At 33.3% G+C, this 72,089-nt stretch overlaps 6 protein-coding genes across 8 annotated transcripts; 3 read left to right on the top strand and 3 right to left on the bottom strand.

The window, feature by feature from the left end:
• Positions 1–1,412: 1,412 nt before the first annotated feature.
• On the bottom strand, positions 1,413–4,737 carry LOC105435100 (CDT1-like protein a, chloroplastic). Its single transcript, XM_031881660.1, has 7 exons — positions 4,339–4,737; positions 4,101–4,220; positions 3,429–3,648; positions 2,312–3,073; positions 1,998–2,193; positions 1,814–1,907; positions 1,413–1,705 (listed from the first exon to the last, which is right to left on the bottom strand). The coding sequence occupies exons 1-7, from the start codon at positions 4,686–4,688 to the stop codon at positions 1,648–1,650; spliced, it is 1,800 nt and encodes a 599-aa protein (XP_031737520.1). The 5' UTR covers positions 4,689–4,737; the 3' UTR covers positions 1,413–1,647.
• Positions 4,738–9,849: 5,112 nt separating this feature from the next.
• On the bottom strand, positions 9,850–13,214 carry LOC101219367 (CDT1-like protein a, chloroplastic). Its single transcript, XM_004151930.3, has 7 exons — positions 12,819–13,214; positions 12,589–12,708; positions 11,916–12,135; positions 10,802–11,563; positions 10,488–10,683; positions 10,303–10,396; positions 9,850–10,194 (listed from the first exon to the last, which is right to left on the bottom strand). The coding sequence occupies exons 1-7, from the start codon at positions 13,166–13,168 to the stop codon at positions 10,137–10,139; spliced, it is 1,800 nt and encodes a 599-aa protein (XP_004151978.3). The 5' UTR covers positions 13,169–13,214; the 3' UTR covers positions 9,850–10,136.
• A 19,122-nt stretch (positions 13,215–32,336) lies between these two features.
• Positions 32,337–41,489, top strand: LOC101215716 (autophagy-related protein 9). Of its 2 annotated transcripts, XM_031882636.1 has the most exons (11): positions 32,337–32,774; positions 34,701–35,319; positions 35,875–36,195; positions 36,561–36,783; positions 37,055–37,234; positions 37,319–37,525; positions 38,288–38,349; positions 38,448–38,499; positions 38,588–38,676; positions 39,306–39,416; positions 40,291–41,489. In XM_031882636.1, exons 2-11 carry the CDS (start codon positions 34,742–34,744, stop codon positions 41,168–41,170), a joined length of 2,703 nt encoding a protein of 900 aa, XP_031738496.1. In that variant the 5' UTR covers positions 32,337–32,774; positions 34,701–34,741; the 3' UTR covers positions 41,171–41,489. The 2 variants fall into 2 exon arrangements, with proteins under 2 accessions (XP_031738496.1, XP_011651446.2); XM_011653144.2 differs by lacking the exon at positions 38,588–38,676 and having other exon boundaries at positions 32,339–32,774; positions 38,288–38,365; positions 38,448–38,518.
• A 1,871-nt stretch (positions 41,490–43,360) lies between these two features.
• Positions 43,361–58,497, bottom strand: LOC101216202 (RING-H2 finger protein ATL16). 2 transcript variants are annotated; one of them, XM_011653143.2, is made up of 5 exons: positions 57,981–58,497; positions 52,671–52,721; positions 52,298–52,431; positions 46,242–46,342; positions 45,715–46,144 (listed from the first exon to the last, which is right to left on the bottom strand). In XM_011653143.2, exons 1-5 carry the CDS (start codon positions 58,338–58,340, stop codon positions 45,966–45,968), a joined length of 825 nt encoding a protein of 274 aa, XP_011651445.1. In that variant the 5' UTR covers positions 58,341–58,497; the 3' UTR covers positions 45,715–45,965. The 2 variants fall into 2 exon arrangements, with proteins under 2 accessions (XP_031737606.1, XP_011651445.1); XM_031881746.1 differs by lacking the exons at positions 45,715–46,144; positions 46,242–46,342 and adding an exon at positions 43,361–44,667 and having other exon boundaries at positions 57,981–58,490.
• Positions 46,593–51,805, top strand: LOC116402475. The gene is made up of 2 exons (XM_031881745.1): positions 46,593–51,180; positions 51,308–51,805. Exon 1 carries the CDS (start codon positions 46,839–46,841, stop codon positions 48,828–48,830), a length of 1,992 nt encoding a protein of 663 aa, XP_031737605.1. The 5' UTR covers positions 46,593–46,838; the 3' UTR covers positions 48,831–51,180; positions 51,308–51,805.
• Positions 58,498–58,527: 30 nt separating the features above from the next.
• LOC105434894 lies at positions 58,528–61,215 on the top strand. The gene is made up of 3 exons (XM_011653142.2): positions 58,528–58,943; positions 60,556–60,650; positions 60,811–61,215. The coding sequence occupies exons 1-3, from the start codon at positions 58,798–58,800 to the stop codon at positions 60,897–60,899; spliced, it is 330 nt and encodes a 109-aa protein (XP_011651444.1). The 5' UTR covers positions 58,528–58,797; the 3' UTR covers positions 60,900–61,215.
• Positions 61,216–72,089: the final 10,874 nt, after the last annotated feature.

Raw genomic sequence — 72,089 nt, 5'->3', positions numbered from 1 at the left:
TAAAATAAAAAATATCAAAACCATCAAAAGTCTTTCAATATTTGAAATAACCCCTTTCAATAACATAAATAATTACAAAAATGCATGTAATTGATTCACCAAATCTCAACACCTAACATTCCACTAACCATTACTGGAACTTAGTGTGCTAGATGTTTACATCTCACGTAGCCAATAATTATCCAAAAGCAACATGGTCATTTGAACATTTAAGTCAAAGTCAAACTTTGGCGTTTTACTATTTTGTCCTTTTTGACTAATTTTGACCTCTCGAGCATGAATTTAAATTCATTTTATAGAAATTCAAATGCATATAAAGTCGATCAAATTTAAATTCATTTTTTGAAAGTCAGAAGTCAACATTTTGACTTTTTACAACTTTGACCATTTCCATCCATTACAAGCTTTCGAATATGACTTCTATTCATATTTTAAATATATAAATCAAAGTTAAATATAAAGCTCTAACTCAAACTGATAACTAACGGCTATATCACATATATTCGTCAGTTTTTCTCTATTTACCTAATTCAAACAATTTGATTCCAATATATTGTTCTAAGTTAATTCCATATGAGCTCATATGAGAAACTGTTGACCTATAGATCATGCACTACAACAATTCAAGATTAACTAGCTAACCTCTTTTAAACTAAGTTAATCAACATTATTTAACTACGAGTTATTCTACTAAAGTCTCATAGTTGCACTCCTCTCGCTATAGATCCATTTCATATAACTGTGATTAGTAACTTAATCCTTTAATTTGGTCAAAATATCATTTTACTTCCAAGACTACACCTTACTCCTTAAGTCCAACTTATCCACTAGTTTAAGGCCCAACCTGTAAAGAAAGAAAAGCTCACCAAACTAGAACATCACCACCGTTGGATGCCATTTATGAGAAATACACTAACACAAGTTCTAACAATAAATCTAGCTCCTCCTCAATTTCAGTTATGAATATAACACAAGGAAAATATATATAATCATAACTTTTAAGTTACTGATATGCGAATTTTATAGCTTTTTTAAAATACCATTTTATAAATAAATTAACTTAAAATTTTAATTTAATAAATAAATATTAAAATATTTTTTTAATTATTAACTTAATTGTCAAATTTTAATTGATTTTAAATAAAAATAATAACAATAAACAAGAAAAGTTTACTCGTGGGAATTCCCAACCCGGGAGACCCAGACCAAGACCCTACCACGTGAACGGGCAGAAAATCTTCCACGTTAATGGTGATGGGGAGGGGAATGTGGGCTTAAACCTAGCCCGATACCATTGCCAACCCTATTCATATACGTCCTGTGGTTTTAGGGTGTGGCACTAACCAATAAATAGATGCTTACAACCAATTGAAATCTGTTATCATTTGAAAAACGTAGTAAACTTGTGACACTTCGGAAGAAATTCTTGTTGTTATCTATCATCTACCTTACAAAATTACAATAAGTTAACAAATAGGATTTATCAAAGAGCAAGAGATCAATCAGAAAAAAAAACTGCGGATTCGGTTAGATATTTTTGTTTTTGTTATAATTACATCATCGATTATACAATTTAGAGAGGCTATGAGCTTCGTCGTTTCAATTGTGTCTACTAAGACAAAAAGGTTGATAAACTTCTCGACTCCTTCACTTAGCTTCTTTGAGCCGAACACTAACCGATTCAACATTTGACAATTTATTGATGCTGAAACGTAAAACCATATAAGATTTCAGTAACACTCTTTTTGTATGGAGGCAAGTAATGATTTTCCAAACTTCAAAGTTAAAATAGTGTAAAGAAAGAAAAACTCACCAAACTAGCACATCACCACCATTGGATGCCAATTTCTGAGAAATCCAGTCGGGTACGAGTTCAAACAACAAATCTAGCTGCTCTTCAACTTCTCCTATGAGTATAACACAAGAAATGGATCAGCTCCAAACAACTAAAGCAATTTTGAATCAACTTTAAAACAGGTGTATATGTTTTTGCTTACTCCTGTCAAGGATATCAACACTTCCAGTGATTATTTTGTTTAATAGCTCCTCCCTTTTAACAACTGTACGCTTGTGGTACAAGAAGAAGATAGCATTGAAGAGTTTTGGCAGGTTAGCGATCAGTTTCTGTCGCCTCTTAGCTTGTGTTATTGCTGGCATTTGCTCTTCTTTGATCTTTCTTTCTTTCTCTCTAATCTGCAAATTGAGAACACAAGAAATTGTTAAACATTCGGTTATATTTGATTGCTGCACATGGTGGTTTAAATCAGCACAAACTAAGAGATAGATGCTTTTTACGAGGGAATGGTCATACCGATTGCACAAGGCTCTCAGATAGAACATCTAGAATGTCATTGTCGAGTGAAACATCTATCTCATCTTTGTTTTTATCTTCCTTTGTGGGAGTGTCAAATACAAGTGATCTTGAACGAGGTGGACGTCTCACTAATTTGTTTGTCGAGTAGGAAAAATCGTCATCCGGAGTCATGGAACTTCGTTTTGGTGGAGCCATTGCAGGTGTGCTAGCCATCAGCTGATCCGAGGTTGAAACAAACTTTACAGGAGTTGAATCTATATCATTAACTTTGGCAGATTGACCATCTTCTTTTCTCATGGTTACTATTCCTACCATATTACTGGGAGTTGTGGGATTTGGCAATGACAAAGAGCAAATTGGAGAAGCATAATTTTCAAGACAATGTAAGTTAGAGGTTGAGTTGGAAGATAGTTTAATTGGGGAGGAAGGTTTAGTTGAAGACGCATCAAAAGTTTGCACGTCGATATTTACAGCTTTTTGAGAGAAAAGCCGGCTAACTGGTGAAAAATGAGATAACCCAAATAATTCCTTCTGTTTATTTGGGCCATGACCAGTCATGGTAGATTTAATTATCCGAAAACCTTGATTGTTCTCTGAATGATGATTAGAGGGAATGTCTTCTGCTGATGGCAATGGTTGCTCAGGTGCTAGTTGCTCAATTGATGTCTTGACAGAGGATAACGAGTTGGTTTCCGGGAAAAGATTTAGGCTTCTGAAATTGAATGGATTTGGCAGAGAATCCTTTGGAATATCGTCAATCTGAATACAGAAGCATACCTTAGAACATTGAAAATTTGAAGGTCTAGAAAAACCCATAAAACCAAAATATTTGAAAAGGAATGAGTTTCAAAATAAAAGAGAAAAATCAAGCCATCGCGAGTGGGCATGATGCAAATGATAACAATAAACTTCTATGATCAGAATGCTACAATTCATTGTTATACCACCAACTTTATTCCCAATTCTAAACTATAAAATTTGAGAAAAGCAACAACCAGCAAGCATCAACATAGTTTGTTTCTTCAAGTCCGGTTGAAAAAAGAGCAAGAACTAGCAATGACATATAGAGGGCCCACAAGTTTTCACATTTCCGGCCAAGAAAATGGTGACATACCTCTGGATGGGAACTCACAAATTCTGAAAGACGTGTCCTAAACAACTTCCTCAACTGCATATACTGGTCCTCCTTACTCTCTAGGACACCAAAATTGAAAGATATATGAAGATCTGGCTTCATACAGCTGGTACGCTCATCAAAGACCACAACTTTCTTAAGCATAATTGCTTCAGGTAAAATAAACTTCAATTGAGCCAAATGACTGTATGAAAACCTCCTGCAATCATAGCCATCAAATTTAGAATAAAAAAACACAGCATAACCTCCGGAGATACTCTTCTTCAGTCATATAAGAAGTCTAAGAAGTATGTGCCACAAAATTGAGTAAAACTAGAGGGATTAAACCTCGCCAACACAAAATTACAAATTTTATGAGGCTCAACATATAGCAAGAAAAATACAGTTGCAGTTTGCAAAATAAATTAAAAAAAACCATATATGCAGACCAAGATCCATATTTTTTTTGTTGTACTTAATTGTTTGTCATTACAACAAGCAGGATTCTTTATTTCTTTTACAAGCTAACAATAACAAAATTCATAAACTTCTTCAATTTACTTAGTCATGCAGCCAGATAGATAATTGGAGAATTACTATATTAATCTACAGTATCAACAAATAAATGGATGGAGTGAAAAGGCGATGTAGAAGGCAGAATAAGTAGAGTACCTATCAGTGAGGACTTCAATCTTAGTGCAAACGCTAGAGAAGTTGGAGGCTACACCTTTAAATCGTAACAACCGCATTGCAGAATCCAAGCAATCAAAGAACTTACACAGCAGCTCAAATCTGCAAAACACCAAAGTAACAAAACTTATTCACCAAACATTCAAAGTATATAAAAAATAAAAAAAAAAAACAGCCAACGATAAACAAAATGTCAAGATCAAAAAACAAAAAGACTTACTTTTCAGGAAATTTATTGGACTTATTATCAACACAAGTCTTGGATCTACTAGATTGACTTTCAGTTGACCACGAATCCATCTGTCTTCTAACTAATTTACTCCCTCTAGTGGTCAGATCATGATGCAACTGACGATTAGATTCATGGACGCTCTGAGCAGCTTGTTTAACCTCTTTAATGGAAAGCGCAACCTTCCGTTTCCTATTTCGCTCCACCGGCTTCTCCGGCGTCCTGGAGCTTAAAGATTGCGGATCCTTGAGCAATGATGAGGAGTTGGAGCCCAAATTTTTCTTCGATTTGAAGGGTAAAGTTGATGAACGAGAAGAAATCTTGTTTGAAGCGTCCGCCATTGTTACAGACTAAGAGTAAAGGAGAAATCGACGATGTTAGGGTAGAAAAATCTGAAGGGTTTAATATATGGAAGAATAGTAGCAGATTGCCACGTGGTCTCCCGCCAAAATAACCCGTTCGTTCCCGCGAAAATGTTCTAACTTGTTTGGGAGCTGGATTAGTCTAAACCGGAATAGGGTATTGAAGACTTGCACTGGATTTATTTTTTTAAGGTTAAATAAGGATAATTATGAATAAATTTGTAATTTAAAAAAAAAAAACATGAAAACAAACAAAAATAACCCTTATGTTTAAATCTTAAACCCTAGTGTATTTATTCTTTAACCCTAAACAAAAAATAACTTGGATACGTCATTAGAGCTTTAAAGAATGTATTTATAGAGGATTTAATCCATAGCGTATCTTAACCCTATTCAATTATTAGTATATAAGTTTTAAGTTAGGATAAAATCTTATTCTTATTTATTATTTTGTATTAACTTCATTTCTTAACAAAAAAATCACCCACAACACAGGACACTAAACTAATAGTGTTACTAATAGTCAAAAGCAAGAGATCAATTAAAACAAAAAATTTGCCAATTAGAAATTTGGTACTCTTCCGTCTTTCTTATAATTTACATTATAAAGGCTGTGAGTTTCTCATTTCAACTGTCGCTATGCTAGATGCTGAGAAAACAATTAGGTGGATAAACTCCTCAACTTCTTCCTTTAGCTTTTTAAGTCAAACACCAATCCATTCAGCATTCGACCAAATTATTGATGCTGAAGTATGAAACTATATAGGATTTTAGTAACACGTTTCCAAATCTGCTTGTACTGCATTCTGAGTAAGCACCATACTTGAGGATAATGTGTGGATTTCATCTTTCTTCCACCAAATCCCCAATTCAAATGTTTGTTAAGTGTCAAATTGTTTTGCAAATATGATTTCCATGTGCTTTATGGTTGTTTAATGCACAATTCGTTTTTACGATGAATCTAATTGATTTCCGAAAAAGATTCACAAGTGTTTAAAAACTTGTTTCTCTCGACAACTCGCAAAATTTGATCCCACCATAAAGTTCTAAGCCTTGATAAGAGTGGAGAAGACTCTTGTGGTTGTTCACAACTTAACTTCATCCAATTTCATCCAAGAAGTGAGTGAGAATTTTGAACTTTAAAGGTGAGGGTTCAAAATTTTAATCTTTTTTTCCAATTCTAGAGAACATACTTAAATCTCAAAATTCATAAAATTTTTAGACTATTTTAATTTGATTATCATCCCCTAGCATGTTATTGTTATTTTAACTTTTGATAAGTTTATAAATTTCACTTGGCAGCAAGTTTTATATGATACTCATAGGTGAGAATTGCATAACTTTACACATATATATTTAGATGAGATAATGGTGAGTGTAGCAAAATTTTGTATAACAAACTGAAAAATAGCAAATTTGAAAAATATTAAGAATTTTGGCAAAACTGGTGGTTACATAATTTTTTGTGATTTTTTTTACCCGTTTATACCCTTTAGGTAGGATAATACGTGTTTTCAAATATAGTGTATTTACCAAATATCACACTGTCACGGATACAGTATATTTGCAAACTACAATCAGTTTTGAAAAATATTAACTAATATATGATATTTACGGGATTGACAAGATTTCACCAATATCCCCTAAATATATATAATTCATAACAAATTTTTGGATTTTTAATATTTAAACCAAATTAATTAACATTTATTTATTTAATTCAGGTTTAAATTAACATTTATTTATTTAATTCAGGTTTAATAAAGACTTTTCCTAAAAAAATTGCTAAAAGATTTTCAATTGTTCCTCATTCATTATATTTCATAATATTAAATATTAGAAAATCTAATCTCTAAAATAATGACAATTATTGTTTCAGAATTTTTATATGATTTATATTTTAAATTATTTTAAACAAAATTATTAGATAATACATAGTACGTATGCTTAATAAAAATAATGGTTTTGAGAATTTCAACCATTCCCAAATCATTATATTTCATGATATTTTGATTTCAAATATTACATCGTATCCCTAAATTAATCATATCCCCAACTTAATGCCAAACATAAATTAAGCATTTTTATATTATATATATTTCGAGTTATTTAAAGAAAATTATCAGATAATACATAGTATGTATGGTTAATAATAATTTAAAAATAAAGTTTTATCATCCGTAGAATTGTGCAAATTATGATTAACACTTATTTTGATTGATTTTTATTAAAAAATAATTTATTGTACCTCTTGTATCAAATAATTATTTTTTCACGTTGTGTTTTTTAATTACATTAATATTCATATTTATTTTAATTAGATGTTTTACGTTGTATGTGACATTTTATTTCCAATCATCCCTGTTATGCATGTCTAAATCAAGAAGTATAATACGTGTGTTATACCTTATTATGTAGGATAATACGTGTTTTACTGTATATTTGTATTATACAAATAATGAGACCAAATATCATTCCATAAGTTTTGAAAAATATTAATTAATTTATGATATTTTCAGGATTGACAAGATTTCTTCAATATCTCATAATAATATGTCTATAATTCACAACAAATTTTTAAATTTTTAGTATTTAAATCAAATTAATTAACATTTATTTATTTAATTCATAAAGCTTATGTTTAATAAATATTTTCCGTAAAAAGTTGTTAAAAGGTTTCCAATCATTCCTCATTCATTAGATTTTATAGTATTTTGAATTCAAATATTATGAAATTTAATCCCTAAAATAATGATAATCACTGGTCCAGTATTTTCGTATGATTTATATTTCAAATTATTTTTAAAAAATAATTTATTAGGTAATACATAGTTATTTTAATTTATATTTTATGCACACTTACTTTGATTAATTTTTATTAAAAAATTAATTTATTGTGTCTCTTTTATTAAAACAATGTATTTTGCAAACAACATTCAAATTTGGTAAATGTTAACTAAATTTGCTATTTTGTTGATAGATTTATATATAAGATTTTCAAATTTGTTATATTTTAAACAATTTATTAAATAATACATAATATATATTTTTAAGAAAATTTTGAATTAAAATTTTAATAACAATTTAAATTTTAATTTTAAGATTTAATTATGCCTCAATGAAATTTTTACAATTATTTGAATCTTCTTCTTTTAGGTTTTATTAGAGAAAAGAAAAGAAAGATTGAGAGAGGGGTAGTCGACAAGAAACAAACACATTGTGAGAGAGAATTTTTTTCTTGCAAATAAGAGAGAATAGCTCAAATGAATTTCGAACGTAGGGGTGTTCGTGATTCGGTTTGGTTCGGATTGAAGTTAAAATCGCACCGAACCGTAAAATGAAAAAAAAAATCTTATTTGAAACCGAACCGAACCACTCATCTGTGTCAAACCGAATGGAAACCGAACCACATATGCATAAATAAAATCGAATCAAAACTGAACCACTTATACAAAGTTACAAACATAGAAATTTCAATGTTTGAAACATCTATGTCTGTAATTTTGAACTGTAATTTTGAACCAAACCGAAATTTGAAAATTACAGACATAGATGTTTCAAACATTGAAATTTGAAAGTCCACCAAAACATAGAAGTTTCAAAATCCACCTAAGATAAATAAAAGTTCTTCAGTCATACAAACTTCATCAAGACAACTTGTCCTTTACGTTTTGGTTATGTCATTCTTCTCCTTTTCGTTCCTCTCCTTGATTTTTGCCTCTATACCCGTTTTGAAGTCTAAAAAATCTTATTATTTATATATATATATTTAATTTTTTAAATAAAGTAATTCGGTTCGGTTTGAGAATCGATTCTTAACATCTTAAACCGAACCGAACCGAATTTTATGCGATTTTTTTGGAATAGAAACTGAACCGAACTGTATGCATTCAATTTCGGTTTGGTTTCAGTTCGATTTTCAACTTCATTTTGAACACCCCTACTCGAATGTATGAAGAACTCACCGAATTGAGTAGACGAACTCACCGATGCGTATCTTGCTAAGATGTATATAAGTTTTGAATTATATGATATAATTTCATGATTTCATCTTTATTATAATATCAACAATGCTCTCCTTTTCAACATGAAACTTTCGGCTATGGCTATTCCACAGGTGTAGAGCCAAACTCTTGGATTGAATGTGTCTCAATTTTGCAATTAACTATTTCAAATGAATTGCATTTTTTGGATCTTGAAATAGATTTTAAAATTTTAAGGTATGAGGTGGAGCTCCCCATTAATGACAATTTTTCTAATCTTTAAATTATCACAATTTAATTTACCAAAATTTCTTGTTCAACAAATATTCCTTTTCGAGATTTGTGCACATTTATGGTGGGTGAATCTTGAAAACAATAAGTTGAAACAAAAACAAAAAAAAGAAGTTATTTATTCTTAGATTTGACTCTAGTTAATATGTCAAATTAATCATCTCATGCATTTGGACATTAAGTGTGATTAAAATGCTATATGAGGTTCGATAAATTTTGAATTTAATTCACAATTTTTTATAAAAAATATTTGGAATATGGTCAAAAACATTTTTTTAATGAAACTAAATTTCTTTTTACCAATAGTTTAATTGAAGAATTGAGACTTAAATTGATATAATTTTATTTTGTTCTTATCTAACTAATGATTTTTCAAAACTTCCCAAACTACCACATCACCACCGTTGGATGCCACCTCAATTTCAGTTTATGAGAAATACATTAACACGAGTTCTAACAACAAATCTAGCTCCTCCTCGATTTCAGTTATGAATATAACACAAGGAAAATATATATAATCATAACTTTTACGCTACTGATATGAGAATTTTACAGCTTTTTTATAATTAAATTAACTTAAACATTTAATTTAATAAATAAATGTTAAAATATTATTAACTTAATTGTCAAATTTTAATACATTTTAAATAAAAATAATAACAATAAACAAGAAAAGTTTACTCGTGGGGATTCCCAACCCGGGAGACCCAGACCCGGACCCTCCCACGGGAACGGCCAGAAAATCTTCCACGGCAATGGTGATGGGGAGGGAAATGTGGGCTTTAAACCTAGCCCGATACCATTGCCAACCCTATTCATATACGTCCTGTGCTTTTAGGGTGTTGCAATAACCAATAAATAGATGCTTACAACCAATTGAAATCTGTTATCATTTGAAAAAGGTAGTAAAGTTGTGACACTTCGGAAGAAATTCTTGTTGTTATCTATCATCTACCTTACAAAATTACAATAAGTTAACAAATAGGATTTATCAAAGAGCAAGAGATCAATCAAAAAAAAACTGCAGATTCGGTTAGATATTTTCGTTTTTGTTATAATTACATCATGGATTATACAATTTAGAGAGGCAATGAGCTTCGTCGTTTCAATTGTGTCTACTAAGACAAAAAAGTTGATAAACTTCTCGACTCCTTCACTTAGCTTCTTTGAGCCGAACACTAACCGATTCAACATTTGACAATTTATTGATGCTGAAATGTAAAACCATATAAGATTTCAGTAACACTCTTTTTGTATGGAGGCAAGTAATGATTTTCCAAACTTCAAAGTTAAAATAGTGTAAAGAAAGAAAAACTCACCAAACTAGTACATCACCACCATTGGATGCCAATTTCTGAGAAATCCAGTCGGGTACGAGTTCAAACAACAAATCTAGCTGCTCTTCAACTTCTCCTATGAGTATAACACAAGAAATGGATCAGCTCCAAACAACTAAAGCAATTTTGAATCAACTTTAAAACAGGTGTATTATGTTTTTGCTTACTCCTGTCAAGGATATCAACACTTCCAGTGATTATTTTGTTTAATAGCTCCTCCCTTTTAACAACTGTACGCTTGTGGTACAAGAAGAAGATAGCATTGAAGAGTTTTGGCAGGTTAGCGATCAGTTTCTGTCGCCTCTTAGCTTGTGTTATTGCTGGCATTTGCTCTTCTTTGATCTTTCTTTCTTTCTCTCTAATCTGCAAATTGAGAACACAAGAAATTGTTAAACATTCGGTCATATTTGATTGCTGCACATGGTGGTTTAAATCAGCACAATCTAAGAGATAGATGCTTTTTACGAGGGAATGGTCATACCGATTGCACAAGGCTCTCAGATAGAACATCTAGAATGTCATTGTCGAGTGAAACATCTATCTCATCTTTGTTTTTATCTTCCTTTGTGGGAGTGTCAAATACAAGTGATCTTGAACGAGGTGGACGTCTCACTAATTTGTTTGTCGAGTAGGAAAAATCGTCATCCGGAGTCATGGAACTTCGTTTTGGTGGAGCCATTGCAGGTGTGCTAGCCATCAGCTGATCCGAGGTTGAAACAAACTTTACAGGAGTTGAATCTATATCATTAACTTTGGCAGATTGACCATCTTCTTTTCTCATGGTTACTATTCCTACCATATTACTGGGAGTTGTGGGATTTGGCAATGACAAAGAGCAAATTGGAGAAGCATAATTTTCAAGACAATGTAAGTTAGAGGTTGAGTTGGAAGATAGTTTAATTGGGGAGGAAGGTTTAGTTGAAGACGCATCAAAAGTTTGCACGTCGATATTTACAGCTTTTTGAGAGAAAAGCCGGCTAACTGGTGAAAAATGAGATAACCCAAATAATTCCTTCTGTTTATTTGGGCCATGACCAGTCATGGTAGATTTAATTATCCGAAAACCTTGATTGTTCTCTGAATGATGATTAGAGGGAATGTCTTCTGCTGATGGCAATGGTTGCTCAGGTGCTAGTTGCTCAATTGATGTCTTGACAGAGGATAACGAGTTGGTTTCCGGGAAAAGATTTAGGCTTCTGAAATTGAATGGATTTGGCAGAGAATCCTTTGGAATATCGTCAATCTGAATACAGAAGCATACCTTAGAACATTGAAAATTTGAAGGTCTAGAAAAACCCATAAAACCAAAATATTTGAAAAGGAATGAGTTTCAAAATAAAAGAGAAAAATCAAGCCATCGCGAGTGGGCATGATGCAAATGATAACAATAAACTTCTATGATCAGAATGCTACAATTCATTGTTATACCAACTTTATTCCTAATTCTAAGCTATAAAATTTGAGAAAAGCAACATCCAGCAAGCATCAACATAGTTTGTTTCTTCAAGTCCGGTTGAAAAAAGAGCAAGAACTAGCAATGACATATAGAGGGCCCACAAGTTTTCACATTTCCGGCCAAGAAAATGGTGACATACCTCTGGATGGGAACTCACAAATTCTGAAAGACGTGTCCTAAACAACTTCCTCAACTGCATATACTGGTCCTCCTTACTCTCTAGGACACCAAAATTGAAAGATATATGAAGATCTGGCTTCATACAGCTGGTACGCTCATCAAAGACCACAACTTTCTTAAGCATAATTGCTTCAGGTAAAATAAACTTCAATTGAGCCAAATGACTGTATGAAAACCTCCTGCAATCATAGCTATCAAATTTAGAATAAAAAAACACAGCATAACCTCCGGAGATACTCTTCTTCAGTCATATAAGAAGTCTAAGAAGTATGTGCCACAAAATTGAGTAAAACTAGAGGGATTAAACCTCGCCAACACAAAATTACAAATTTTATGAGGCTCAACATATAGCAAGAAAAATACAGTTGCAGTTTGCAAAATAAATTAAAAAAAAACCATATATGCAGACCAAGATCCATATTTTTTTTGTTGTACTTAATTGTTTGTCATTACAACAAGCAGGATTCTTTATTTCTTTTACAAGCTAACAATAACAAAATTCATAAACTTCTTCAATTTACTTAGTCATGCAGCCAGATAGATAATTGGAGAATTACTATATTAATCTACAGTATCAACAAATAAATGGATGGAGTGAAAAGGCGATGTAGAAGGCAGAATAAGTAGAGTACCTATCAGTGAGGACTTCAATCTTAGTGCAAACGCTAGAGAAGTTGGAGGCTACACCTTTAAATCGTAACAACCGCATTGCAGAATCCAAGCAATCAAAGAACTTACACAGCAGCTCAAATCTGCAAAACACCGAAATAACAAAACTTATTCACCAAACATTCAAAGTACATAAAAAAAAAACCAGCCAACGATAAACAAAATGTCAAGATCAAAAAACAAAAAGACTTACTTTTCAGGCAATTTATTGGACTTATTATCAACACAAGTCTTGGATCTACTAGATTGACTTTCATTCGACCACGAATCCATCTGTCTTCTAACTAATTTACTCCCTCTAGTGGTCAGATCATGATGCAACTGACGATTAGATTCATGGACGCTCTGAGCAGCTTGTTTAACCTCTTTAATGGAAAGCGCAACCTTCCGTTTCCTATTTCGCTCCACCGGCTTCTCCGGCGTCCTGGAGCTTAAAGATTGCGGATCCTTGAGCAATGATGAGGAGTTGGAGCCCAAATTTTTCTTCGATTTGAAGGGTAAAGTTGATGAACGAGAAGAAATCTTGTTTGAAGCGTCCGCCATTGTTACAGACTAAGAGTAAAGGAGAAATCGACGATGTTAGGGTAGGAAAATCTGAAGGGTTTTAATATATGGAAGAATAGTAGCAGATTGCCACGTGGTCTCCCGCCAAAATAACCCGTTCGTTCCCGCGAAAATGTTCTAACTTGTTTGGGAGCTAGATTAGTCTAAACCGGAATAGGGAATTGAAGAGTTGCACTGGATCCGAGTGGTGTTATTCGAAGTTAGGTATAACCCAGCTTGAGTAAACGTTGGTTCCCGCCAAATGTTCTTTTTGGTTTGTTTTGGAATATCAATTAGTTTAGTCAGAGTAATTACAAAGGAATAGATTCCTTTGGATCCTGGGTAACGTGGGCCAGCCTGGATTTAATTTTTTTAAGATTAAACAATGATAATTATGAATAAGTTTGTAATTTGAAAAAAAGAAAAACATGAAAATAAAACAAAAACAACCCCTATTTCTAAATCTTAAACCCTAAACGAAAAGAACTCGTAAACCTGATTAGAGCCTTAAACAATGTATTAATAGGAGATTTAATCCATGGCCTATCCTACCCTATTCAATTATTAGTATATAAGTTTTCCAATTTCAGATAAGTTAGGATAAAATCTTATTCTTATTTATTATTTTGTATTAACTTCATTTCTTAAAAAAAAAAATCACCCACAACACAGGACAATAAACTAATAGTTTTACTATTTGTCACCATATATATTTTTTTTATTCTTTTTCTCTCTTTCTAAAACTAATCCAATAATTAAACAGTGTTAAAAAAAACACATGCACACTCTTACACAGAAAAAAAAAAAACCATTTATTTATACATGCATTACTAGAAGTTTGATTTCGTTCCAAATAATTTTAAATAATTAAGAATAAAATAAAATAAAATCTTTATAAATGCAAAGCAAAAACATTTTATTTGCAGTGGAACAAATTGTTAGGACGAAGAATCCAACTTTCCAAGCATTCACAACTTGGAAAACATAAAAATTAGACTGTTTGATTAATAGTAACAGGAAAATCCGCAAATGCATTATTAAAGGATGTAAGCTAAATTATAATAAATCTCCAACTTTGCATTTTAAGTTCCAAAAATACTTAAACTTCAAAACACTGCAAATTTCATCACTACAAATTTGGAATACAATGACACTTAAAATTTAAAGAAAAAAAAAGTATGAATGGAGTAAACTAAAATGTGTCATTAAAAATAAAAAATACGAAATTTTGACGAAAAAGATCACTACTTTTGAATTTTTTTGATCCTCTGACGCTGCTCTTTACACCGTCGAGAGAAAAGGTGTGCACAATTTGCATGTCGGAAGATAGAAGAGAACTTCCTATGTCACTAGTAAAGCGTCGAGAATTGTGGTGTAATTGCCGACTCTCTCCCAACCCTTGTGGGGCTGCATTGGGAGTAAACAAGTTTTCTTCTCGGAGTTTCATACTATAATTCTAGCATCCGCCAGCTTCATGTGCTATAAGTTTGGGAAGATGGTAGCATGGAATACCCACTCATTGATTTAGGTATGAGTTCAAGCCACCTTGTAAGGATGTGAGCTTTCTGATATGGTTTAATTTAATTAGGATAAGTTGCCTTATATAGCAGGAGAACTTTAATGAGATTTATCACTTCGTCATTACTGCTTCTAATACCATTCCCACGCTTCACATATCTTTTCTCCAAATTTTTGACCGCACAGTTATCAAATTCTAATATAGCTTTGTGTATCATGTTTGCACAATAGCTGTTAATACAAATAACAGAAACTTTGTGACACCATTTTTGTACACTCAATGTATTCTACGGATAGAGGAATAGAGGAATACATAGAGTTGAACATAGTAAAATAAGAAATTGAAATATTTCGTTGAAATTATTTGTTTGGAAAAAAAAATTCTGAAAAGCTAATCATAGGTTCTTCTCTCCATTGGAACAATAGGGCCGTTGTGCTCATTATTAAACTTGTTGAAGAGATGAAATGTAACCAAGGTATATTTTTTTTATCAGAGGTTGAATCGATCATCAGAAGAAGAATTAGGCCAAAAATTAGGATACATTCTGGAAAAATAAAACTTCCATCGAAGAAAAGCAAATGAAAGTCTTTTGATTCATCGCCAGAGATGGCTTAGAACTAGAACCAATAGTTTATTATCTAATCTAATGGATTTTTCCGTTCTAATACTCTACAGAGAGTTATCAGTATTTATCAAATCTGCTTCTATCTAATGGAACACTATTGGATCAAATGACAAAGACATTGTTGAGAAAAAGATGACTTTTTTGGAATGAAATGAAATGAAAATTGGATTCATGTAACAAAAGAAAGGTTTCTCATTCCTTAGCCGGAAAAATATGTGGCCATGAAATAAGAGTCGTATTGTTCCGATATATAACTCTTCTAAAGAGTTCATTAATATATGAGCTCATTAGTTTACCCCCATCTATCTGAATGATCGGTCTCAGCTCGGGAGGAAGAACAGGTAATAGACATAAAACCATCCATTCGGGTTCTATATTTGTTCGAATAAAATGCTTAGCTAATTCCATACGTCTAACCAAAAAATCCTTTCTTCTTCCAACTTTGCGATCTTCCCATTCATTACCTGCGGGTCCTTCTTCGCCTAATTCTTTCCATTCTACCAACGAATAATCTATAATAAGTCGCAAATCCATATCAGTTAAACCTACAAGTAACAAGAATGGATGATGAATTAAACATCAAGGAGATAATTTGTTGTGTAAGTTGATAGGTAAGTTGGTTTTTTTTTTCCCTTATGGGACCAAATTGAAACTTACATTTGCAACACTGACTATGTTTATGTAGTCGATTTTTTTATTTAATTTATATGGAAACGGTTTAAATCCTTATTTAAAAAATACATGTGAACTTTCAAAAGTATAAAAAAAAAAACTGTCATGATAATTTTTTCATGACAGAAAATAAATGTCATCATTTGCATATTAACGGTTAAAAATGTCACAAATTCGTTTATTATGAAATTTTTATATGTAAAGGATATGCTAATCGTGACAGTTTTTTATAAAAGCAAATGTCATTATTTTAAGTCCTTACTCACGCACAAGCATGATTGCCAAAGCCTAATCGCGCACATAGTAACAAGGTCATACTATCACCACCAACACAATTTTGTATCCCACTAGTGGCACTTCACTATTTAAACACATTTGCCTCTTCCAAGTTTTCCAACATGGGACAACATTATAAGTAACTTTGAATTGGGCCAAAGGCCCACATGCTTTTCCAGTAGAGTTTGGGTGGTCGTCTGTGATGCGTGAGTGGTGGCCAAAAAGAGGAACGACATATCGTGTTCTTGCGGCTGAAAAAATTTGGGGAATGGGAAAAGAAAGGGCTTTGATCGTGAAACTGAGGATGTAAAATTTCAGGGGATTCGGGTTCTTTTCTTTCTTTCTTTTATTTTAACTTAAAATAATTTTTCATTATTTTATTATTAATATTTAATGACATTTAAAAATTTTCATAGATTTAACCGATTCAAAATTTTCCATCTTTTCCATTTTGATATTATGTGACAATGTCATTTTTGTTACAGTGCTTATTAATTCATTTATAAAATGACCATATATTTTCACAGCTACGCTTAATCGAGGGGCCTAGAGATATCTCTCTATAACAAGAAGAATAAATTCTATCTTGATAAATCATTATCAACTACATAATTCATAACATATTTGAATAAAACCTTTATAATTATTCGGTTAAAGATAACATTTGATTACATCAAAATAGATTAGTTCTTATATTTGACACTAAGATAATCTCATGTTTAAAGATGAAAGCAATCAATTATATTAGATTGTTTATGACACATGTCCATGTAATAATCTCAAAATGGATCCGTTCAATTCTTATTCTCTAATAAGAAAATATGATTGTAATTTATATCTCTACATATATAATCATCATATGATCATTAATTATAACTCATATTAATCTTAATTTATTATTATTCTCGCAATAATAAGCGATTAGAGACAGGTAGAGTATAATAACATATTCATGGATATTATTATATGAATATATTATTATTATACAATAACATGCAATTCAACTATAATGAAAATAAACTTTTTTATTAAATAGTTAATAAATGAATTATACATACAATTATTATAGGGTACAATAAAAAAAATCAACATATAGATTAGCTTTATTTGTATCTTCTCAATTTTTTAAATGGTAAGAAATTGGTGGGACATTATAAACTTTTTTTTTTATGTAATATTGCTTGTGATTAGGTTATAGAAAAGGTCAATTTAAAACATTTTTTTATTTGAAATATTTAATTTGATTAGTTGTGGTACATATTTAAACAAAAAAAAATTACAATTTGAAAATAAAAGCAAGAGTGATAAGATACTAATAAGATGTTGAACAACAAAGCACAAAATGAAATTCAACATGCTCACATCAACTCAAATCAAGAGGAAATTGAAGCAGATGTTGAAAATTGATGGGATAACTTTCCAAGTCAAACCAATCAAAAGGCAATCATTATGGCTCAAGTCTCAATGACAAAAGCTAGAGCTAAAAGCGTTCGAGATTGATTAAATGCTTGTTTACAAGCTAGATTTTCAGGTCTTTAACGAAGAGTTGGAACTTCAAGAGTCACTTAAACACCCAAAGGTCATAATGAGTCTAGAAATTCATATCCATTAACATATTTAATACATTTCTAGATTCATTCACATCTTTAATGCATTTTTAGATTCATTTACATCTTTAATATATGTACTTATTTAACGATATGTACTTTCATTTATTAGAGTAGTTGAAAGGACATATAATTTAATGTTGTGTCTTTTTATATAACATTTTAATTAGTATAAATAGGATTGTAGTTTCTACATTTTGAAGACAACTTGAATTTGAATGAAATTTATCATAGTGTTATCTCTCATACTTTATGTTTTTTTTGTATTCTTGTGTTGAATGCATGTTTAGGACTTTTAATCTAGTTTGATTAATTAGATTGTGGAGAATTCAGAATCTTGAAGTTAGGAACAAGTTCTCCATTATTCTTGATCTTTGATCAATTTTTCCAAAAATAAGAGGAGTTCGATACTCTACACACAGATCACATTAGCTTTTTTATTCTTCCTTCAAACTTAATATAGATTTATCATAATACTTATTCATTTTTATCTTTTTCATTTTATTTTCATATCTTATTTAGATTCTCCATTCATCTCCAAGTTTAATAAAATTCTCCATTCATCTCTAAGTTTTTACGTAACAATACTAATAATAATATAACAATGGAAATTGCATAAACTAAATACTCTTTTAAAATTTTGATCTTAAAAGATTTTAAAAGGTTTAAATTTTGTTTAAATGATTTTGAAGGCTATATTTTATTACTTATGGTTTGACAATATCTCATAAATACTCAAACTAAATCTAATTATAAATTCATTCACTTGTTGGTGTTCGTACACTTTGCAAGGAAGGAAGAAGGCTTGTGGTTTTTTATTTATTTATTTAGAATTTCTTATGAATAGAAAAAATTGAAACTTCTTTAGAAAAAGAAAAGAATACTTAAATTAATTATTGAGAATTTGATAGATAACTATATTAGGTAAATAATTTCAAATTTTTATATACGTTCTTTTCTATTTTGGAAGAATTTGTGTAAAAAAAAAGTCCAAAAGCTTTACTTACAAGTTGTTGATGTATGATGAAAAATTCAGACAATTTACTTAATCCCTTTTGAGGTAATGTTAGTGTCTTTTATTCCTTACTAGAACTTTTGGTGGGATTAATTGATGGTTTTAATGAAGTTTAACTTCCAAGAAAAATTATATTTTTTAAGCATTTGGAACTGAATTTACTAAAATTAATTGTTTTATCACTAAAAAAAAAAAAAGATCTACAACGACAGTTGTTTCCTGTTGCGAAAAATCCGTGATAGTTATTTACCGTCATAGTATCGCATGTCTTGGAAAGTCATTCTATGACAGTTCCAAAAAACTATCACAATATGTGTTTTTATGACAAAAAAGATCTACAAAGAACTAGAACTTGTTGTATATCTTTGAAATAATCATCTAATGTAACCATATGCTTCACTCAGAGATCTAGCTAAATTCCTACAACCAGAACAAAACTAGAAACATTAAAAAACAGAATCCCCCTCCCAACCTTTCATTCTGGACCCCCCTCCAAACCCTTTATTAGTAAATTATGTTTGTGATCCCATAAAATAGAAACACTATACTTAATTTGAAACATAACTTGTAAATCATAAATATTCAGTTTAAACCATAAGTAGATTCAAATTGAAAAACTATAAATACCATACCAAGGTAGAATCCCAAGAAATGAAGCATTGCGAGATTGACAAGCTTGTATGTCATTGAGACGTGGGTCAATTGCTGCGAGTTGTACGCCTCAAACAAAAGGGTTCCTTCAACACAGACTTACACTTAAAAAATAATGGAGTCTTCCTAAGAGAAAATATAAATGCACACACATTCATATCCGTTTAATTCTTAGTTAGAAACATGTTTATAAATGTGAGACGAGAATTATGAACTTACCTTTGTGCTCCTTTAGTCTGTTACAAAATAAGGTCTTCAACATTCACATGTGTCTGTGTTCCACAAAATTATATCCACAAAATAGAAACCACCAAAATACTTCAAAATAATTTAAGAAAAATATGATGTTAAGCACGATATACGTGCTTAGATATAAACTCCGCCCATTCAGATCTAACTTCATCGATATCACTTTGAGCGCACGTATTGGGTAAACTTTTCATCTATAGATAATAAAGTGGTTGTAAATTAGTTTGATTCAAGATAAATTACATGATGATAGTTTTAAAACTTGTATACTTACGATGTCTATAACAGAAGTACTCCTTGACAAAATTATGTCATGCATCAACCGCATGACGTAATACCCGCATTCTATGACCCTTGATTGCTTGAGACACTGTGTATGCATACAAACAATAAAAACATGTATGTTAAAGGTAATAATTAATTTAGAACTATCCTTATGGACAAATTCAAATACCTTTACAACCCTCCAGTTTGGTTTCCTTTGATTTGACATATTGAAAGACCTACAAAATATTTGAAGATTGTTACGTACACAAAGGGTGTTGCATACAGAAAAAATAAATGAACAATATAAGTAAGTACGACATACATTTCAAGTACTTCGGACATATTCTTTTCCATTCGATTCTTCAACGGGTCTATCTAGAACGCAAGACCCTTCGTGTGATTTACAGCGACCAAACTCCAGTGATTACTAAGTATACGTTTGAAATAGTATGACTAAATATTAGAATAGTCAATTAAAAAATGAACGACAGTGAAGAGATCATATACATACTCGAAAATTATAAGGGAATAGTACTAGTTGGTCATACTCTGCACCAAACAATCTTGCATTCAACCAATGTGCGCGCAATTCTTTATACCTCGAGAAACTAACAGATCCAGCATCTAAAAACTTGTATAAACTCAAAGTTTTCCATGCATCCATAATTGTGTATAGGTACCTACAAGTGCAATGACAATGAAGCAAAGTCAAATAAAAATTTATATGTTTCTTTAATGAACACTAAGTGTAGTAAGAACATACTTACATCATATACGCATCGAAGCATGTTGTACATGTTGGCTGCATTGATGAGAACTCTCTCAACGACTCAATCATTACACAACATTTCCTTCTCACACCGAAGACCTCAACAGGTGCAGTTATTTGAATCGATGACCCTTGCTCTACTATTCGTACCAAACACCGAAGTGCCACGGGACAATGTTGATCTACTGCACTAGATAATATGGTTGGATCCTTACTCGAACCCGTAGTATTGTTCTACAACAAAGATTACAATTAGGGTTAGCATAAATTGATTACAAGGGAATAGCAATGCAAGAACACACAATACCTTCTCATTTCCAGTAAGGACAAAATGGTGTGGCCATAGCAACTGTGAACCCACTTCCTGTGACATTTTCTTCAGTCCTTTCTTGGTCAGGATGGGAATCACACATTCACTATCCAATACAACATCTAGAGACACCTTCATGTTGTCTTCGCCAACTTCTGATTCAAATATTGTCCCGTGGGCAATGATATTATCTTGCATTTCAAATGCCAACATACACGGGGTTCCAACATACGTAGATGTATTTGTTAAATATGTGTACGTACACGTAGACATATTAAATAAGCACACAACAATTTGGATTCATGAATTGTGATGAAAACTAACCTTCATTTGATTTAAAGTCAAATTCGGTACAATCTCTTCTTCCTTGCATATATTCACCTGTAGGAAAAAAAGCAAAGTTAGGACAGTATACAAACCAAGCATGTTACTGTAGGGATTGATGGTTGAAAAAAATAAACCTCCATTTCTTCCTTCACTTTTGTCTCGTCAATTGCGTCTTTCTCCGGTTCTGGATCATTGGGTACATCCTCAACCTCATTATCTAAAGCCTCTTTCGTGGATGGTGTTTTTGTTGAACCCATTCTCCGTGCTTCTTCTTTCCATCCTACTGAACCCTTACCTTTTTTCACTTGTAATAGCTCTGCTTCTAACTCCTTTATTCTTTTTACCATTTCATCTCATTCTTCAAAAACTGTCTTATCATCGTTATTATGGTTTGATCTAGATTCTGTTGGGATATGGAAATACCTTTTCTTCGTGACATATTTTCCCACTCCTCGAACTATTCTTGGCCGATCTTTACCACCCAATGTTTGGGTTAGTATATCGTCAGCACTTGATAAATTAGACTTCTTCTGGGTGCCAGCTAGTAGTTCGTCCTAGCAAAGTAAGAAAAATGGAAATTATTAGGAATAATGGTGTAGGAAAACAAAAAATTCAAGGTATTTACTTACTATTAGATTGACAACGTCCTTGGTCTCTTCGTCACAAATTTCTCCCTTACGATCCAAACGTGCATGCTTCCACACTATTGATCAATCAATTTCTTTGGACGAAGAAGACGCACGCTATGTAAAGAATAAATGTTATATAATAAAACAACAATATTCAAAGAATACATGTGTAATACGTGGATAATCAATTATGACAAAGATCGTGGCTTACCAACTCCTCAACCAAATTTGCATACCCTTTTCTCGATGCCCGATGGTTGTATTTATTTTGCTTCATTTTTTGTTTCCCTTCCTCACTCTTTTTCTTTACAATAAAATCATATCAACACAACTTAGATGAATACTTTCTTATATAGATGTTGAAATAAAGCTAAAGAAAAAAAAAGGAACAAATTCAATTTTTCCAAACTTTAATATAGAAAGTTATGTTCTAGAAAAATTTATATTCATACTTACTTTGAAATCATCCCTCAATTGTGAAGCCACAAATTCAGCCTAATGGTTTTGATCGATGAATGAGTACTCATTCGGGGGATACTTTAACTTTTCTGCATTGTCCTTAAACGACATTAGTAAGTCGTTGTCAATCTGGACTTAAACCCACGAAAGCATACTTTCGCATTCTGAAGGACATTTCTCTTTGACTTCGAATCAATAACGAAGTCGGCCTACAATGCCAAAAAGCACATCCTAAATATTCAGCTTGATAAACGGGAAATTTTATTATACTTGAAATGACTTAAAGGATTGTTACCTCAATTAGTTCAAATATAGTGTTCTTCATCTCTTTGGGCACCGCATTCCAACTTGGGTATGTTATTGGAACGTGAAACCTTACTGTAGTTCCTATAAACTTTTCAGCTTCATTGCATTCTGACCAATTAGTTGCCCCAATTTGTTGTAGTCGACCACTAATTTTCGACTCTCGCTACTAACACGTGTTATCTCTTTCATTCCGATAGGGCCACGTTTTCTCTTAGTGCTACTACTCTCCCCTACATCATGTGGTGTAGAAGGATGACCACTACCTTATTGTCGTCTCCTAAATTAACCATATCTGCAAATCTAGTTTCAATAATAACAAAAGAAACTATATGTCAGGAAAAATGCATATGTAATTATAAGAAAGAAATAGAAAAATAATTTGATAATTGTGAATCAACTGTCATTTCTCAAATAAATCAATAAATTGTTCTTACTCACTTAAGTACGCAAAATTCATAATGACTATGGTAGAACACACATAACACTATTAATATAGCATATTATCTAGTACACAATAGTTTTATTCGAAAAAAAAAACAATTGAACATGAATTGAAAGCTTGATAACGATAGATTTTGAAGTAATCGTATCTCAAAATGACATTGTCCTACAAAGAAAAAAAACCACGGTCATTAATTACATGTAATGAACATTGAACACAAGCAAATAACCTAAGCTCAAGTACCACATTCATTAATAGTCTTACTTTACATACTTTTGAAAGTCAAGTGGTAACCCATGTGCCTTCACAATCACGTCTAGCGTATGATTCGTCCATTTCATCAATATCACCTGTTGTTGTCCATTTCGAAACTGGTGGATAGTGCAGTAACATGTCTCATCAGCACATTTGTAAGGAAATTCTTTATGTGGTGGCATAACAACAACCAACCATCGTTCATCAACAGGATCTGTCACATAGAATACTTGTCTCCCGTGCGTGGCAATAATGAATGAATCTAAAGTGTGTCTGATTCGGCTAAGGTTAACGAGCGTGTAATTAAGATCGTCCATTCAAACATCAGTCTTATTTTCAACCAAATTGCATTTGAAAAGTAGAGCCTTAAACGTATTGTAGCTGACTTCCCAAATCTCTTAAATCGTCCCATAGAAAGACATGTCGCCAACGATCGGATTTTTGTCCTTTGCACTAGAAACTTGAATTGTCGATGCGACTAACATAATCCCACTGTTTTGAATAATTCAATAGTCATCATGGGACTCTGTGTGGCAACAAGTTCCATTAATCATGTACCCCTTATACGTCATTAAACCATGGTAGGGCCCATGTGCAAGCCAGCGTATTGTGTTTGAGACAACCTTTCCTTCCTGTAATTCACTCATAACCTATTGAAGAGGATAGTCAGTCATTCTAACTATTCATCAATAAGAAAAAAGCATAAATGCAATTAAATATTTCAGTTACCTGATCTCGTATCCATGCACCGAAGGATCGATTATGTTCAAGTTGTAGTCACTGTTCATTTTTTACTCTTCTTTGGTTTTCCATTTTCAACAAATTCAAATGTCATCTACAAAATATGTCATACATTAACTTCATGCTTTGTGAGGGGTAAATTAAGGGTGGTTTATGATCATAGAAACGCTTACTCTATGTATGGGTGAACTTCTTCAGTGTTCTGTAAGACGTGAAGATGTGCTTGCTTCAATTGTTGCACATCGGGTCGAACGTACGTTCCTATTGACAGTGGTCTATCGCTATGTCTGTCTTCCATTGAATTGAGTGACCCAAGTCCAATAGGATCTAATCCAGAAAGAAACTTCAAACAGAATTCAAGAGCCTCCTCACATATTTGTGCTTCTACAATGCATCCTTCCGATTGAGTTCTATTACGAACATAACTTTTCAAGACTTTCATGCATCGTTCAAATGGGTACATCCGCCTTAAATATACAGGTCCACAAAGTTTTACTTCTTTCACGAGATGAATGACAAGATGAACCATAATTGTAAAAACTGAGGGTGGAAAATACTTCTCAAGATTGCATAAAGTCAGAACTATATCATCTTGCAATGCATCAAGCTCTAAGACAGAAAAACTTTTAGCGCAAATCGCATTGAAGAAAAAGCACAATCTACTGATAGTATATCTCACATTGTTCGGTAGGACTCAACGTATTGCAATTGAAAGCAGTTGTTGCATTAAAACATAACAGTCATGTGATTTAAGGCCGGTCAATTTTAAGTCATCCAAATAGACACGACTTTTAATATTTGATGAATACCCTTCTGGAACTTTAATATCGGACAAAGTCTTACAAAACTAATACCCTGCAGGAATGTAAGTTCTATTATCTATAAACGTTGGTGCCAATTCTGGTCTAATTTTCATTTCAACTAAATCAAGTCTAGTATTCATCCCATCTTTACTTTTTCCTGATATATCAAGTAACGTGCCTACTATGTTCATGCATACATTCTATTCAATATGCATTACGTCTAGAGAGTGACGTACATGCAAGTGTTTCCAATATGGTAGTTAAAAAAATTCTGATATTCTTTTTCAATAGTCATTGCTACCTTCATTATGCAATTTCTTACACACTTCTTTCCACATGAAAATATCATGTCTTTCAGTTTGAAGTACATGGTCTCTCCTAACAGGGGTTGTGAAGGACTTTAATGCTTCTGCTTACCATCAAAGTCTTTTTTTTTTTTTTTTTTTTTTTTTTGTATTTTATATGGATGATGTATTGACAAATACTTCCTGTGTTCCATGTATGAGTTTTTTTTTCCCCATGTTGTAGTCTTATTGAAGTAGTCTCCTCTCCACATATTGGACAAACCTTATATCATTTCACACTACAACCGTACAGATTACCGTATACTAGAAAATCATTGATCGTCCACAATAAGACAGCCCACTATGTGAAATATTCTTCTTTATATGCATCAAAACACTGAACTCCAACTTCCCACAACATTTTGAGGTCATCAATTAAAGGTGCTAAGTACGTGTTGATATCGTATCCTGGTTGCTTTGGACCTGATATTATCATTGTCAACATTAAATACTTCCTTCTCATACACGACCATGGTGGAAGGTTGTATATTGTAGTAATAACAGGCCAACAACTGTAGGTCGTTGATAAATCTCCAAATGGGTTAATTCCATCAGTGGACAAACCCAAATGGAGATTTCTTAGTTCTGACTCGAAGGTTGGCCACATGTGATCAATCAACCTCCATGATGGAGTGTCAACCGAGTGTCTTAAAATACCACCAACTTTTCTATTGATCGCATGCCAACGAAAGTTCTTAGCATTCTCAAATCTCTTGAACATTCTTACAAATCGTGGAACTGATGGGAAGTACCACATCTGCTTGGCAGCCACCCCACTTTTTTCATTGTTTGAGTTTTTAGCAATCTTCGACCTTGACAAACCACACTTAGGGCATTTTGTCATGTTTTCATACTCTTTTCTGTACAAACAATAGTCATTAGGACATACATTGATCTTTTGGTAACTCAGTCCTAAGGCACTTAGTGTTTTCTTCGCTTCGTATAAGGAACTTGGAATTTCGTTGTTTTCAGGTAAGAGATCGCTTATTATGGACAATAATTCAGAGAAGCTAGTGTTACTCCAACCATACCTAACCTTTAAGTTGTATAATCTTACGAGGGCTGACAACTTGGTGAATTTCTTACATCTTGGGTATAAAGGTTTCTTTGCGTCGTTGAACATAGTATCAAAGGTATTGGATGCATTAGAAGATTGTTCGTGAACGAAATGAACCATATTAACTATATTAAATAAATCATCGTTTTCATCATTTTCATCCACTGTATTTTCTATTATGCTGGTAACGTTCTCTGAGTTCAAATATTCACCATATGCCAGAACCATACCTTGTAACTTTTATCAGTGTCATGGGCATACAAATGATACCGAACTATTGAGACATCCTTAAGTAAACGATTCCCGCAATTCAAACATGGACATCTAATTGAATTAGAACCTTTGGCATGACTCAAACCAAATTGAATGAACCTTTCAACTCCTAAATCATATTCTCTAGACATCCTATTTTCCGTCATCCATGACTTGTCCATTATGTAGATGTATAAAAATTCAATCTTTTAATTTGGTCCCTAAATAAACCTGATTACAAAAAAGATATTGGGCAGAAACTTAAGGAAATCAATGAGTAATTACATCCTACAGTACATAGATTCCATATACAATCTTGGGAATTTCTTAACCCTTTGCTTCATAACGTTTCAAAAAACTTGGAAAAAAGAAATTCAAATCCAATAAGTGCATCCATTTGCTTAACAAATTGTATTTTACACTTTCGTTTTTATAATTGTCGTAAATTACTATGTGTCTATTTAGCATGGAACAAGCTATAGATGAATGTAGCTTTTGAATATAGGTGAAAAAAAGACTACCTTGACTATTCAAACACTTCCTTTGCAACAACTTATAAAGTTGTATTTGAAAATTATAAAACCAATTCAAATGAGAATTACACTTTTGTGATGAAAGCTATTTGTAAGATGCTTCAGTCTAATAACTTTGATTAAATATTTCAAACATATATATTTTGAAGACTGCTGATGGAAGATCAAAATCAAATCAAACACATACTATGAAGACAACAAACTCAACCTTAAAGAAAATCAATTTAATTGTTCCTAAGAGTAAAGTTTAGAAAGCATCATTAGACATATACAATCCAAAAACAAATCAAACATACCATTAACAATAACAGTAAGTAAATCAAACATACCATTAACAATAACAGTAAGTAAATCAAACATACCATTAACAATAACTGTAACAAATTTTTAAACAAAACAATTATTTAATTACACTACTCCTTTCTTCACATACAAATTTAGCAGTTGTGGCTTCATTTATGTTCAAACAAACATAGACAACAAGAAATTTCAGCTCAACACATATTTCAAATTAAGATAATGACCCAACGTACACTATCTAAAACTCCTCAACACAACTAGAAATTTCAACAGAAATCCACCGTTTCCTTTAGCAAAATGCATGAAAATAGATTTTCCGATACAATTTTCTTTAGGGATTCTACTTACCCAACAATACCAGATAATAGAAAATCGAAAAATAGAAAAGAGAAGATGGAAAGAACTCAAACTCAAAAAACAAAACCAGAAAATAGAAACACACCTAGTTTGGCCCATGGAGTTGTAGGAAAGAATTAGAGAGAACAACATCAAAGAGAGAGAGAGAGAAAAGGAGAGAAGGAACATAAGCTTACTGGTGAAGGAGGTGACAACTACGGTTTGAACTTTGAAGAGATTGCGGCGGTTTGGAGATGATTGGCACGAATTGAAGAACTTGAGGCATATGATGTTTCGTCGTTTGGTAGAGGAGGTTGTGGCAGCATTGATTGAACAGACGGGCACGAGGGGGCGGTAGTGGTGATGAGGCCGAAAGATGGTCGGATTGGAGATGACCTTCTTCGCGGCAGGATTTGGAAAAATGAAGGGTTTTAGATTTGGGGAAAATATTTTATAAATTTATAATTTTAATTTATTCTTTTTTATTTTAATAAAAAATAAAAAATTATTTTATGTTTTTTCTATGACATAAAATAACTGTCACAGAAAGTGTTATCCAAAAAAATTATGTCTTCTCCTGCCAAAAACGTGAATTTTTCCAATTTGTGATAGCTTTTTCTTCTCCTTCCCATTTTGTGATATACACAAGTGTCATAGTAGATAGTTTTTGTTATAGTGTATGTTTTAAGTTTAAATTTATAAATGATTAATTTATATAAATATAAGAAACCGACAAAATATTTACGACCTGGGTAACAAAATGAAAAAGATCATGTAACTGGACATTTTTTAAAAAATATTTCAGGTTTGCTCTTCCTTTTTATCATCTTTCTTCTTTTCCTCTTTTGCAATTTTTTATCTTACCATCCTATTTTTCTCTTCTTCTTTTATACTTTTTCATTTATATTTTTTTCAAACTGTTATTTGGTTGTTCCAAATATAAAAGATCGTGAAAAAAAATCATTGGGATATTGGCTAACCAAATTTAAACGATCAAATCTAAACAATAGTGTTTTAAATATAAACAATGGTTTTCCAAATATAAACAATCGTTTTTCAAATATAAATGTGTACCAAAAAAATCTTGAAAAAAAATCATTGAGATTTGGTTACCCAAGTTTAAATGATTAAATCTAAACGATCGCGTTCCAAATATAAATGATGATTTTCCAAATAGAAACAATCATTTTCCAAATAAAACGACCGTGTACCAAAAAATTTTGAAAAAAAAATTGTTGAGATTTGTCTACCCAAATTTAAATGATCAAATCTAAACAACTGTGTTCCAAATATAAACTATGGTTTTCCAAACATAAACGATTGTGTAAAAAAAATCTTGAAAAAAGTAGTTGAGATTTGACTACCCAAATCTAAATGATTGTGTTCCAAATATAAACAATCAATTTTAAAATATAAACTATCTTTTTCAAAATATAAACGATTGTGTACCAAAAAATCTTTTTAAAAAAATCGTTGAGATTTGACTACCCAAATTTAAACAATAAAATAAACACGATCGTGTTCCAAACATAAACAATGGTTTTCCAAATATAAACAATCGTTTTTAAATATAAACGTGTACAAAAAAAAAATCTTGAAAAAAGTCGTTGAAATTTGGTTACCCAAATTTAAATGATCAAATCTAAACGATCGTGTTCCAAATATAAATTATGATTTTTCAAATAGAAACAATCGTTTTCTAAATATAAACGATCATGTATCAAAAAATCTTGAAAAAAATTGTTGAGATTTGTCTACACAAATTTAAATGATCAAATATAAGCTATGGTTTTTCAAATATAAATGATTGTGTACAAAAATCTTGAAAAAAATCGTTGAGATTTGACTATCCAAATCTAAACGATCATGTTCTAAATATAAACAATCATTTTCAAAATATAAGCTATCTTTATCAAAAGATAAACGATTGTGTACCAAATAATATTTTTAAAAAATCGTTGAGATTTGTCTACCCAAATCTAAATGATCGTATAAGAATGAATAGTTTAATTTAAACGATCATTTTCTCAATATATTTCACATTGGATGCAAATTAATGACAAACATTTTTGTATTTTCTATTGTGGTCCTGTGGACTTTTTCTGTTTTCGAAATTGTTCTATACTATGTAAATATTTTGTTGTTTTGTTATATTTTTTAAAAGACCCATTTATAAATATATCATACATCTTTAAAAAGCGAGGTGGAAGAATTTTCTAAGGTTCATTACTCTTATATATATATATATATAAACTAAAGGTTAATTTTCATAAACATAATAATCGGGTAAAATATTTACGACCCACGTAACAAAATGAAAAAGCCTATAAAACTAGTCATTTTAAAAAAATATTCTAGGTTTGCCCCTCATTTTCATCATCTTTTTTCTCGTTCATCTTCTACGATTTTTTTTTCTTTCCATCCTCCTTTTCTTTTCGTCGACAGATTTTCTTTTATCTTTTTTCAAACTGTTATTTGATTCAAGATCGTGTATCAAATAAAAAATCTATTTTTTTTTCAAATTGTTATTTGATTGTGCCAAATATAAAAGATCGTGAAAAAATCGTTGGGATATTGTATAATCAAATCTAAACAATTGTGTACCAAATATCTAAATCTATCATGTAAAAAGAATCTTTAAAAAATCGTTTAGATTTAGGTAGCTAAATTTAAACTATCAAATGATCGTGTTCCAAATATAAATGACCGTGTTATGATATTCCAAATATAAACAATTATATACCAAATATAAACGATTGTTTATCAACTATAAACGAGTACAAAAAAATTATTGAAAAAGAAATCGCTGAGAATTTACAACCCAAATTTAAACGATTCTCTACTAAATATGAAGACTGTAAATATTTTACCGATTTGTTATAATTTTTGAAAGACCTTCTTACTTAATTATAAATTAAAGTACTTAATTTTGGTCAAAAAGTTAAAATCAAATTTCAAAAGGTTAAAGTGTCCATTTAAATCAGATATGTAATTAATTAAAGTTTGAGAGAGCAAATTTGTCCAAAATTATTATTTTAGAATTCTGATTTTTTAAATCTTCGTTTTGTCCTAAGTAATTGCAAAAATTTTATGAGATGTTTGAATTACTTTTTCAAGCGTTTAATTTAGAAAATAAGTTATTTAAAAATAATAATAAGGGTCCGTTTGGATTATCTATACAAAAATGTTTTTTTAAGAATACATTTTTTAAAAAACCTTTTTTGTAAAATGATTTTAAAATCTAAACACTTACATATTTGGTTTGACCTTTTTATAAATGTTTATACGCAAAATTGTGTTTGATTTGTCTTATACTAACAATGTTTATATTTAGGTCAAATTACCTTAAAAGACTATTAAATTATGAATTAATTTTATAAAGAAATACACATTGAATCTTTTTTTCAAAAATATATTTTAAAATTAGTCGCACAATATCTTGAAATTATTAATTTTTTAGTTACTTGAAACTAAGCATTAATTTCATTTTTTTTGGACAATTCAATTTTAAGAGCACAAATATCTTCAAATGTAAATACATAACCATTAAAAAAACAATTGATTTCCAACAACAAAATATAAATAAGATAAATAATTTTTTCGAGACAATATAATATCAATTAGACAAAAGAAAGTGCAATTCGATCACATTTTTCATTCATCTTCATTTCAGGAACCGAACGATCATGTTCTTTATTGATGTCCTCGTAGTTTCTTTTCCAGATGTTAAGGCAAAATATATTTGACTGAAGGAGGAATATTTGCAAATTTCTATATTTAAATGTATAATATGAACCCACACTACAAAATATTCAAAGCATTTAAAAAGAAAAACAAAAAGAGCACCACGGAAAAATAGATAGTAAAAATGAATAGAAATGAATAAAAATAGATATTTGGGAGAGATTTCTCATTCAACACCAAATAAACATTTATTATAAAATTTGGTTGAATGTTTTTGCTCTAAAATGATTTAATTCATAATTTCATTTTTCTAAAAAATATTTTAAATCAATGTCAAACACCTCAATTTATATTAAAATGAAATATTTTAAAAGCTAAATACTTCAAAAATTAATCAAAACACACTCTAAAATTGCGTGGAAGTCAGATTTTTAGGTGTATTTTAAACAATTTTTAGAAAAATAAATTTAAACAAAAATAAATTTATTAAAAAACATTTTTTTAATTAAATTCAAACGTTCATGTAATATGTAAGGGTAGATTATAGAATTTAAAAGATTAAATAGTTTTACCTTGAAAAAAGTTTTTTTTTTGTTAAAAAAAATTATTCACATCACTAGGGTAAGGTATTACAAGAATTATGAAATAAAGCCGTTGATTAATTCTTTGAAAATTATATAAATTGAGTAAGGCTTTCCTAAATAAATTAATGATTTGAAGAATCTGAAAAAAAAAAGAAAAAAGAAAAGAAAAAGGGGCAACCGAAGGAGCAGTCTGCTCGATTAAGGCTGTGGAAAAGAGGGTAAGGGAAGAATTACCGAAGCTCACGTTTCTTCTTCCGGGACTCTCATTTTCTTCTTCTTATTCTCAAATCCCAGTTCTTTATTCAAACCAACTCACAATTGAACTCTCAATCAACTTAATCTTCCTTCAGCAAATTCATTCATTCGTTCATTCTCTAAAATTTCTTCTTCCCTTACACGCAACCCCTTCGTTTTCCCCCCTTTGATTTTCCCCTTTTGATTTCCCCTCTGTTTCTATCGATTACCCTCGTTTCTTTGATACCCTCCTTCTCTTTTCCCAATTTTAATCTTTCCCGATCATCCACATAAGTAATTTCGACTTTGGTTTGTCTTATCTTTATCTACTTCACCCCCTTCATTCATGTTTTTTTGAAGGTAATCTCTTCTAAAAAACCCAGCTGCTTATTTTGCTTCCTTTTGATATTTTTTTTATCATCATTTGTTTGAGAGTATTGTATGATATTCTTTGTTTGAGTTTAAATGTTAGTGAATTGGAATGTTGGGTTTACTCTCTCGAACTAGCTTCTCTTAGAATTTGTAAACGACAAATGAGAATTTTGCGCTCCAAATGGGTTTGAATGATTCTTGATTATCTTGGGTTCTTCATCCGCAAAATTTTCGACTCTTGCTCTTTATCCCTCCCAATCTTTTGTGGGTTTTATGTGTTTTTTGCTTACTGATTATGGTATATGATTTCTATTCACGATCATCTGGCTTCTTTTTCCCCTTCCATCCCTTTTTCTAAGTGTGTAATTGTCTAAATTCAGACTCTTCTAGCCTGCCGTCTTTCCTCTCGTTCCCTGGCTTGCTCTTTTAAAATTCTATCATTTATATCTTCTCCTCAAGAAAATTAGCTTCTTAATTTGAGGGATATCATACAAGTCGTGGTATTCAGTTTGAAACTACCAGTTTTAGCTCTAACCATTTTGGTTCTGTTTTTGGTTTTTGAAAATTAAGCCTATTTCCTCCCCATTTTTTACCACGATTTGCATCTTTGTCAAGTACAATTGTTTGAATTCCTAGCCAAATTCTACAAACAGAAAAACAAGTTTCTAGAAGCTACTTTAGTCTTTTTTGTTTTAAAAAATTGGTTCGATTTTTTAACCATCGGTAAAAAAGAAGATAACAAAAAAAGAATTTGAAGGTGGGAGTAGCGTCTATAGACTTAATTTTCAAAAACAAAAACTCAAAAAACAAACCGTTACCAAATGGGACCCTAGCTCTTCAACTTCAGGTTTAATTAGATGCTGCATTGTTACACAAATAACAGTGTCATGAATCATGATGAATGAAAGAAAGGGTGAAGAAATGTTCTAAAAATGAACCAAGAATCACCTATGCGTTATCCCTGTTTATGTTGCTTTCTTCAAAGCACTTGAGGTTACTGACCTCCCTTCTTGAAGAGTCCTTTCATCCTCTAATTTTCCTATACATCCTTGAATCTCAATGACATATAGGACCAAGTAGTTTTTCTGTTACTCATCCACCAAACATCCTGGAAACTTTCATTACTCTGTAGCAGCTTTGTGCTGCGTGCCTCTTTTCTTTTGTTTTTTTTTCAGTTCAAGAATGCCTATTTTGTAACTGCAGGCAATAAATACTTAAATTTGTTGTGCTCGAGAATTTCTTATATTTTTGCTTCTGCATATGATATGTTGATTCCCGCTCAAAACCTGTTTATTGCTTGTTCTGGAATACCACTATACAAAAATACATCTTATTTTGTGTAAGCCTTCCATTTCGAACCTTGTTGAATTCAAATGGAGTCAATTTTTAGAAGATGAGTTATGTAATTGGCTAAGGATTTAAGATTTAAGTTGTTTCGGAACTTTATCCAAAAGACCTTCCCCTGTCTTTTCTTCAAGTTTTTCTACATGTTCAGACTGTTTAAAATGTAATTTGATTGTTTCTTAAAGTGTTTTTGACTTAAATCTTTCCTCTTGTACAAAATTATGTTAATGCCATACTTACCATCTGAAGTTAAATGCATAAGTTTGTCCATGACCCCTTTACTTAAGTCGCCGTCGACTACCAATGCAACATGATAGTTGGGCTTTGATTTATATTGCCTTTATAAATGGTTGTGCCCACTGATCCTTTGGTCTCTTTGTTTGTACTCATAGTATATCTCTCTTGTAGTTTGAGGTTTTTCATTAATAAAGAGGTTGGTCTCCTCTTCAAAACAAAATTATATTGCCTCTATAAACTTTCTCTCGACAAACCATCTTTCCATCATACATTAATATTTTGATATTGGTTGCTCAATTTTTTCTTATTGCTATCTCTTTCAATTTCTTTCAGGGAATGGACTTGCTGTATCTGCCCACTGTCCATCTCTGTGAATGATGCTCAGTGGAACAGGGGGTGCAGATAATGTTGGAATTTTTAGATGGAAATCCCATGGTGAATCATCTTTAACATCTGCTTTGCTTAAGGATGTGCCACCAGAGATTGAACTATCTACCTTTGGAAGAGTGCCAAATCCTGGTAGTGAGAGCCCTACTGGGCTTCTTGATGGGGAGCGTTTGAATGTGGAACCAATTGCTGACTTGGACCTATTTTTTGAAAGGCTTTATAGCTATTACTGTGACAAAGGGCTTTGGTGCATCATTACGAAGTGGATAGTAGAGCTTCTGAGTCTTGGCTTTACCATATGTTTCTCAGCATTTTTCTTACTATTTGTTGATTGGAATGGTCTCCGCAATGCCAAGTGTGGGATGGATGCAGTGGAATCTGGAACTAAACCATGTGATCTTGCCAAGGAAGCTCTTCACGAGCACCCCTTGCACCATATGACAGTTTCAAAAGCTATCATCATTGGATATTTAGGCATATTTTCTGTTTATTGGATCTTTTGCTTTTTTAGGTTTTTTGCACAGCTGAAGGACATTTTAGGAATCCGTCACTTCTATTACAACAGGTTCGTTGAACAAACCTTATGAATTGATTTAATGCTTTTAAACAACCTTAGGTTTACGTTTTTGTTTCTAAGTTTGTTTTTCAATTAGTTTAATGATTTTTATTTCTAAGTTTTGCTGTTTTTTTGCTTTGTTTCTGTTTTCTTGTATCCTTGAGTATTAGCATCTTCTCGTTACCCTAATGATATTTTTTTTTCCTTTAAGAACACACACAAGATTTGTTCTGAATGTTTGTACAACTTTGTCATTGAGTTCTGAAAACATTTAGAGTGTGCTTGACCAAGGATTTTGGAAGTAGGAGTAGAATGAAGTTATGAACTCCACTCCTTGTTTGGCCCAAGGAGTTTGTAGGTCCCACCACTAAAAAAACATCCTTACACTGTGGGGTCTAGGAGTTCACAACTCCCCCGACTTTATAACTCCTTTCTCCTTACTATTTCCCTCGTTATAGCTTTTAAAATCTTTCTTTCGTCTGTTTATTACTTTATTATGAGCTACCGTTTACAAGAGATCTTAGATTCATAATAATTCAGTCTCTTGTTTTTTTTCCTGTGAAGTCTTCACATATCTGACAATGAAATCAAAACTATGCCATGGGCGACAATTCTTGAGAAGGTTGTTGAGCTGCAAAGTACTTGTCAACTCTGTGTGACTAAGGATCTTTCTGCTCATGATGTGGTCATGCGCTTGATGCGGAAAGAGAACTATCTGATTGGGATGCTTAACAAAGGAGTACTTGCTTTTCCAATTCCGAAATGGGTCCCAGGTGCTGGCCCAGCTGTGAAATTTGACTCTTCTGGAAATCATTACCGATTAACATTGACAAAGAGTCTTGAATGGACCTTGAATTGGTGTATACTACAGAGCATGTTTGATCGGTATGTTTGTTGCTGTAATTATTCTCTCTATTATTTAGAAAATGGCTTCAGCTAGGTCTTAGATGGATCAAACATTAAGAAGGGAGACATATTTTGTGGTAATTACCATGTGTATGTATGATCTACTTGACAGAAAGTATAATGTTATCTCTCACCTTCGCCCTGTTAAATGTAAGTATGTCTACTATATACAGCTTTTAAGATCTAAAGCTTGTATTAATGTAAGCTTGCAACCCTTTTTTTGTAAATAATACTAAAGAAAGGAAAAGAGAAAACCCAACGGGGGTGTCTTAAATATCAAAGATTTAAAGTTTTTCTGCTTGCTATGTAGAATATCTGCTGACTTAAGCATATTACTGTTTCAGTAATTACTGCGTCAGAAGGGAGTTCATATCCAACCCTAGAACATTGAAGAAAAGGCTTAGGGTAGTTGGAGTAGTAATGCTCCTGCTTTCTCCGTTTCTGGTCATATTCATGTTGGTCTACCTCTTTCTAAGACACGCTGAACAGTTCTATAACCACCCAAGTACAGCATCATCTCGAAGGTGGTCAAATTTGTCGAAGTGGATATTTAGGGAATATAATGAGGTATAATGACTCTTTGGGTTTAAATGAAGTAAAATTTATCCCTTTATCCAAATGCTCAATTATTCTATTTGCTAGCTGTTTGTAAAAAGTTGTGCTGAATAAATGTTGGCTGTAACTTGTGGAAGATAATGATTATGACATAACAAAAAAGAAAGATTTAGGTTGTAATGTGTCATGTGTGACAGATAATGTTTATGTAATAACATAGATTTTTCATTGTTCTTAAAAACTGTTTCATATAGAATTGTTATTGCATTCTATGTTTTGGCAGGTTATGCATTTGTTCAAGCACAGGATCAATAGCAGTGTGCTTCATGCTTCAGAGTATCTAAAGCAATTTCCATCTCCCATTATTTCGATAATTGCAAAGTTCATCTCATTTGTCTTTGGTGGCTTTGCTGCTATTCTGATTATCATTGCTTTTCTGGACGAATCTTTACTGGAGGGCCATGTAATATATATTTCATTTTCTCCTAGCCCATTAACCTATTGTTCACTGTGTACTTTAATCTAAATACATTCTCTTACCATTCAGATTTTTGGCCGCAACCTCCTCTGGTACGCTGCTGTTTTTGGAACTATAACTGCGATTAGTCGGGCTGCAGTTACAGATGAGATCTTAGTTTTAGATCCTGAGGGGGCAATGTCCATGGTTGTCCAGCATACTCATTATATGCCGAAAAGATGGCGTGGCAAAGAAAATTCTGAGCTTGTTCGACTAGAATTTGAAACCCTTTTTCAGGTAAATTAGCTAACATTTTATCTCATTCTCTGTGTGGCTGGTGTGTATTTAAGCTAATATTACGAATCAACAAAGTGAGTATGATTCAAGGAAGGTTAGAGAGCTCCTCCTTGTCTTTCAGACTCAACCACCTCAGTTCACGCAAGCACACCTGCTTTCCTACTCATATTCTCTAAATTCCTCTTGTCTTAGACTCTCTTACGTCACGTGACTTAGCCATCAAAGTGGGCTGCCCTTACTAATTCACAATCTAAGCCCCACTTCCTCTTAAATCATTTATTTTCATATTTATTTATTGTTAGTTATCATCTTATGGATTCACTTCGAAAATGGTAAGCCAATAAAACTGGATTTTCGTTTTGGATGTTGTTTGTCAATGAATGAGGATGTTGTAATATAGTTTAAGGGTCCTAGTTATTGAAATAGTAGGTTTTTAGTAGAATATTAGAATGGGTATTAGAAGGAACAAAATAGTAATTAGTTAGTAAGTTTTTTAGGGTTTTTTTTGGTTATAAATAGGAGTGTGGGTTGAGAGTGAAGGAGTGAAGAATTTTGTGGTGTTTTCCTAATTGGGGAATTTGGGAGAGGATTCTCAGCCCTTTTGAATATGCTGAGGTATTATAAGTCATTAATTTTCTTAATGCTTTTTGCTTTCATATGTTTGAAATACGTAGTTCCTCTTCTTTTCTCTTCTTGTTTTTTGTTATTGTCATCAAGGTTGCAATCTTCTCCTTGCCTCTTATGGACCCTTTTCTGATGCAGTATACAGGAATGATGTTACTTGAGGAGATGGTCTCCATTTTCCTTACCCCATTCTTGCTTGTGTATGTTGTTCCAGAGGTTGGCAGCTTTTAGAGATTTCATCTCATCTCATTTTAGTGTGGTCAATGTCTTCGAGTCACTGATAATTTTATATATGCAGAGGGTGGATGACATTTTGCAGTTTATTGCAGACTTCACAGTCCATATTGAAGGTGTTGGTCATGTTTGCAGGTTATTATGTTTCTTCAAATTATCGTGGTCTTTACTTTTTCCTTACACTTATCTGTTTCTGCATGAAAGAGTCAAATGAGATTCAAAAGAGTTCAGAGAAGTAAAGCCTGGGGGAAATTCAAAGAGTTCCCTCTCTTCCTAAACCAAACCACCAAAACGTAAGCATAAGTAAAGCATAAGTACCCCCACCCTCCTCTTAGGGCTTCCTATGTATTTAAAGCAGCACAGACATTTTAGTTTGGCCAGCATGTCCGTTTGTTGTTCTAAGACTCTTTGACACTTGTTGGACACGTATTGACCACTTGTTAGTGTAGCATATGTGTTAGGCATGCATAGAACACTTGTTGAGTAAACTACAAAGACACCTAAATGAAAATAATAATAAAAATTTTTAATATGAAATATAGCGAACATGCATCGAGCTTAGATTTTTTTCTGGCATAAAAGTGATATATTTTTAAAAATGTATAGTTCAATAAATGTGTCCTTGTGTACCGTGCCCTAGACTTTTTTAAACAATGGCATGTCGCTGTATTCATGCCCGTGTTTTGTATTTGTATTTGTGCTTCTTAGCTCATTTAAATACACTTTATCCGTCAGTTATTAACCCTGTTAAATTCTGCATCTCATTCTCAGCATTAGCTATGCAATGCATTAGCCCTTTCCCCTGACACTTCCTACATTAATGATTGTTTGTCTATCAGAAACGTGATATGACTTCTGGTATGAACTTATTATTATTATTATTTCTTCAAATCCATTTTGGGTGTTTCCTTGTCTTTTGCAGTTTCAGTGCCTTTAACTTCCAAAAACATGGAAATAGCAGTTATGGGTCACCACATAATGCGCCAGGTGCAGAGAGAAGCTCCCAGGGTAAAATGGAGAAATCATTCTTGAGGTATGTATTATGATCATCAACTTTTCTGGACATCTATGTGGCCGTTGCTTGTTCTGATTGTTTCTTATTTAAAATTTGATTCTTGGGAATATTTCTTCAACTCTTCTGATTCAAATAAATACCTGCAATAATGTCCACTGCATTTCCATGACTTTGTAGAGAAGGTAGTCTTGTATGGGCAGCCTTCCTTTACAATCTCAACTTTTGAAATGAGGCCAGCTTGAAATCTTCATTTGAGTTAATTAGGATTTAGGATAGATCATGTTGTAAAACTCTACGTATGTCACGTTATTGATTTATGATGCAAGCGTTTCTGACACCCCGTTATTACTTTTAGCACTTGGCAGCTTAGATAAATTTTGATGAAAATATGTTAATGATAAAATGAGAGCTCGTTCTGATATTTATTCTTTTGATATGAATATCTCTTGCACTTTCTTTGTTTCAATTGTTCAACTTGTTTTCATTCTGAGTGTCCAACAAAATAGAATGTGCTTTGGCTATAGATTAGCAAGGTATGTGGGGGCCCTTTCGTAGCCTTTTAATTTTTAGTGTTTGAAAATTAAGCTTACAAAACACCTCAACCACTTCTAAATATATTGTTTTGTTATTTGCTTTTTACCCACGTTTTCACAACCAAGCTAAAATTTGGATTGAAGAAAAGTTTTAAAACTTGTTTTTATTTTTGAAATTTGGCTAAGAATTCAAATCTTGTACTTAAGAAATATACAAATCCTTGTAAGAAAAACGAAAGGGTCACCGAATGAGGGGTTTTGTGTGGGTATCCTGAAAATGTTACATTCAAGTTGGTTTTCTCTGAAGTTTCTTTTGCTGCTTGTGAATCCTCACACATCAAGTTGTGTTCGTTTTTCAGTTTCTGTAGTAACTATCCTGGATGGGAACCAAATGCTCAGGGAAAGCAGTTCATGTCAAATCTACGGAATTTTAGGGAGAGAACGTTGCAGCAACGGGGATGCATATATCAGCCATATGAAATGTCTCAAGCAAGTCGCAATTTGGTCGGACATCGGGACAGGAACGGCATTTTTCCAGGGGAATTACCCCGCCAAAATTCAGCAGTTCGTAATTGGATGGATTTTCTATGGCTGGATGAACACCAAAGAAACTTTCCGTACCTGCTCGATCATTATTATACAAGCGGACCCCGAGATATAGCCAATTACTCGAGAGACATTCCTGAAGAATCATCTGAACTAATGGAGCTGAACTCCAGTGTTTACTGGATTCCACCCTACATTGCTCAAAGAAAAGAAAGATATGAAGACTTCTGGAAGGAAGATCATCTCGTGGATCGATCACAGACTCATCTTGGGGCTTCCACATCAGCTACTCATCTTGGGGCTTCCACATCAGCTACTCATCTTGGGGCTTCCACAGCATCTCCTATCATTGGCGAAAGCATATTTCATCATCAAGAATCTACCAGTGCGAATTCTGGTGGTACCAAAACTCGGTGGTGGGATCGAAATATTGTATCTCGTGAACTACCCCAAACTAGTTTCATGGATCCTCCTAATTTCAACAGGTACACTACTACCATGAAGAGTCAGTACGATAATGTCTCAGAACGAAGCTCAGAAGAGCAACAACACATGGAATGGAGCGATTTCGGAAAGTTATCTCGACCCACTTACCTAGAAGACATAGAGACAGGAGAGTTGGATCTTCATTTTGGAGATGTGTACAGCAGAACTCCAGAAACTCCTAAACCCGAACCTACAAGCTTTGAGTAATTGCTTGTACTTTTATGTGGAAGCTATCACTTTACAACTAGGGATGGATGTTGATTTTCTGGGTTCTTTGATGTTTTTCTGTCAAATTTATAGCAAGATCCTTAAATTCTTTTTCTGTACATAAATTCATCAAACAAAAATATTCTTCATAGGCTTCTGTTTGGTTTGAAGCCTATTGGAAACCATGGGAAGGTGTAAGTAATGGCATATTCAAGTTATTAATGACATCCAATTCATTCTTCCATCATATCCTAGGCTTCTGTTTAGAGATGGAAGCACCGTTTTTCTTCTTTTAAGAAAATAAATCTCATTTATGCTAGCTATGTAAGTGTGAATTCTGTATACGAAGAAGCAATCTTGATTTTTTTTTTTTTTTTAATAATAAATAAGTGGGGTCTATACTTGATTTTGACTTCCTTCCCTTTAACTCAAAGCAATATGTTTTGGATTCTTTTTTCATTTTGATTAATTATGTTGTTTTTGTTGATTCCAATCATGAAATTCATGCTACACAAATCTTATTTATGGCATGCCAGTACTCTAATTAGTGGAGTTTCCAACAAGCAATTATATTAACTTGCTAAAGCTAATTTAAACCCTTTTTACTGCCTAGCTTCTTAATTCAAGTTTTAAGGTTTATAAAGGGGAGGGTTTGGGTTGTGTAGCCCTCGTTTGGTGGAGCAAGTGTTAAATCAATACCAATTTAGGGTTTTTTTTTGTTTTCTGCCGTACACCTCCTAAACCCGTCTCATTTTCTCCATTTTTTCTTATCAATCTTTCCTTATTAACTCATCTCACACTCCCCATTTTTCCTTCTCAATTCATCCTCAACTCCCCCATAACACTACTCCCTCTCTCCCTTGAGTTTGTCGCAGTTCGTCCCTTAAGTGAACAAGATGAAAATTGGGATATGAAGGACAATGCCAAGGAAAGGAAGATGAAAACTCACAACGAAGAGGAGGAGCAAAACCCATGGCAAAGAGGAAACAAAAACTCAAGGCTAAAACACTCTAGTAAAAACCCATAAAGCCGACGAAAGGAAGATGAAAACCCACAACGAAGAGGAGGAGCAAAACCTATGGCAAAGAGGAAACAAAATATCACGGCTAAAACACAAATTTAGTAAAAACCATAAATTCTGTGAAACCCATCGCGAAAGCATAATTCACGCAAAGAGGAAGTGAAAAACCCAAATTCAGCAAAGAGGAAGATGTCGTGAGGCGAAGAGGAAGGAAACAAATGAGAGAAAGAGTAAGATGATTGTTATTTGGGAAATGCGACGGAGATAAAGAGGAATAAAAAGGGAAACTACGTGGAGAATTGATGAAAATAAGAGGAAGAAAAAGTAATTCACCAGAGAAAATAGAAAAAGAATTGAAAAAAATGAAAAGGAAACCATTAACAAGAATTCAGAAAAAGGAAAAGGAAACTAATAAAAAGAATTGGGAAAAAGAAAAAAGAAACCAATAGAAATAATTAAGAAAAATGAAAAGAAACCAATAGAAATAATTGAAAAACGGGAACGGGAGAAACTACTTTTTTTTCCAATAATTCCTTATAAAATGAGAAACGTTTCTACTGTTTTTTTAGAACAAGAAACGGAGAACGTTACCAAACACATCATTTTCTTAAAAAATGAAAACAGAAACAGGAAACAAGGATCAGAAACATTGCCAAACAGACCCTTAATCGTGTCCAAATAATTGAGCGAACATTTAATCGTGTCCAAATAATTGAGCATGCAACATATCATACTTAAATATAATAATACATAATAAATCATGCAACCCCTAAGTTTAGGAGAAGTACGTGAGTGAATCAAGATCACATCTGGATGAGGGTGGTCTCCAGAATATGAAAGTTGGTTAACAAACTTACAAGAATGGATAACTACCATTTATACCAATAAAGTGCACTTGACTCCTTCATTGAAATTTCAAAATTAAGTGTGATTAGCTTGGAAAAGCAATTTTATGTTAGGTGACATGAAAAAAATTTCTACTAGAAAGTACATAAAAGTACATAAATGAAAAAAACATGCTAAATGAACTTGTGTTGATTTTCTAGTTGACTAAGTGTTTGGGTCCAAATTTGACTGTGTGCCATTCGTAACCAAGATCCAAAAGAAAGGAGACAAGCAATGATTCTCATTGATGAGGACTTAGAAAAGAAAGAGAGGCAAAGCAATGGTTAGTGGTTTAAGCAATGATTTGCCGTAGCATGCCAAAGTTTCAACAAGCTCCATTTTTTCATCTCTTTTCCATGATGAGTGAAGTTTCATAACAAGAACTTATAAGTAAACATCTGTTTTGAGTGTAATACCTCGTTCACCTGTAAACTTTTTCACCCACTTCTAAAATCAAAAGCAAACAGAGTAAATCTGAATAAAATGAATCAATCCTTACAATATTTACAAATCAGACTCAAGTGGAAGAATTGCATTTTTGCATCCTCGTCCTGATCGGGATGGTAAGAAAGATCTTCGGTTTCTGCTGTCACTTTCTGCACCACTACTACTACTACTAGACCTGGTGATTTGCCTACCTTGATGGATTATCATTTCAACAGTTAAGTAAAGCTGCTGATCAGCTGCAGAATCCATGGAAAAGGATCTTCTGATAGGTTGAGTGAAAAATTGATCATCTTTTTCTCTAACATCGATACCCTCGTCTCCCATGATCGAAACATGGTGACATTTTCGAGTTTTTGGTTTCCGGATCTTGTTCTCGGTCTTTTTCGAAGTCTGTTGAACTAGTACTTCTCTTGAAGCATTACCCTCTTGTTGACCTTCTGAGAAAACTACTTCATCTTCACTACCAAGTTCAATAACTACAAAATCTTCATCACTTCCCATTAAGCCGTTGGAAAGAAGCTGTGAGTTTTGAGGAGAAGAGCTTGGAGCTACAGTTTGATCAATTGGAGGCTTTGTTATACCTGAAATGCTTGTTCTACAAAGAGGGCAATTAGAGTTGCTTTGCAGCCAGATATCAATGCAGTCCAAATGAAATGTGTGGCTGCATTTAGGCAAAACCCTTAGCATTTCATTCTCTTGAAACTCGCTTAAACAAACAACACAACCATAGATACCGCTATGTTCACCATCTCTTTCAAATCGAAAAGCCGGGATTTGGCGAATCATAGACTCCTCAAGGCCGCAATTCCACATTGTTGTTGGGGAGAGAGCTATGAAAGGATCTTCACGTTGTTGAGGGGTAAGGAAACTTGAAAACCTTCTCAGCAAACTAAACTGATGGCAGTTATAGCAGCATTTGGTGATGAAAATGTAGTAACTCAAAAGCAAGAAAGCTGTTCCCATCACACTTAGAATTACAACAGCCAAAACAGGAGAAGCAGAATCAGAAACAGTAGAAAAAGAAGAACGATAAGAAGTTGGAATCTGTTGGTCTTTGATGGGTAGAAAAGCTTGAAACTCAAAGCTATGAAGGGTTTTCTGAGTTGATTCCATAAGAAAATGTGGAAATATTTAGGTAGAGTTCCTGAAAAGAAAGCAGAGGAAGGTAGGAAATTGTTATTAGTTTGATGAAAAAATCTTTATACAAGAGAGTGATAAAAATAAACTAATATCCATAAAGTTACTTTGAGAAAGTCAAACAATCAGATAGTGGATTAAAATAATAAGATGATCCACTAGATCTTTTTAATTTCTTTTTTTTTTTTTCTAAAGAAATTTAATAGGATAGAGTGTGGAAACTAGAGGAGCATGCACATGCACATGCACATGTAGTATACATACATGGGTTTTAGGGGAAAACGAAATCTATAAATTCATCTTCTTTGTGTATTTAAAACACTTGTTGACTTCCATACCCATTGGTTTCATTTTGACATTCATCTTTTTTTGTACATGTGAGAGAAATAATGAAGGGGAGGCAAGGACCTTATTTAAAAAGGAATGAAACTTTCACCCCAACCTGATTGTTCATAATAACAATTGGATGTGAATTTAAAAGTTTACATATTTTTTAATAATATCTAGATATAAATTCAAGATATTCTCTTTCAAACATCCGACGGAGGCAAATTATTAATCACCAATTTACCCAAAAACTTAAACTAGTGGTTGAAGACAAATTTAATAATAGATCACCAACGTAAATAAATTATATATATATTAACATTTTATTTATCGATAGAACAAAAATTTAAACAAGTGATCTGAATAATCTAAACTAATTCAATCCAATCCAAATATTGTATGTTTGAATTGAATTAAGTTTATTAATTAATATGAGCTATCTGAGTTGACGAAACTTACAACCCAAACGATAAACGATAAAAGTTGGCAAGCAATCAACAATCATTCTTGGTAAGCTCAATCAATGTGTTCTTGTCTTTTCAATGCCCCATGTCAAATACAGTTTGGCTGATCTCTGAGTTGTCCAAGGAAACCTTTGGAGTTTGGACAATAAACGATAAAAGTTTGAAATAATTTGAACTGATTTTTGACTCAAGGTTCAGACGTTTTTCCTTACTAACTCTTACCTTTATGATTTGTAAGAGCCGTAAACATACTCCCCATGCACTTGATAAAAATGGCAGACTATCATTTAACCACTAGTCTTCCACAGATCAGAACAAATTACAAAGCCTATACAGATCCCGGAAATCAAGCGGAGGAGAAAAAATAAAGCTGTTTAATGTCTTTGTTTAAAGATTTTCAAAATTTAAGTGTCTGAACATGTATTTTGGTTCATCGTGGTATTGACAAGTACATGATCTATGATCGTGTGATATTTACACCATGATTTTGATTTCAAGCAAGGAACCAGTAAACTTAAACTTCTAGTCTATCTAAACTATTATCATCATCATTCTCCATACTTTCTCCTCCTGAGATCATTTTCATGATGGTTCGTGTAGCTTTGCCAACGGCACGAGAAGTCTTCTTTGCAGCTCCAGCAACAACAGGTTGTAAAGAAATAATTGGCAGGCTTGCTCTCTCTTGAATCATTGCTGAAGACAACAAAATGTAAGCTGTTAAACTCTGGTGATTAGTTATAAGAAACGTCTAGAATAACTTATCTTAGACTTTGTTTGTAGTCAAACATACACATAGTTTGTTGGTGAGCAAGTGCACCGATCTGGCGAATTCCAGCTTCAGCAGCTTGGACAGCCTGAGCAGATTTGTTTACCCCATCAGCTATTTCCTGGCTGCGATCAAACAAAATTGAGAGTTGAGACAGATTGCTCGGAAGAGTTGGAATTGGAACGATGGTTGTGTAAGACCTCCAATCATTCACACATATCAAAGGAGGGGCAGAAAAGTAAATGGACAAATGATTAATGATGAAGGAAAAAGAGGAGATCGTGCGTGTGGGGCCCATGCACAGAAATAAAAGAAAGATGAGAGGAGGAATATAAATAGGTCTTTTAGGTCTAGGGGGAAGGTTTTATTTTATCCTCAAGTTGGCGGCTGCTTAGCCTAGGAGAATATCCAGTTTTCCCAAGAGGAAGCTGGGTTTATCTTTATTGTTCTTTGTTTCTTTGAATCTTTATGATTTCTGTACTCATTTTGGCTATATATAAATAAAGATAACAGAGTGCTGCCTTTGTTTTTGCCATTGTAAGGGAGAAACAGTGAAGTAATAAAGTAGAATCCTTACATATTGGTATCAGAGCCTCCACACTGGGGGTGATCACGCGTCTGATGGCTCAAAGACAAATAGAAGAACGGGTGGAAGGAACTGAAAAGGAAATTATGAGTCTGAAGAAGATGATGCAGGAAATGAAGAAATCGATCACGGACGAGCTGAGAGAAAGCCATGGTGCTAAGAAAAAAGAAGAAGCAGGGACTACGGAAGACCTCAGGTTGAAACTGAAGGGAAAACTGGAAGAGGCCGGAACCGCAGTCGAGTCGGGAGGAAGCAACGCAGACCGAAGTAAGTACAAAAAATTAGAAATGCCATTGTTTACAGGGGTGAACCCTGAATCATGGGCGTACCGAGCAGAACATTTCTTTGATATAAATAACTTACCGGAAGCTGAGAAGGTCAAAGTAGCAGTCGTGAGTTTTGGACAGGAAGAGGTAGACTGGTTTAGGTGGAGTCATCATAGAAAGAGGGTGGAATCTTGGGAGGACTTGAAGGAGAGGATGTTTGATTTTTTTAATGATACGGGACAGCAGAGCTTGGGGGCAAGATTAATCCGTATCAGGCAAGAAGGCTCATACAGCGATTATGTTAAGAAGTTTGTTATATATTCAGCACCCCTCCCGGACATGGCCAAAAGTATTCTGCTGGATGCGTTTTTGACGGGTCTGGAACCAGCACTGCAAGCGGAAGTAATCAGCAGACACCCTCAAACTTTAGAGGAGTGTATGAAGGAAGCTCAACTGGTGAATGATAGGAATATAGCATTAAAGCTGGCGATGGAAGAGATGGATAAAGTTGAGCCTAAAAGAAGTGAGAACAGTAGCAAACTTCAAGGAAAAAATGAGAAGGTAGAAAATAAAAAGACAGAGTTTGTCATGAAGCAGGTAACTATTCCACTAAAAAGTGATTACCAGAAAAAAGATCCCCCAATTAAAAGGCTGTCGGATACGGAATTTAGAGCAAGGCTGGATAAAGGGCTTTGTTTCAGATGTAATGAAAAGTACTCCCCAGGTCATCGATGTAAAGGTAGAGAAAAAAGAGAGTTGATGCTCCTTATACTAAATGAGGAAGAAGACCACGAAAGGGAATCAAATACAGAGGATGAGGCAAGCGAAATAATAGAACTGAATCAGTTGGAATTGAATGAGGATACCCCTATTGAGTTAAGGTTGATCACGGGAGTTACGTCCAAGGGAACGATGAAACTAAAAGGACATGTGAATGGAAAGGAAGTAGTCATTCTGATTGACAGCGGGGCGACCAATAACTTCATCAGCCAAGTGTTGGTAGATGAACTACAGCTGAGCATCGATCCGGGGACTCGTTTTGGAGTTAACATTGGGAATGGCACCCGATGTGAAGGAAGAGGGATCTGCAAGAGGGTAAAAGTGAAGTTGAAAGAGTTAACGATCGTAGCAGATTTCCTGGCGGTAGAGTTAGGAAAGGTAGACTTGGTACTGGGGATGCAATGGTTAGATTCGACAGGGACTATGAAAGTTCATTGGCCATCTCTAACCATGACGTTTTGGACGAAGGGTAGAAGAATAATCCTAAAAGGTGACTCTTCTCTAACAAAGTCAGAATGCTCGTTGAGAACCTTAGAGAAAACTTGGCAATCCGGGGACCAAGGATTTCTCCTGGAATTCCAAAATTATGAAGTGGACTATGAAGGAGAATCGGAAACAGAAGCCGAATTGAAAGGAAAGGAGGAAGGATTACCCATGGTTCAACGACTGCTCGAGCAATATGCGGACATCTTTAGGCTGCCCACAGGTTTACCTCCAAAGAGAGCCATAGACCATCGTATTTTGACCGTGGCCGATCAGAAACCTATTAATGTACGACCATATAAGTATGGGCATGTACAAAAGGAAGAAATTGAAAAATTGGTGTTAGAAATGTTACAAGCTGGGGTTATTCGTCCAAGCCGCAGCCCATATTCGAGTCCGGTCCTCTTAGTGAAGAAAAAAGATGGGGGGTGGAGGTTCTGTGTAGACTACCGTAAACTCAATCAAGTAACTGTGGCTGACAAATTTCCAATCCACTGATTGAAGAACTCTTAGATGAACTTCATGGTGCGACAGTTTTCTCAAAGTTAGATCTTAAATCTGAATACCACCAGATTAGGATGAGGGAGGAAGATGTGGAGAAAACAGTTTTTCGCACGCATGAAGGACATTACGAGTTCTTGGTGATGCCTTCCGGCCTTACGAATGCTCCTGCCACCTTCCAATCTCTCATGAACGAGGTGTTCAAACCATTCCTTCGAAGGTGTGTCCTGGGTTATTTTTTATGACATTCTAGTTTATAGTGTGGACATAGATGAGCATATGAAACATTTAGGGATGGTTTTTGCTATTTTGAGGGACCATAAGTTGTTTGCAAATAGAACTAAATGTGTCATTGCTCATTCCCAAGTTCAATATTTGGGACATCTGATTCCCAGCAGAGCAGTGGAGGCTGATGAGGAAAAAATTCGTAGTATGGTCAATTGGCCACGGCCGAAAGATATAACAGGGTTGAGGGGATTCCTTGGACTGACTGGGTATTATAGAAGATTTGTGAAAAGCTATGAAGAGATAGCTGCATCCTTAACTAAACTACTTTAGAAAAATGCATTCCATTGGAACGAGGAAGCCACAATAGCTTTTGACCAGCTGAAGCTAGAAATGACAACCATACCTGTGTTAGCATTGTCGGATTGGTCTCAGCCCTTCACAATCGAAACTGATGCTTCAGGAGTAGGTTTAGGCACAGTTTTATCACAAGATGGTCATCCCATCGCATTCTTCAGCCAACTGTCCCCAAGGGCCCAGGGTAAGTCGATCTATGAAAGGGAATTGATGGCGATTGTCCTTTCGGTGCAAAAATGGAGGCATTATCTCCTGGGCAGAAGGTTCACAATTGTTTCAGATCAGAAGACTTTGAAATTTTTGTTGGAACAGAGGGAAGTTCAGCCTCAATTCCAAAAGTGGCTCACAAAACTTTTGGGGTATGACTTTGAGATCTTTTATCAGCCGGGTCTGCAGAATAAGGTTGCGGATGCTCTCTCAAGGAAGGACCATTCAGTGGAGTTAAATACAATGACAACCACAGGCATAGTTGATATAGAGATAATAGAGAAGGAAGTCGAAAAGGATCAAGAACTTCAGAAAATTATTGCCAAACTTAAAGGAGAGGTGGATCAAGGTGGGAAATACCAATGGAACAATGGCAGGCTGTTATATAAAGGAAGGATGGTGCTGAAGTTCTTCCCTCATTCCGAGACTTCTAAACACGTTCCATGATTCCATATTAGGAGGGCACTCGGGGTTCTTGAGAACCTATAAAAGAATGAGTGGGGAACTATTTTGGAAAGGAATGAAGGCTGATATCAAGAGATATGTAGAAGAATGTGACATATGTCAACGTAATAAGTTCGAAGCTACCAAAGCCTGCTGGAGTTCTGCAACCCATTCCTATCCCCGACAAGATATTGGAAGATTGGACCATGGATTTCATTGAAGGTCTGCCAATAGCAGGAGGTTACAACGTGATTATGGTAATCGTCGATCGCCTAAGTAAGTACTCCTACTTCTTGCCTCTGAAACACCCGTACACAGCCAAGTAAGTGGCTTCCATTTTTTTGGAAAAAGTGGTCAGCAAACATGGAATACCCAAGTCCATTATTACCGACCGTGATAAGATCTTCCTTAGCAATTTCTGGAAGGAGTTGTTCACTACCATGGGCACAATTTTGAAGAGAAGCACGGCATTCCATCCCCAAACCGATGGACAAACCGAGAGAGTAAACAGATGCCTAGAGACCTATTTGAGATGCTTTTGCAATGAGCAACCGAAGAAATGGGATAAACTAATTCCTTGGACGGAATTATGGTATAACACAACCTTCCATGCGTCCACCAAAACTACTCCTTACCAATCTGTTTTTGGAAGAACTCCCCCGCCTTTGCTGTCGTACGGATGGAAGAAATCTCCTAACAACGACGTAGAAGTCATGTTGAAGGAGAGAGACTTAGCAATCAATGCATTGAAAAGAAACCTATGCATAGCTCAAAACAGAATGAAGAAAATGACAGACCGAAATCGCAGGGAGCTCAAATTCAAAGTTGGTGATGAAGTGTATTTGAAACTACGACCCTATCGACAAAGATCGCTAGCTATAAAGAAATGTGAAAAGCTATCCTCAAAATTTTATGGGCCGTATGAGATTATTGAAGAGATAGGAGAGGTCGCTTATCGATTGAAACTACCGCCAGAGGCCACCATTCACAATGTCTTTCACGTTTCTCAACTGAAACTGAAGTTGGAAAAACAACATGTAGTCCAGCAACAACAGCCTATACTAACTGAGGATTTTGAACTACAATTGTGGTCGGAAAACGTGTTGGGAATAAGGTGGAACAAGGAGTTAGGAGGCAATGAGTGGTTGGTCAAATGGAAGAACTTACTAGGCAGTGAAGCAACGTGGGAATCAATCTACCTATTGAACCAGCAGTTTCCTCATTTTCACCTTGAGGACAAGGTGGAACAAGGAGTTAGGAGGCAATGAATGGTTGGTCAAATGGAAGAACTTACTAGACAGTGAAGCAACGTGGGAATCAGTCTACCTATTGAACCAGCAGTTTCCTCATTTTCACCTTGAGGACAAGGTGAACTTAGAACCCCGGGGTATTGTAAGACCTCCAATCATTCACACATATCAAAGGAGGGGCAGAAAAGTAAATGGACAAATGATTAATGATGAAGGAAAAAGAGGAGGAGATCGTGCGTGTGGGGCCCAGGCACAAAAATAAAAGAAAGATGAGAGGAGGAATATAAATAGGTTTTTTAGGTCTAGGGGAGGTAGGTTTTATTTTATCCTCAAATTGGTGGCTGCTTAGCCTAGGAGAATATCCAGTTTTCCCAAGAGGAAGCTGGGTTTGTCTTTATTGTTCTTTGTTTCTTTGAATCTTTATGATTTCTGTACTCATTTTGGCTATATATAAATAAAGATAACAGAGTGCTGCCTCTGTTTTTGCCATTGTAAGGGAGAAACAGTGAAGTAATCAAGTAGAATCCTTACAGGTTGCACCCAGAAAAGTTGAAGATGATGATATAAGAAACAAGCAATATAAGTCATATCCATGATGCAAATCTCTGGAATTGCTTGGAAACTTCTTTCATTAGAAAAAATGAGAGAAGAATCAAAAGAGAGCCATGCAAAAAAACACTAGCCAACGCAACCAAGCAATGGAAACACCAGAATAGAAAATTAAGATATATCACTCTAACCACTATGATAAAAAGACAAGGGGATGCTACAAAATGTAATGCAAAGGGAAGCATTAAAGTGTGCTATTACAGTGACCTACATCCAAAACTTAATTTCAGGTTTCCTCAGTACTCTTAAAAGTCCTCTATACTAAAGACTTGCAGAAAGAAGATAATATGTATCTCTAACAAATGTCCAATATATTCTTGACCATTGAACTCCCGGTAAGGAGAGATGGTCTAGATAAGGATTTGTTCTCACCTTAGATCACTTAGTTCAAGAGTCAGATCACTGATCTCCATGCCAGAAAGTCTAATGGCAGCCATTGTACCAGGAAGTTCTTCACGAGCTGCGTCAGCTAGCTTTGAAAGTGATATGGCTGCTCTGCGCATAGCCTACATAATATTTATAGGAGATTCAACCTTCCAGATTCATAAATTATAGTAACATTGTGGAGTAGTGTCATGGTCCAAATTGTGTTCTTAAACGTACATGTACTTTCTTAAAGGTACATTTACTTTCTTGATTAATACGTGGATTTGTATAAAGAGAAAAATGCATGGATAAAAGTGAAAAAGTGTAAAAATGCGCCGCAATTCTAATCTCAGCTTAAAATAGTTATCAATGCACTTACATTTAGCGTTGGGACAGCTGCAATGACAAGGCTTGTAAATGCCACAGAAGTCTGCACCAATTAACACCAATAAGTGTTTAAATAAATGCACCAACTAAATAACTCGTTAGAAGTATGTGAAAGTTAGTATTCATGATTAAAAACCATTAGTAAGCAGAGATCAGCTCCTACTAAAAGCACAATTCAGAAACGACAAACATAATTTTTATTTTTTATTATTTATTTATTTTTATGATTGGGAGCTTATCTCCCCTATACTCAGGGCCAAACAGCCAACTTATGAGAAAAAAGTATCAAATAACTAACTCTATAACAAGAAGAATAGTTATGGGGACGTATACTAAGCCCATGTTTGATTTCAGGGTTGTTTGGGAAGATGGAATGGAATGAGTTCTGATTCCAAGCCCATGTTTGGATTGAGCGCTTTGGGCCCAATTTATAAAACCAAACTCATTCATTTTCCACAGTTTTCAACCTAACCCTTGTTTGGATTGAGTGCTTCACGATCCCATTTCTGTTTCATCATCAATTCCCCAGCATTCCAATGCGTTGCAGATTCCCAGTAATCCTAGTTACATCCCAAACTCCCAAACAACCCTGAAATAATTTCAATCTAGAGCTAAACACAATAAAAGATAACATAGAGGTTCATCTATGGAAACTAAAACCACATTGAGACTGAGCAACTTGAACTTCAACAACATACACATAACACCCAAGATCTTGATTATTATCTCTCTTTCTCTCACCCTAAGTAATTTTTCAATCTAGAGCTGAACACAATAAAAGACAGTTATGGAGATTCATCAATGGAGCCTAAAATTACATTGATATTGAGCGACTCGAACTTCAACAATATACATATACGACACCTAAGGATTGTCATCTCTCTTTTGCTCTCTTTTTTCTTCTTTTGAAATCTAAACAAGCCTCATCATTATTAATGAAATGAGACTAATACTCAAAGTACAAAGGAATTATATACACAAAGCTAGAATTCCTAAGGGACAAAGAATCCAGAATCCAAATACACGGACAAACATATCTAGGCCCAAGAGCTTTACAAACTCCAAACAGGGCAGAAAACAACCAAAACAGCAACTGAAAAAATCTGGGAAAGGAAAAAAAAAAGTGAGCCAAAAAACCGTAACCATGAAAGAAGTAATCTATGAAAAAATTGAATAATATGCATCTCAAGTGGACAAAACAAAAGTGCTGAGATATCTCAAAACCAACCAAAGAACATCAGTTTCATGAAATATTCATCAACTACATGGGCTGCCAACTGCTACCATGACTTCTAATGCACAACTGAGGTACCAATCTTGAGAAGAATATTTATAAGCCTTTCTTGAAGGAGCAGGCCATTTGACGGAGCATCTTCTGATGACAAAAACTTCCAGAAAAATCACGTTCAAGGATGTCTAGTGGAACGGCTTCTTTTGTTGAAAAACCCCCCACCTTCTTCTAACTCTTCACTGCTTATACTCATGCAAAAAGTCCATGAAGTCTTTGGTGGGTGCAAAATCTGCTGGGAATGATTAACTGAACCCTAGTCCGCAATCAACTACAATCAATTTCAAATGATCTGAAATTCTGATGGGCTGAACTGATGGTGGGCAAACTGAACAATTTTATCCAACACCTCATCAATCTGAAACAGAGCCATTAAGATTTGTTGCTAAGGGCTCCATCTGCAATGGAGAATCAAAAGTTCTCTCACGCTGCATTTTGAATGGAATGTGATAGAACACCAAGTGGTTGTGTTCCATTTTGATTTAAAATAACTTCAAAGATTACAACGTAGTACTGTAATACAGCTACTCTGTAAATCACACATACAAACAACCCAGAACAAAAGTAAAAGAAAACATAAACTTTCTGCTTTCCTATCTTTCAAGGTGAAATGCAGAAACCCAAAAACTACCACAGAAAAACTGAACCCCCTCTCACAGACTCCTCTCCACTCTTAAAAACTACCCCGTCCTTCCTAAATAACTGCAAGACTCAACAACTGTAAAGATAACATTAAGTTATAGAAACTGTAAAGATACATTAACTGGAATTAATTACATGAATCCGTTGACTTCTTCTTTCTCCTACTATATTTAAATAATATTGGAGTCTATCATTACTTCCTGCCTCCAAAACCACCTTGTCCTCAAGGTGAAACGGTGGAAATTGCTTCTGAAAATCATCACAGTTCTCCATGTGGATCCCTGAAGCAACAAACCCTTCCAGCTGGTTAGTACCTCCTCTTCATCATACTTTTCTGCAACAGTTAGACTTCCTTCCAGCACTCTACATGCAATCAAAATACCTTGATCATTTGGGTACCAAGTTCTCATCATACATTTTTACGCTTATGCTGGCCTTCGTAAAGCTAGGATGCCCTTTGATCATTACCTTTCTGCCTTCATGTTGGAATATCACGATCAAGTTCTTCTAGTCTACCTCATGTCACTCCTAGTGATTGAAGCCACTGCATTCCAAAAATCACATCTACGCGTCCCAATTCTATTGGTAAGAAACTATCACTGACCTTCCAATCTCCCACCATCAATTCAACCTTCCCAGTTCCCACAAATACCCTTTCCTTTAATAGCTGCACCCGAGCCTAGGATCACCCCATAATCCGATGTATCTCGGGTTGGTAAATTCAGTGAGTGAACTAGTTTTTCAGAAATAAAATTGAGTGTTGCTCCACAATCAAGTAAGACAATCACCGTTTCATCCTTGATCTTCCCTTTAACTTCCATAGTTATTGGATTGGTCAAGCCCACCACATAATTGGTAGATAACTCTATAATGGGTTTGTCTTCGTTCAACACTTCAATGGCTGTCATTTCTTCTCCTTCGACATGATGGTCTCCTCAACTATCTCTACTTCCTCTCCATTTTCTCGCCACCAATACTCTCAATTCCTTCTGTTCCTCCACCTTACAACGATGGCCAGCATGGTACTTTTCTTCACAATGAAAAAAAAAAACCTTCTCTCGTCTAGATTGGAATTCAGCATCGGTTAGCCTCACTGATTGTCCTCGTCGGTTCTCCCAAGCAGCCACACTCCTCTCAAAGCGATGGTTCTCATCGGAAAATTGTCACCCAATTTTGTTTCATGTACTGGCATAGGTAAATTAGCTTTAACAGTAGGCAAGTTAATGTAAGTTTTATCTCTAGTACCCCCTTTAAATTCAATTTCACTCCTTGTAACTTCCCAAGTCGAGGACCTGCTGGGCTAATTTCATCATCCAAGCAAGGCCAACTGATTCCCAACATTCCACTTCAGCTTTGATCCAGGGGCGAAGCCCATTCATAAACATTTCCTCTAATACTTCTTTTGGCAAGTAAAACAATGGCGCTACCAATTTGTCAAACAAGTTTCTATTCTCCTCTACCGTAGACTCCTGTTGAAGTGCCAAAAACCTTCCACAAATTGATCCTTCACATATGGATCTAAACCGAGTCAGCAATCTCTTCTCCAAATCGGCCCAATTTACGAATGGTTTTCATTCTTCCTATGATCTATACCAATCCAAAACCGCTCCATCAAAAATCACCACTGCAACTGTCATTTTCTCAGAATCTATCAATTTATGAATCTGAAAATATCTATCTACTCTAAAAAGCCAAGAATCGGGGTCATTCCCATGGAAAACCGGCATCTCTACTTTCTTGAATTGACTTTTATCATGTGTTGGTTCCTCCCCTTCCAAATTGGAGTGCTTTGTTGTAGTCTTGATCTCCTGGACAGAAGAATTCCTCCATCAATCAAGCTGTCAATCATAGGTTCTTTACTCGATGATCCCTCCTGCCCTCCAAGCAACGTAGACTTTTCCTTCATCAATCCTTCCATGTATTTTAGCATCAACTGCTGTTGTTGCTGTTGTTTCTCTGCCTGGATACCCAACCTCTCAATACTCTTAGCCATTGATGTTAAATTTTCATCGATCGTGGGCAACTTGTGCAATTCCACTCTTATTCCCGAAATATCCTAATCAACTACTTCGACTTTCACCTCAACATGCTTCTGTGCCATAATGTTGTGCACTGATACCAATCTGATAGAACACCAAGTGGTTGTGTTCTATTTTGATTTAAAATAACTTCAAAGATTAAAAAGTAGTACTGTAATACAGCAAGTCTGTAAATCACACATACAAACAACCAAGAACAAAAGTAAAAGAAAACATAAACTTTCTGCTTTCCTATCTTTCAAGGTGAAATGAAGAAACCCAAAAACTACCACAGGAAAACTGAACCCCCTCACAAACTGCTCTCCGCCTCCTAGAAACTACCATGTCCATCCTAAATAATTGCAAGACTCAACAACGGTAAAGATAGCATTAAATTACAGAAACTGTAAAGATACATTAACTGGAATTAACTATACAAAACTGTTGACTTCTCCTTCTTCTTTCTCCTACTATATGTAAATAATATTGGAGATCTATCAGAATGAATGGAGTATATACGGCTTGGAGTACCTCTCAGCAATTTCACCTTTGAAATAGGCCTTGAGAAACTAGAGTATTCAAAGTGTTGAAGATGAGAGGATTGAGAATCTGCCCTATTATCTTGAGAGGGAGCTTGGATTTTAGAACAATTATTTTCTAATACGTCAGGATTCTGCACAGGGAACAACTTCTCCTTGATGAGTAACTTTTTAGTAACTTCCTCTTGTCTCTTTCTTCTCACAAATGCTTGGGGAATGACGTGAAAGAGGCAAAATGCTTCGGTTTCTTTCTCTCTCTCTTCTTGTTTTTATAGGAAACCCCAAAGAATGAAAGACAACCTAGGGGCTGGGTTAGGAGGGCTCTGCTTCCCGAAAAGAGCTACTTACAAAAACACCTTCCAATTGAGAAGTCAATCTTTCCATCTGAAACCACGTGTAAGGGGAAACCCAGCTACAAATGATCAGCGAAGATGCCATGATCGCACATGTTTGTTGTATTGCTTATTTTTACATGACAGCATTACACTTAAAAAAAAAAACCTCTCAATAAATCCTTTTGGTCTTTTTTAGCTCAACATCCTTATAGTCATAAATTGATCTGTTAAATAACATTAGTCTTTTTTAGCTAGAAAGGATCATTATTAGGAACTACTCATAATCAATAACAAAGGAAACGAAAAACTGGTGCACGTCCACCAATAATTCTCAAAACTCAAAGAAATATAATGGGTTAAATGATCAGCAGCATTCTTCAGGGCACAATGAATAACTACCAAAACTCAGAGAAATTTACACAACAAACAACAAATGTCAAAGACCCAGTTATTCAAATTCAAGCTTCTACTTAAATTTACCGTCAGGGCAATGAATGTCAAGATAAGAAAAGCCTTGTTGCTCAAGCTCAATTTGGGGAGCAGCTGAAATCCAACACTAGGGGTAGCCAGTTCTACATTCCATTGATTTCGTTCTACATTCTCCTCCACCAAAGTCACATTCGAATCTTCGACCCCCATAGACTGTTCATACCCTACAGATTTATCGGAATCCCGATAACAAAATACAACCAACCGGTCTGATTTAGGTTGAAAATTGAAGAAAATGGGTTTGAATTTACAGGGCGCGACAAAAAGAATGGGTTTCTTGGATGTCGAACAGATGAAGCCACGAATGGGAAACAAGAAGTTGGCGGAATGAAGAAATGTCGATGTTCTCATTGGGGGCAGCTCGGAAAAAGCAAGTTGAGGTGAAGGAAGATGCTGGACGGTGGCTCCGCCTGGAAATCGAGGGGTTGATTAAGCTTAATCGGCGGCCATTTTAGGTCCTCGGAGAACTGAATCGCCCGTCTGTGTTGAAGATAAGAGGTCACATTAAAGATTTTTTAGACCAAATTTTAAAAAGAAGAGTTTTGGAAGAATGGATATGTGAAATATCTAAATTACCCTTTAGTTTAAAAAAGCTCTAAAATTTTGAAACCCACGATTTCTCCCTCCAACACATACTTCGCTGGTGACCTCACGCAGGTGACTCCATTTGCAGGGATGAACAAATCGCAAAAAACGAACGGAGGCAATCGATCAGATGGAGTGGAGGTGACTTGGGTAGCAACAACCACATCCATTTGGACGACTTGGATAACAACAACAATTTCACCGAAACTAAAGTCCGGGTCTTATGGATTGTGTGTCAACAATTTCTATATCTTTCTTTATTGCCAACTTGCGACCCCGTCCTTCCCCATTCCACTTTCTTGCATTTCCTAATCACTTCTCTCTCCTCCACCCTTCATCTTCACAAGGGTGCGAGAGATCTCCGAGCAGGTCAGTTGAATCAATTCAGTTGCACTTCATTTCTTACTGAACTCATATGTGATCGATAACCCCCATGTTATTTTTCTTTTTTATCGGGGTGTTTCTTCGTTTTGTTTTCTTTTTCCTTTCTGGGTTTTGTTTGTTTGGTCATATATTGGTACTTATCTGCTTTAGATTCAATGGAAGCTTTGATCTGATTGGTACATGGGACTTACCCATTTTGTGTATTTCTATTATACCTTGTTTTGTTTCGTGTTGATCATTTCAATTATTGGTGATCTAACAGTGCTTTGGATTTTATGTATCTCATTTGAGTATGTTCTTAATATGTACTGGAAGTTTGATATTTTAGTTGGGAAAAAATCTAGCAATTTGGATATGGGTAGTTGTTAGGCTAAGCAAACTATTACTTTGAGATGATGGCTTATCATAATCAAACTTTTCTTATATCACTCTTTAATTGTCGATTTGCTCTTGATGTTGTTACAAATTACAATTAAATAGTTTCTTAGACTATATATCAAAACTCTGAACATTCTCTGCTGCTTCCATTTTATGGTTGGAGATTTATTATACACATAAGAATTATGGTGGATGGGATTGTTATTAAGAGGAAATACTGAAAAGCGTCAATAACTTTTCATTCAAATTCACAAAACTGTAGATTAACCAACAAACCCAAGTGACAGGGGAAGAAAAAATAGTGAATGCTCTATTTGAATTAGAATTAAGCATAAGTCAATACTCAGTACTTTAGAAAATGAAACAAACAAATAAGTTGGAAAAGAGAGGTGGGGGAGAAAAAATAAAAAGAAGATTACGCTGACCTGGAAATGGAACAGCTTTTTTTAAAGAAAAAAAGATCCCTAACTTCTGATTCAATCACATATTCCACCAACATCACCATTTTTCTCAATTTTTTTCTCTTCACCATTTTTTTTTTGCATTCCTTCTTTATGAATATTAATAAAAACTTCTGTCTACGGAAAAGGAATAAAGGAGCTTCAACTAGTAGCAACACTAATGGACTGAAAAATTATCTAATTGTTCCAAGACCCATATAGTTGGTAGATTTTGTACTTGCTTAAAGATATTAAATTCTATCCTTCAACTTCAACTTTCTATAACTAATATATAAAGCACTTTGATTCACAAGTCATAGATGTAAAAGGACCAGAAGAAACAAGTTGATTAGCAATTGCTGCACTCAAGTATTTTTCCATAAAATAGTGCATAGTTGAAGAAGCAAATAAGAGAGGAAGAAGAAGCAAACCATTAATTTGTGAACTTTTTTAGTGGTTATTTTTATCAGTTTTCACCATAGAATTTTTTTCCCTCATTTTTTCCTTCTAGGTACGTTCTGTTTTGCAACCTGAACGGACATTACATATAGGGTTGGTCCTGCATTGTGATTTGTTTTTCTTCGATTGCTGCTAAGATAATTTTGGTGGAAGAAAAGAGACGGATCAATGCCGAAGGGTTTGAAGAGTAAATGTCAATCTACATTTTGGATTTGAGGAGTGCAAAGTGTCTCTTTTACAAAGGTCTTCTTGAATGATTGCAATATTGCGTCCTGAGGGAATTGGCTTTAAGGATGGTTGTTTGTTTTGCTACTCTTCAGGCAAAGACACAAGCCAAAGAAGTTGAAATACTCATATGTTGGAATACCCATATGTGATGGTGCTGCAATAAGGAAATCTCCATGGAATCCTCCTGGTAAAACCTTTATGTTGCTTTGTAACTTTTTTCCATTTTCCTGATTTTTTTTGTGGTTTTATTTATTATAATTACTCGTTTTCCATTGATGCTTTTTATTTTGTCCTAGTGAGTTGTATTAATTAGTGTGTATTTATAGTGATTCTTTTCATTGTTGCAGAGCTTTTTGATATTCAATTTCTTGAGGGGAGACAATCATGGAATGACTCTACTTCAACAAGCCTAGACGAGCCTTTGAGGGCGACATAAAATATAAGTATCTACAGCTTAGTTCAGGACAACACTACTTTGTTGTGTTTAGTTACATGAGTTAGATACATTGTTTAGTTTACTTAACATGGATTGTTGAGTTTTTTTTTATGGTTTTTACTGCGTTCATTTTAGTCAATGAATTTTGTTCCTAAACCTAAACATAGGAATTGTAGTCTTTCCTTTTACTATTAATCATATAGGTTTGTTGTTGGATAGGCTTGGAATTGATTCCACTAAAACTGACTGAACTTTTCTTTAATCCCTTCTAGCCTATGATTGGTCTTTTCTATTAATAATGAATGCATTGTTAGTAGAAACTTTGTTACAAGTTCTTAGTCTTTGCTTGAGTGAGAAAGATTCTTTAAAGAAAATTGTAATGTTTATCTCACACCTATCTCGCAACATCTCGCATCTATCTCACACACATTTCAAACTTTCACTGTGAGTTTCAAAATCCAATTGTTATCCCTCTCAAGCCATTTAGAGTGATTCTATGCATGTTTTGTAAGTTTTTAGGCTCTTATGTTTTAATTCTCACACATCTGGCACATTTCAAACTTTCACTATTAGTTTCAAAATCAAATTGCTATCCTCTTAAGCAATTTAGAGTGATTCTATACATGTTTAGTAAGTTTATTAGGCCCTCATGTTTTATCTCGCATGCATATCGCATCTATCTCATACATTTCAAATTTTCACTATTAGTCTCAAAATCAAATTGCTACCACTCCTAAGCCATTTAGAGTGATTCTATGCATGTAAAGGTAAGTTTACTAGGCAGCATCTCGCACCTATCTATCTTGTAGCATCTCGCAGCATCTTGCACACATCTCACACCTATCTCGCACACTTCAAACTTTCACTTATAGTTTCAAAATCAAATTGCTATCCTCTTAAGCCATTTAGAGTGATTCTATACATGTTTAGTAAGTTTATTAGGCCCTCATGTTTTATCTCGCATGCATATCGCATCTATCTCATACATTTCAAACTTTCACTATTAGTCTCAAAATCAAATTGCTACCACTCCTAAGCCATTTAGAGTGATTCTATGCATGTAACGGTAAGTTTATTAGGCAGCATCTCGCACCTATCTATCTTGTAGCATCTCGCAGCATCTTGCACACATCTCACACCTATCTCGCACACTTCAAACTTTCACTTATAGTTTCAAAATCAAATTGTTATCCCTTCTAAGTCATTTAGAGTGATTCTATGCATGTTTAGTAAATTTATTAGACCCTTGAGTTTTATCTCGCACGCATCTCGCATCTATCTCGCACTTATCTCGGACATTTCGAACTTTCACTATTAGTTTCAAAATCAAATCGTTATCTCTTCTAAGCCATTTAAAGTGATTCTATGTATGTTCAGTAAGTTTATTAGACCCTCATATTTTATCTTGCACGCATCTCGCACCTATCTCACACATTTCGAACTTTCATTGTTAGTTTCAAAATCAAATTGCTACCCGTCCTAAGCCATTTAGAGTGATTTTATGCATGTTTAGTAAGTTTATTAGGCTCTTATGTTCTATCTCATACCTATCTCACAGCATCTCATACACATCTCGCATATTTCAAACTTTCACTATTAATTTCAAAATCAAATTGTTATCCCTCAACCATTTAGAGTGATTATATGCAGCTTATTGGGCACTCATGTTTTATCTTGCACGCATCTCGCATCTATCTCGCAGCAAAAAAAAATTAACTTGAGATTTGCATTATCACAACTAAATATAATTAATTGTTTCCAACTTATTTTATACAACTAACATATAAATATTCAACAAACTAAAACTTGGTACACAAATGAAGTTAATACAATTTCATCAAATAAACAAAACATGTCCACAAACAAAACATCCTAATAGTGTATATCAAATCCAACAGGTTGTCTATTGGTATATTGGTATTGTGATCATTGTGATGACCTACCACAACTCTTTTGTAGCCATCAATCACCCCATTAGGGATCATGTTAAGTTACTGCTCGTTGATGAACCTTCGATGGAGACAAAGAAGTATGGAGACCAAGAACTGAGAAGCTTAGTACATTATTTGAGCATCCTGCAAAATAAAGATGTGTAGAGTAAAACAAATAAACTTGGATCCAACTCAATGCATGCTTTAAAAATTTTGAGTTAGCTACCTTACCACATTTTGGAACAAGAAGTTCATGTCACTATGGCTACCAAAAGCACCCAAAAATTGCTTAAATGACACTTTTTAAATCTCAATCACCTAAAAGGTTCTTAAGTAGCCATTTCACTCCCAACCTCTTAAAAAGTGCTATATTCCAACTCTAAAAATAGTTGGGTGGTTTCTTTTGATTCTACTAATTTTCATGATGCTTGAATATAATAGCTCCAAATTTTCATCCAACAAAATTAATCAAACATAATAGGATTGTGCGACGACGACTGAGAAAGGAGAAGAGTTGAAGTCGGGCTGCACTTTGCCTTAGTAGAAGAGAAAGTGAGGGAGAAGGAGAAAGCCACGCAAGAAGAGAACGTGAGGGAGAAGGAAAATGAGAAGAATGACATAAAGTTAATTTTTAATTAAAGGGTAATATAGACTTTTCACAACTTATTTGTCCTGAGGTTAGCACGTGACATGACTGTTATTAATAAAATGTTATTATTATTGTAATTTCAATAAATGTTATTGATTATATTATTAGTTTTTTCTTAATAACCCAAATCCAATAAACTAACATCCTAAGATGTTTAATGAGGTCTTGAACAGTATGTAGATGTTGGGTTTTATGTTCTAAAACTTGTAGATTGTAAATAAAATTCATTGACCATTATTAATAAAGTATGATTATTATAATTTTAATAAATGTTATTAATTATATTATTAGTTTTGTCTTAATAACCCAAATTTAATAAACTAACATCCTAAGTTGTTTGATAAGTCTTGAGTAGTATGTAGAGACATACAGGGATCAATGTTCGAAACCAACTTAAAGGGTCTATAATATAGGGATAAGGTCAGGTATCTTATCCTGGTAACACTATGGATACAACTCACTTTGTATTTGATACAAACACAATGATCCAACGCGTTCGTGTAGTTGACATGCGAGTGAGGATGTCATATGCAATGAGTTTGCATAAGACCGGACCGCGAAATAGTAACCACTAGTCGTAACTCCATTAACTAGTTAAGTTTCTATTTCATTAGGAGGACCTAGACTCTTGTCCGTAAGGGATTGTCCTTTGATTTGAACGGGTGAGAGTGACCAGATCACCGACTCAATATGCTTATCATTTTGGGAACAAGACAGAGTGGGGAGATGGGAACATAATTACACAAGATGAAACTCACTCATTTCCTACTTTAAAGTAAGTAGATGAGTATACCCTTAAATGATATCTTCGGGACTTAAAAAAAATGATCCTACTCTCTCTATGGCACAAGAGGGGTTTCTATTTATTGGTTGAACCATAAACATGTTGTTCATTAGAGAAGCACTAGTATATAATGACTAGAAGTAACCTACGGTTAAAACAGTAATTTGACCTAACTGGTGTTACAAACACTCGTGAAGGACTAACTTACTGTTATTGGTCTATATCCATGGACATAGAAATATATATATAGTGAGAAACGTCCAACTATGAGTGTTTAGTAGAGTGTACACAGTTAACGAATATTGATTAATGTAGTCAATGAGTTTAACCAATTAATCTAATATCGTTGTAGCTTTTGATCTCTATATCCATTGGGTCTCTTTCCTTAGTCGTAAAAGGTAACAAGATTTATTTATATTTGTTGTAATTTGAAATGTTCAAATTTACTTTGGAAATTAGTATAATGTATAATGATATATTATAATATAAAGTTTATATGTTAATCAAACTTTATTAGATAAATTTAATTTTTGGTATGATTCAAAATTAATTTATGAGAGATAAAATATTTGAATGAGTCCAAATATTAATTTAATGTGAATTTGATTCATATTAAAATTATTGCTTATGAGAGAAATTTATATATGAATTAGATTCAAATTTGATTTAAGTTAAATATAAGATATTTAATTTAGGTATTAATTAATTGGAGAATTAATTAATGATTTAGTTTAATTTGATTTAATTAAATTAATTTAAAACTACAAGATAGTGAAGAGATATTCATTAAATTAAATATTAATTAAACATGATTTAATTAATTATTAATCAATTGTTAATTGTTAATTAATTAGTTGATTTGAAATGTTCATTAATTTAATATTTTTTTAATTAATAGAATCTCATAATTCTCCCCTACTCCATGAAAGGAAAGAGTGTTATAAATATGGACACTTGCAAAACTGACAAAATAAGTTATAATAATTAAGTCCATCACACATACTATATTATTTGCGAAAATGGCAAAAACAAAACTCAGCCCACACATCAAGAGGTAAAATGTCACAAATGCCCTTGTTATTAATATACGTTTGATATACCTTATACACGCTTGATACACCTAATACAACCCTTGATACACCTAATACAACCCTTGATACACCTGATACTTTTTTTATACATCCGATACATTTGATTGATATAGTTGATGCACCTGATACTCTTTGATACACTTGATACCTTTTGATACACACCTGAAACGTTGCTAATATATGTTTGATACACTGCAGATACAATTAGTATTGTTCACTTATACAATTGATTGATAAGTTTGAAGTCCTACTTATACACTTACTATTCATATACTATTGATATACACTTGTAAACTTGATTCATATACTTGATAATGATTCACTTTACTGATATGCTTTAACAATATATTGTCGATATACTTGATAATGATACACTGAGTTACATCATTCATATACTTAATAATACTCTAATGAACTGAATAAAATTTGAAAAAACGAAAATCAGGTAGTAAGTATATTAACCAACTAATACATATAATAGATATGAGATATAGAGATTTAAAAAGATCTCGTGACGCCAATATAGATCTTCTGACATGATATGAGGACGAACAAGATGACCAATCGAGTGACGAAAACTTCTCAAGAGAGAGATCTCATTCGAGAGACGAAGAAGGTAGTCAGAGAAGGAGGCGATGGAGATGTAGAGAACATGTGTTCGAGTGGAGGAGGCAACGCAATGAAGAGATGGGGAAAATGCGACAGAAAGATGATGTGATAGATTCGAAGATGAAGAGAGGGTGAAGATGGAAGAGATGATGAAGAGATTTCAAATCGAAAATAGATATGAGATATAAAGGATTTAAAAAGATCTCGTGACGCCAATATAGATCTTCTAACATGCTATGTCAAAAGAGAACAACCTCAAGATATAGACAATGGCTACTCAAAACAGAACATCAATAAGAAATACAAAGATGCTCAATAACAATACATGAAATTTTGCTTAAACAATCATAAATTTCAAAATGTCTGATCTACCAATTTTTCTAAGCAAACGACTAATCCTAAAAAGGAATAAGAGCATCATATACATATGACTTACTTTAGAAATAAATTTTAAAAAGAATAAATACTAGGAGCAATTTTAAAGATAGCAAAATAAATTAAAATATTTACAAACTATAGTAAAATTTTAAATTCTATCAATGTCACTGATAGAAACATAACAGTGTCTATTAATGTCTATTATTGATAGAGTCTGAAAATTTTGCTATATATTATAAATATTTTGTTAAATTTGTTATTTTTGACAATTCCTCTTAATTTTATGTAATTTGTAAGAGAAAGTAAAGTAAAAAAATTTAGAGAGAAAAGTGTAAAAAAATTTAGAGAGAAAAGTACAATCCAACACACTAAAACTTTAATTTAAAGACTAAAAATACAAATAATTACGGTTTAAAAAATATGAGAAAATTGCTAAACTCAAGTAATTATTAAACACAAAATTGAAAATCCCAAAATTTTACTAGATACAAGTTTGAAATTTTAAAGATGATTACATGCATTTTTAAATTTTAGAGATCCTATTATACCTAAAATTTAAAGACTTGTTTTTTTTTTTTTTTCAAAATTTATTTACCTAATTTTAGATCTCTAATAGCAAGATTTAAAATAACTTGGTGGACTTTAATTTGTTGGTTCCGAATAAAAGAAAAACAAATTTGGAACAAAACCAAAAAGTCTTATTTTCTCATGTTATGTACCTCTTCTTTTCCTTGTTGAAGAAAGTCATCATCTCAGGTTCGTCTATATTGACCGAATCAAAATTCTTACTTGTTTACCTTCTCAAATGCCCATGACTCAAACTCAATTAATTATTCAAACACTTCGTAAAAAAAAAAAGAAAATTAGAAAAGTGAAGCCAAATTGTTTTGTATAAATAGAACTCAACAAACCTCCTCAACATTCACCTCAATTATATCATACCACTTTATAATTTCCATTTCCATCATCGTTAATTAATTATCAGCTCAAAGACCCTCCTCCCTTTTCCCAAATGAAGATCCAGTTTTCTTTCCTCTTAGCCATTTTGGTTCTTCTTGCCAACACTCATCACCTCCAAAGTTGTAGAACCATCAAAGACGACCAACAAAACTGGTCCATCGACCTACAACTTCTTCAGCAGTCACTGCAGCGGGTGCCGGTCCCTCCCTCGGCCAAAAATGGAGACACCAATATTCCCGTACCGGTGGGGCAAAGGGCATTTGCCGGAAAAACTTCGGCTGCGCTGGCACGTAACTACAGTTGATAATGTACCGATTGTCCTTTTTGGTGTGTCCTTGAAGACGAAGTAATAAACCCTTAAACAACATCCATGGAAATTTTCTTTTTTCAATTATTCAATTTATTTATGCTTAGGAAGTAGCATATATTAAAATATGCAGATGTTCCCTTTATATATAATTGAATAATAATTATATAATTATATATATATATATATATATATATATATATATATTTTTTAAATAAAGACATTTATTACCTTTTAAAGGTGAAAGTTATATTTCCATATCTCAACCACTTCCTATAGGAAGCAATTTTACTAATAGAAAAAATATGGAAATTATTTATAAAAGGAGAATTTAAAAAAAAAAAACAATAAATTTTACGAAATATGTATAACCTATAACAAATTGTATCATTGATATGCTATAGCGATAAAATACTTTCATGGATAGAATTCAAAATTGTGCTATTTTAAAAGATGTCTAATTATAAAATACAACAAAAACTATTAAACTTGTAAAGTCCATTTAAATATGGGATTTTAAAAAAAATATAACAAATCACTAAAATATTTACGCGGAAAAGAATAATTTTGAAAATAAAAAAAACCTATAAGCTTACGATGAAAAATACCAAAAATATCTCAGTCACACGCAATTAATTGGTCACATGTGCACGCGTAAATCTTCTCTTCTCAATGATTATGACAAGTGATCGTGAAGGAAATGATACACACAATTATATAGGTAGTATCAACACCGGCCACATGCACACGTGCAAATTTTCTTCTAAATGATCATGATATTGTAGGAAATGATATACAATCGTGTGGTTCTTTTTAACAATGTAAAAATGTTTTGGGTAATTTTTCTTCTAAGCAATTATGATATGCGATTGTGTAGTTCTTTTTAACTATGAGAGAAATGTTTCAAATCTAAATGATCGTTTAGATCATATCAAATCAAAATAATATTTAAATAATCTTGATATTCTAGAAGAAGAGTCGTAAGAAAGAAGGAGGAAAATGAATAAAAACATAATAAAGAAAATCTGGTAAATGAGCCAAAGAAATATAAGATGGAAGAGAATGAATAAATTGCAAAGAAAAAGAAGAGATAACAAATCGTCCACGATATCAAGAAAAAATTGGAATTTATAGAAAAATTCTATTGGCTTTATCAGATTTTTTATTTTGTTACACAAATATTTGAATGTTATGTTATATTTATGAAAAATTATTTTTAAATATTTTACTATATTTCGTAAATAATTCCATTCTTTATTTATAACAACTCCCCTTTTTCTTTTTCTTTGTTCTCTTCTTCCTTTTTATCGCTAGGTGTCAAGACTAACTTTCACTTGCACATCTACTCATTTTCGATGACAATAACTCTCTTGATTCTACAACATGTGTATATATGTACTATTGAATTAAAAAAACAACAGTTCGAACCAATGATTCTAATTTCTTTTAAGTTTCTTATAGTGACACTTTAAAAATAACAAAATAAATTAATTATTTTTAAAAAAAGAATTATATACTTTTATCACTATCTATCAATGTCACTAATGGAAGGATATTAGTATCTATCAATATCTATTAAATCTGAAAAATGTTGCTATATGTTGTAAATATTTTATCAAAATTGCTATTCTTCACAATTCCCTTTTCTTAAATTACAAGTTTAATTTTTGAATTAATTTGTATGTGTTTATTTAGTCAGTGAACGTTAAGAATATCTAACATATTCATAAATTATTCGTTTTTCTTTTTTGTAAATGCTCTTATATTTTTTGTAAATGAATTATTCGTTTTTCCTTGTAATATGATCTCTAAAAGTTCAAATTTTTTTAAGAATGTAACGATATACATTTATGTCTACAGGAAATTCTAAACTAATTTCAATTTTATGTTTGCTAAATAGCTTAATATTTTTTAGATAGTTCAAATTCTTAGACTAAATTTGTAATTTTAAAAGTGCCTTCCATTTTTAAATTTGCTCAAGACTTATGGTACATGTTGTTTCTGTTCAAAGTCAACAAGCATTCTGTTAGATATATATATATATAATATAAACTCTTGATGTGAACGACTAAAAAAAATTATTCATGTATATTTTTATAATTTGCAAGAAAAATATCATTTAAAATAAAAAGAAGTAATATAGAAATTTAGAAAGAAAAAGATACAAAAAGAAACATATAAAGATAATTTGTTTTCATATTTTAAAGTAACTATTATCTTCTATTATTTAAAAGATAATAGTTATAGTAACATGTTAAGTAAATATATAGTAAAATATGTAAACAATATTTAGGGTTCTATCTCTAAATTAATCCAACAAAATATCCACCTCTTTTTCTTTTATTTTCTTAAATGATGGAGTAGGAGAACTTGAATTAGAGGAATGAGATTTGGTTATAGGTTTGAAAGTTAAAGAGTGTTTTGAGATATAGACCTCTATCCTTAATAGACTTTTATGGCATAAGTGATAGATCAAATTTTTATGATAGATAAATGCTCGAAGATTTTTTTGTTATATTTGCAATAATTTTAAAATGTTGTTATATATATTAATACTTTGAATGTAATTATTATATTTGTTATTATTAATATTTTTAACATGGGAAAGCACATCGATTCAATTATAATTTATAATATTACCGATATGAGTTTAGGCAGCCCATCAAAATTCTGTAAAGAGTTAAGATATATTAGAGATTACAAAGTTTTAAAATGTTGACAGATTTATGCATATGTGGGTAATCCTAGATCCTGGGCAACATGAATAATGAGAGTAATTTTAGAGTGGATATTTTTAGACGAAATGATTTGACAGTGTCCTGCATATGCGAATATAATATTTATTATTCGTAGGAGATTTTGGACAGAAGAGTTATGAAAAGCATTACACAAATAATACATATACATACCCCGACCAAAACCCGTTCTAACACCAAAATGTATCTAAGTTAAATTACAGGATGTTGCTCACCCAGCGAAATGATAACAAGATGGTGTGCATTAATGTGTTTGATCTTTTTTTTTTTATTGAGTAGTCTGATCTGCCACTTTTCTGTCTCTATAATATTTGTAGACCAACAAAACTCATATAAAAGATTAACTTTTAAGTATGAGGTCACCATAGATCAAATCCGTGATGGTTTGTTTGATAATTTTAAAATCAAATCTCAAATATTTTTATTTTTTTAACCGATTAAACTAATAATTTTCTAAGACAACAATGATATGGATAATTATCGAACCTCCAATCTAGAGAATAAAATTACTAAGAAAACGTTTTTTTAAGATTCAATCTATGAATAAGAATAATGAACCTCCACAAATATTATGCCTACACTAGTAGAAAAGTGGTCTACTATGACAGTTGTATACATCCCAAATTGAAAGGAGAAAATAAAAAACTGTCACAAAAGCTAAAAAATCGCGTTTTTGGTGGAAAAAGACGGAATTTTTCGGATTTTACTTTCCGCGACAGTTATTTGGTGTCATAAAAGATACAAAAAATATTTTATTTAATTTATTAAAATAAAATTTATTTTAAATAAAAAATTATTAATAAAATGTTATATAATAAAATTATTTATATTTTTTTAATCATAAACTTTAATAATAAAATGTTAATTTTCATAAATGTAGTAAAACACATAAATATTTACGGTCCATGTAAAAAATCAAAAGAAGCGTTTGCAAAATTAGCAAAACAATTTATGAAAATAGAGTCAATGCCACTACATTTCCTAAATTGCAAAAGTAGTAAACTTAAAAGTGAATGGTTCTCGATGGTCCTCTATTAGCCCTTTGTGTTGTGTTTTATGTTTTAAAACTTGTAGATAGTAAATATAATCAATTGATAATTATTTAATAACCTAAATCCAATAAGTTAACATCCTAAATTGTTTGATGAGTCTTGAATAATATGTAGAAACATACAGAGATCAATATAATGTTCAAGATACAACTTAAAGGGTTTATAGTATATACATGGATAAGGTTGGGTACCTTATCATAGTAACATTATAGATACGACTTACTTTGTATTTGATACAAACGCAATGATCCAACACGTTCGTGTAGGTGACATGCGAGTGAGTGAGGGGTATCTTATGCAATGAGTTTGCATAAGATCGGACAACAAAATAATAACCACTAGATGTAAATCTATTAATTAGTTGGGTTTCTATTTCATTAGGATAACTTAGGTAAGTTAGTCTTAATTCTAAGTGTATTATGAACTCCTGTTCGCGATGATTGTCCTTTAATTTGTACGGCTGAGAGTGGTTAGATTATTGACTCAATATGCTTATCATTTTGGAAACAAGACTGAGTGGGGAGCTGAAAACATAATCACACAAGATGAAATTCACTCCCTCTCGACTTTGGGGTAAGTAGATGAGTGTTCCCTTAAATTGTGTCTCAAAGACTTAAACAAAGGGCCCTAACCTCTCTATGACACGAGAGGAGTTTCTGTTTAGTGGTTGGAT

The sequence above is a fragment of the Cucumis sativus genome, chromosome 3, assembly GCF_000004075.3.
Source record: "Cucumis sativus cultivar 9930 chromosome 3, Cucumber_9930_V3, whole genome shotgun sequence".
Taxonomy (NCBI): Eukaryota; Viridiplantae; Streptophyta; class Magnoliopsida; order Cucurbitales; family Cucurbitaceae; genus Cucumis; species Cucumis sativus.
The sequence above is the reverse complement of the archived record's forward strand: the minus strand, read 5'-3'. Positions and strand labels throughout refer to the sequence as shown.

Bases quoted from the DNA above. Each gene is read 5' to 3' on its own strand.
- LOC105435100 (XM_031881660.1), bottom strand. From the start codon at position 4,688: ATGGCGGACGCTTCAAACAAGATTTCTTCTCGTTCATCAACTTTACCC. The intron at 1,908-1,997 runs GTAAGCAAAAAC...TTATACTCATAG, and splicing joins TGTTGATATCCTTGACAGGA to GAGAAGTTGAAGAGCAGCTA. The intron at 1,706-1,813 runs GTGAGTTTTTCT...TTTACGTTTCAG, and splicing joins GGTGGTGATGTGCTAGTTTG to CATCAATAAATTGTCAAATG.
- LOC101219367 (XM_004151930.3), bottom strand. From the start codon at position 13,168: ATGGCGGACGCTTCAAACAAGATTTCTTCTCGTTCATCAACTTTACCC. The intron at 10,684-10,801 runs GTATGACCATTC...CTCAATTTGCAG, and splicing joins CTGAGAGCCTTGTGCAATCG to ATTAGAGAGAAAGAAAGAAA. The intron at 10,397-10,487 runs GTAAGCAAAAAC...TTATACTCATAG, and splicing joins TGTTGATATCCTTGACAGGA to GAGAAGTTGAAGAGCAGCTA.
- LOC101215716 (XM_031882636.1), top strand. From the start codon at position 34,742: ATGATGCTCAGTGGAACAGGGGGTGCAGATAATGTTGGAATTTTTAGA. The intron at 36,784-37,054 runs GTATAATGACTC...ATGTTTTGGCAG, and splicing joins TATTTAGGGAATATAATGAG to GTTATGCATTTGTTCAAGCA. The intron at 38,500-38,587 runs GTGTTGGTCATG...TCTGCATGAAAG, and splicing joins CTTCACAGTCCATATTGAAG to AGTCAAATGAGATTCAAAAG.
- LOC101216202 (XM_031881746.1), bottom strand. From the start codon at position 44,636: ATGGAATCAACTCAGAAAACCCTTCATAGCTTTGAGTTTCAAGCTTTT.
- LOC116402475 (XM_031881745.1), top strand. From the start codon at position 46,839: ATGGCTCAAAGACAAATAGAAGAACGGGTGGAAGGAACTGAAAAGGAA.
- LOC105434894 (XM_011653142.2), top strand. From the start codon at position 58,798: ATGGATTGTGTGTCAACAATTTCTATATCTTTCTTTATTGCCAACTTG. The intron at 58,944-60,555 runs GTCAGTTGAATC...GCTACTCTTCAG, and splicing joins TGCGAGAGATCTCCGAGCAG to GCAAAGACACAAGCCAAAGA. The intron at 60,651-60,810 runs GTAAAACCTTTA...TCATTGTTGCAG, and splicing joins ATCTCCATGGAATCCTCCTG to AGCTTTTTGATATTCAATTT.